Source organism: Peromyscus eremicus, chromosome 1 (assembly GCF_949786415.1).
Source record: "Peromyscus eremicus chromosome 1, PerEre_H2_v1, whole genome shotgun sequence".
Classification (NCBI taxonomy): Eukaryota; Metazoa; Chordata; class Mammalia; order Rodentia; family Cricetidae; genus Peromyscus; species Peromyscus eremicus.
This window is the reverse complement of record NC_081416.1, coordinates 74,482,038-74,552,992: the sequence shown is the minus strand read 5'-3', so window position 1 is coordinate 74,552,992 and position 70,955 is coordinate 74,482,038. Positions and strand designations below refer to the sequence as shown.

The 70,955-nt window shown below is 46.6% G+C and overlaps 2 protein-coding genes across 2 annotated transcripts; one reads left to right on the top strand and one right to left on the bottom strand.

Moving 5' to 3' along the window:
• Positions 1-15,189: 15,189 nt before the first annotated feature.
• On the top strand, positions 15,190-43,755 carry Itgad (integrin subunit alpha D). Its single transcript, XM_059266128.1, has 30 exons — positions 15,190-15,226; positions 17,073-17,178; positions 19,242-19,345; positions 19,476-19,546; positions 19,680-19,794; positions 23,869-23,999; positions 25,241-25,386; positions 26,975-27,128; positions 27,226-27,376; positions 27,568-27,641; positions 29,350-29,479; positions 29,566-29,708; positions 29,881-30,021; positions 30,107-30,316; positions 30,833-30,963; positions 31,072-31,229; positions 32,090-32,244; positions 32,484-32,612; positions 33,355-33,428; positions 33,622-33,763; positions 38,163-38,276; positions 38,412-38,491; positions 38,598-38,681; positions 41,760-41,838; positions 41,962-42,069; positions 42,161-42,241; positions 42,393-42,506; positions 42,646-42,747; positions 43,065-43,175; positions 43,642-43,755. The coding sequence occupies exons 1-30, from the start codon at positions 15,190-15,192 to the stop codon at positions 43,753-43,755; spliced, it is 3,489 nt and encodes a 1,162-aa protein (XP_059122111.1).
• A 543-nt stretch (positions 43,756-44,298) lies between these two features.
• LOC131899319 (cytochrome c oxidase subunit 6A2, mitochondrial) lies at positions 44,299-44,924 on the bottom strand. The gene is made up of 3 exons (XM_059250747.1): positions 44,771-44,924; positions 44,462-44,598; positions 44,299-44,382 (listed from the first exon to the last, which is right to left on the bottom strand). The coding sequence occupies exons 1-3, from the start codon at positions 44,841-44,843 to the stop codon at positions 44,299-44,301; spliced, it is 294 nt and encodes a 97-aa protein (XP_059106730.1). The 5' UTR covers positions 44,844-44,924.
• Positions 44,925-70,955: the final 26,031 nt, after the last annotated feature.

The following is a 70,955-nucleotide window of genomic DNA, read 5'->3' as shown; positions in this document are numbered from 1 at the left end:
AAACAGTAATAAACCAAATCCAAATCCAGTAGATGACAAGGGCTAATAAAAATCACCCCTTCAGCCTTCCCTTCTAGCCTGTCTCCATTCCTTTGTGTCAGTGGCTGATTCCCAGAAACATTTCCAGGGACTCATGGTGGCCACACCACGCCGGGCCTCAGGTAGGAGATTCTCACTATCTTTCCTGCTCTGTGTTAGTCTCTGTTCAGACTTACTCTTACTTTAGTAACAGCTTGCTTGCAGGAGCTCCTCCACCCACCCCAAGTCCATCCCCTGGGAAGTCCACCTCTTTGTGCAGACCTAAGGTCCTCCTAACCCTTCCATTCTGGTCTCTCCATACTTGCTCTTGTACTACTGAAGTCAGCTTGCAGGAGCCCCACCTCCCACCACACCTCCACTCCCTGAGATCTCCGGCACTTGGTGCAGACCTGTCTCCTTAGCTCTTTCCTACAGCCCTTTTAACCTCTCCTCCTGATCCACTGTCATAGTTGTGGTTCCTATTGCTAAGAGACACCATGACCATGGCAACTCTTATAAAGGAAAACATTTAATTGGGGTGGCTTACAGTTCAGAGGTTTAGTTTGTTATCATCATGGCAGGACATGGCAGCATGCAGGCAGACATGGTGCTGGAGAAACAGCTAAAAGTTCTACATCTTGATCTGAGACAACAGGAAGTGAACTGTGACACTGGGCACAACATGAGCATAAGAGACCTCAAAGCCCACCCCCACTGTGACACACTTCCTTGGACAAGACCACACCCACTCCAACAAGGCCATACCTTCTAATAGTGTCACTCCCTGTGGGGGCCATTTTCTTTCAAACCACCTCATCCACTCACCAACCTGCAGAGGCACTCTCTACCAGGAACATCACAGCCACCACACTTGCTAAAAACACAGACTGGGCAACACCAACCAAAGGATGAAATATCTGCCTAACAAAGACAATACCAGACATCAATATCAAGAAATTGCTCAAACATTATAATGCCAGATGCCTAGACGGTTGGAAGCACAAAGGTCCTTGTGTTCACTTACAGACAAGCACTAGGGAAACTAGGAATGTTAATCACACAGGGCTATCCTTCAAAGGAAGAGAGGTATAACCTGTTTTCCGCCCAGAAGACTGGGAATGGAGGCGGTCAATAGCCTAGTGACTTTTTGCTATTTGCAGGGCAAAGTCACACCTGGCTCCCCCAAGTTTCTATAAGCTGGACTAAAGGTGCCTAGGTAACCTTTGCACTATCTTATGAGTGAGACCACACCAGATCCTTCCTAGGCCTTTAAGATAACACATGTAGCCTCTCTATAGAACCCACCTTCATGGAAGAAATGACATGAAGTGTTTTAATATAATTATGCCTCATTGTACACATGGTATTGTGTACACCAGGAAACATTTTCCCAAATTATGCTGCACTTTTTTTTTTTTTTTTTTTGGTTTTTCGAGACAGAGTTTCTCTGTGTAGCTTTGCGCCTTTCCTGGAACTCACTTGGTAGCCCAGGCTGGCCTCGAACTCACAGAGATCCGCCTGGCTCTGCCTCCCGAGTGCTGGGATTAAAGGCATGCGCCACCACCACCCTGGAGAGATGGCTCAGCCGTTAAAGGCTAGGCTCACAACCAAAAATATGCTGCACTTTTATATGCCTAAAATAAACTGCCCAGTGTCAGACTCTAGAAGGTTGAGCCAACATGGTTATTGAGTTGTGTTGAACTGGATTTCCTTCTTGCCTCATGTGGATCGTTACTCTGCTAGCCCTGGTGTTTGCAGAGACTCACACTAGACCACAGTGCACGTACACACACATACACCACACACACACACACACACACTCACACACACACACACACACGTATGTACACGTACATGTAGACACAAAACAAAAACAAATGTGAACAGCTAAGACAATATGCCTTCTCCAGAACCCAATAGCCCTATTACAGTAGGCCCTGAGAAATGGAGTATATCCGAAGCACAAGACAAATGACTTCAAAACAGCAATTATGAATATCTTCAAGGACCTTGAAGAGGATGAATAAATCTCTTAACGAAGATCGTGAAAACACAAGCAGTTAAATGAAATAACGAAAACGGTTCAAGACACGAAAGTAGAGTACAAAGAAATAACTCATTGAAGAAAACCCAAACTGAAATAAAACTGGAGATGAAAAACTTAGGCTGTCAAACAAAAACCTCAAAGGTAAACCTCACCAACAGATTCCAAGACATGGGAGAAAGAATCTCAGGTTTTGAAGACAAGGTAGAAGAGATGGATAGATCAGCCAAAGAAAGTACTAAATTAAAAAAAAAAAATCAGGCACAAAATATCCAGGAAACCTGGGACACTCTGAAAAGACTGAATCTACAAATAAGAGAGAGGAAAGAGAAGAAACCCAGGTCAAAGACACAGAAAATACTATAAACAAATCACAGAAGAAAATGTCCCTAACCTAAAGAAGGAGATGCCTATCAAGGTACAAGAAAGATAGAGAATACCAGATAGACAGGACCAAAAAAAGAAATTCCCCATCACAGATAATAATTAAAACACTACATGAAGGAATTAAAAGCTTCAAGGGAAAAAGACCAAGTCACATATGAAGGCGGACCCATTGGAATAACACCTGACTTCTCAATAGAGATTTTAAAAGCCAGGAAAGCCTGGACAGGTTGTCTACAAACTCTGAGAGACCAAAGATGCCAGCTCACTCTATTATACCTAGCAAAACTATCAATCACAATTGATAGAGAAAGAGAAACATTCCACAATAAAACCAAATACAAACTCTCTCTCTACTAATGCAGCTCTACAAAAGGCACTAGAAGGAAAACTTAATTCTGAAGAGGTTAACCTCACCTACTAAAAAAAAATAAATCAAGATCAGAGAAGTAATTTAAGCAGACTCACAACCCTTAATGAAATAGAAGCAGTAATTTAAAAAAGTGTCTAGGGCCAGATGGATTAAGCACAGAATTCTACCAGATTTTCAAAGAAGAGTTAATGCCCATTAATACCAATACTCCTCAAATTATTCCACAAAATAGAAAATGAAGGAACATTGCCTAATTATTTTTTTTACAAAGTCACTATTGCCCTGATACCAAAACCATAACAGACCTGAAAATAGGGAAAAATTATAGATCAATATCCCCATGAATATAGATGCAAAAATTTTTAATAAAATAGTTGCAAACTGAATCCAAGAACATATCAAAAAGATTATCCATAATGATCAAGTTGGCTTCATCCCAGAGATGCAGGGATGGTTCAACATACATAAATCAATAAACATAATCCACCATATTAACAGACCGAAAGACAAACAAAACAAAGCACATGATCACCTCATTAAATTCCTTAAAGGCCTTTGACAAAAATTCAACATCCCTTCATGATAAAAGTCCTGGAGAGACTAGGGATGCAAGGGTGATACCTCAGCATAATAAAAGGTAGTTTACAATAAGACCACAGCCAATATCAACCTACATGGAGAGAAACTCAAAGCAATGCTACTAAAATCAGGAACAAGACAAGGATGTTCGTTTCTCTACACCTATTCAATAGGTCTAAGCTCTAGTCTTAGAACAATAAGACAGCTAAAGGTGATCAAAGGGATACAAATAGAAAAGTGAGATATCTAAGGATCTTTATATGCAGATGACATATAGTTTTATACTTAAAGACCCTAAAAAATCTACCAGGAAACTTCTACAGCTGATAAACACTGTCAGCAAAGTAGCAGGGTACAAAATTAACACACAAAAATCAGTAGCCTTCTTATATGCAAATGGCAAACAGACTGAGAAAGAAATCAAGGAAATAGTATGTTTCATAATAGCCAAAAAAATATTTAACTTTGCTGGGCACTGGTGGCACATGCCTTTAATCCCAGCACTTGGGTGGCAGAGGCAGGTGCACCTCTGTGAGTTCGAGGCCAGCCTGGTCTACAAATCGAGTTCCAGAACAGATTGTTACACAGAGAAACCCTGACTTGAAATCTCCCCCCCCCCCCACCAAAAAAAAAAACCCCAAACCCAAACCAAACAAAACAAATCTAATCCCCAAAACAACAACAAAAAAAAACCCATCACTAACCAAACAAGTGAAAGACTTGTATAAAAATAACTTTAAGACATTGAAAAAAATTGAGGAAGATACCAGAAGATGGATCTCACATGTTCATGGATCCCTCAGATTAATATAGTGAAAATGGTCACCCTACCAAAAGCAGTCTACAGATTCAATGTAATCCCCACCAAAATTCCAACCCAATTCTTCACAGAAATTGGAACACCAACCTTTAACTTCATCTGGAAACACAAAGAACCCAAGATAGCTAAAACCATCCCAAATAATAAAAGACTTCCTGGAAGTATCATCATCCCTAATTTCAAGCTATACTACAGAGCTATAGTAATAACAGCATGGTGTTGGAATAAAAACAGATATGTGGATCAGTGGAACTGAACTGAAGACCCAGACATAAGTCCATACATAGATGGACACCAAAAATACACACTGGAGAAAAGACAGCATCTTCAACAAATGATGCCATTCCAACTGGATGTCTGCATGTAGAAGAATGCAAATGAATCCATATCTATCCTCTGTACAAGACTCAACTCCAAAAGGATCAAGGACCTCACCAGAAGACCAGGTACCCTGAATCTGTCAGAACAGAAAGTGGGGAATAGGCGTGAATTCATTGGCACAGGAGAAGACTTTGTGAACAGGACATTGTTAGCACAGACACCAAGATGAGCAGTTAATAAATGGGACCTCACGGAATTGAAAACTTCTGTACAGCGAAGGACGCCGACATTCAGGCAAAGGAGCAGTCTGCAGGATGGGAAAAGATCTTCATCAACTGCACAACTGGCAGAGGGTTAGTGTCTAAAATATACAAAGAACTGAAAAACAAAAAACCAAAAACCTGAACATCAAGAAACCCCGATTAGCCAGGCGGTGGTAGCGCATGCCTTTAATCCCAACACTCAGGAGGCAGAGCCCGGTGGATCTTTGTGAGTTGAAGGCCAGCCTGGGCTAGAGAGTGAGTTCCAGGAAAGGTACAAAGCTACACAGAGAAACCCTGCCTCGAAAAACCAAAAGAAAAAAAAAAATAAAGAAAACCCAATTAAAAATAGGGTACAGAACCAAGAAAAGACTATCAAAAGATGAAACACAAAAGGCTGAGAAACACTTAAAAGAAATGTTCAACATTCTTAGCTATCAGGGAAATGCAAATTAAAAACTACTTTGAGATTTCATCTTACTCCTGTGTGTATTTTTGGCTCTTTTGCCCAGTCCGAAACTGTAGCATGAAGCTGTAAAACTTGTGAGTCATTTCAAAGTAAGAGAAATGACCTCTCAGGGAAAGAAACAAGAACGTGTTAAAACAGGGCAGCAAAAACAAAAAAACCCAAAAAACAAAACAAAAAAACGTCGCCGTGAGCTCAGTTAGCGTTAGCACGCGGCACGGAAGCGATAGCAAATCTGTAGCAGCCCAAAGCGGCGATGTTCCTGCAGCAAAAGCAGAAGTCACAGGCGTCTTGAGAAGCTCAGGAAGATCGGCTGTAGCGACAGGGGGAAAAAGTGCAGAACAAACAACTGTCCTGCACAGGGACCTATTAATGCACGGACTCAAGAACGACATTAAAACGCAGACTGCGCCAGGGGCCTGCAGTTCCAGACCTGCGGGAGGCTGAGGCAGGAAGGTTGCTTGAGCTCACGATACAGGGGCCAGGCTGGGCACCACTGGAAACCCTATTGCCTTCTCTCTCACACACAAAAAGCACATTATTTCAACCTAACAATATTTAAAAATTGTTTGTTATGTTTTGTGTTTGAGTGTTCTGCCTGCATGTGTCTGCACACCACATGTGTGCCTGATGCCCACAGAAGCCAGAAGAGGGTGTCAGATCCCCTGGAACTGGAGTTACAGATGGTAACCATGAGCCACCCCGTGGGGGCTGGGAATCGAACGCGGGTCCTCTGGAAGAGCAGCCAGTGGTCTTAACCACTGAGCCACCTCTCTAGTCTCATCCCCAAGTTTTTTAACCACCTTTCTCTCTGTGCTTCTGTCCTCACCTCGTAAGGACTGCCATAGTTCTAGGCACTTATTCTCAGAAAACTGTACCTTCGGCAAGAAGAGCGATTTCTCCTCCTGCTTTTGTCAAAGAGGTAATTTGTTCGCATATGTTCTCATAGCCTCTTGACCAGTATTAATTTTATTCTCTTACTAATTGGAATGCTGAGAAGGTAATCATCTGCTGTTTGGAGGTCTGATAATTAGAGGAGGTCTCTGGGCAGATGCTTACGGTAGTAACATGCTTGCTGTACACACAAGGATCTGAGTTCAACCTCTAGCATCATGTACAAACCCAGGCATAATATTGTTGTGGAGTATTAGTTAAAGATGGGTTACATTTGTTTATGCTGTGGAACATTTGTTTAATGATGCAAAGATGTGTTGCATTCTTTTATGGTGCATTTGTTTAACTCCGTGAAGCTGTGTTACTTTGCCTGTCTAAAACACCTGATGGTCTAATAAAGAGCTGAACAGCCAACAGCTAGGCAGGAGAAAGGGTAGGCGGGGCTGGCAGGCAGAGAGAATAAATAGAAGGAGAAGAAGAGAGAGGAGAGAAGAGTGAGAAAAGGAGAGGGAGGGGAGGATGCTAGGGGCCAGCCACACAGCCACACAGCCACACAGCCACACAGCCACACAGCCACACAGCCACACAGCCACACAGCCACACAGCCACCCAGCCACCCAGCCAGCCATGGAATAAGAAGGAAAGAAAAGATACATAGAATAGAGAAAAGTAAAAGCCCAGAGGCAAAAGGTAGATGGGATAATTTAAGTTAAGAAACAACTGGCTAGAAATAAGCCAAGCTAAGGCTGGGCCTTCATGAGAAAGATTAGGTTTCCGTGTATTTATTTGGGAGCTGGGTGGTGGGCGGGCAGGCGGGTGGGTGGGCGGGCAGGTGGGCGGGCAGGCAGGCCCCCCACAGAGTAAAGAGTAAAAAAACAACCAACTTCGTAATATAATTCCAGGGCTCAAGAGACAGCGATTGGGAGACTAGCTTGGGGTTGCTGGCCAGGCAGCCTGACCTTAGTGTGCTCCCGGTCCCTGTCTCAGGGAGCCTGACCTTAGTGTGCTCCCGGTGCCTGTCTCAGGCAGCCTGACCTTAGTGTGCTCCCGGTGCCTGTCTCAGGCAGCCTGACCTTAGTGTGCTCCCGGTGCCTGTCTCAGGCAGCCTGACCTTAGTGTGCTCCCGGTCCCTGTCTCAGGGCTCCTGAGGAAACAGCACCCTAGGCTAACTTCTGGTCTCTGCATACATGCACATATTCCTAACAAGAACACAGGCATACAATTACACACACACACACACACACACACACACACACACACACACACACACACGCACACTGACAAATACACAATAAAGTAAGAGAGGAAGCCGTTTCAGGAAAAAGGTGGTTGAGCTGATGGTGCAGTGTTTACAAATATGCTTAAATAAAAACACCCCATCCAGCTGGGAGGTGGTGGCACATGCCTTTAATCTCAGCACCCGAGAGGCAGAGGCAAGCAGATCTCTGTGAGTTCGAGACCAGCCTGGTCTACAGAGAGAGTTCCAGGACAGGCTTTAAAGCTACACAGAGAAACCCTGTCTCGATAAAACAAAACAACAACAACAACAAAACAAAACAAAACACCCCATCCTTGACCAGGAAAGGCTTGTATCGTGTTAGCCAAACAGCAATGACTGACTCTTGTGTGGGGGACAGTAAATAAATGTGTCACTTTATGCCAAAGTCTGATGTTTATTGCTCAAAGCTTTCTGCCATGCCGAAATGTTGGAGGAGTTAGAATTGCGGCAGTTGACTAGTCACATTTTCAGTGTTTTCATGGTGAAATGAACAAGAAGCTGGTTGCTCTCCATGTTAATGTCAAAGAGAAAGATGGCCGTTTGGGAAAGATGGGCCCTTTGTCGGCTTGGCTGTATGTCTTACTTTATTAATCTCTCAGTTAGTATAGAAAACAGTGGTTTCGTGGTGATGTTGTCCCGAATGTATATAGCCCTGTGCTTTGCTCACACTCACACCTGCTACCCTCTCACACCCCCTCCCTTCCGCTGGTTGCCTTCCTGGCCTCTGAGTTGATGACTCATATGTATAAATATGCCACATCTCGATACCACATGTGTAAGAACCAGATGTTGTCGCTTTCCTCCTTTTACTGTCACTTGTTTTTCTTTCCTTTCCCCAGAAGTCCCTTTCCTTCCCCCAACTAGTCCCTCTTCTATTTTCATTATATCCATGGAAGCAAGAGGATCAGGTGTTCAGGGCCAGCCTTAGCTATATAGCAAGTTTGAGGCCATCCTGGGTTACATGAAGTTCCACATATGAGAGAAAACATACGATACGTGTCGTTCTCAGTCTGGCTTGTTCTACTTAATGGAGAGTCTCCAGTTCCACTTGTTTCCAGCAAAGGACATAATGTTGTTCTTCTTTTTGGCACTGTGTATGTATACCAACAGCCTTCGTCCGTTCATCTGCTGGTGGGCGTCTTAGCTGGTCTGTACCTTGGCTACCGTGTATGAAGCCACAGTTAACGTGACTGTGAGGTGTCTTTGTGGTGTGTTAACTTAAGTCCATTCAGATACCTGCCCAGAAGTGGTGATACTGGAGCGTGTGTTGGCTACGTACTGTTGTAAGTGTGGAGTATAACAATATATCCAGAAATAGACTTGTTGAGCAATGCGTTAAACTGATTTTGACCATTTGACAGGAGGAAGCATACTGTTTGTCATAAAGGCCGCACTATTTTACGTTCTCTCTCACGGTGCTTGCGTTTCTCTACCTGCTCCATAATGCTTAGTTATTGCCTTTGTTCTCGCTGCCTTGGCAGCAGTCATAGTAGTGAGTGGAACACACGCCACTGTGGCTTCGATCTGTATTTCTCTAGTGATTCATGAGGATTGGTATCTTTCTGTATGCTTGTTGGCTATTTGTATATTTTCTTTGGAGGAATGTCTAAGTCATTTGTCTATTTTTTTTTTTTTTTGATACAGTGTTTCTCTCTGTAGTCCTGGCTGTCCTGGAACTCACTCTGTAGACGAGGCTGACCTCGAACTCAGAGATCCACCTGCCTCTGTCTCCCAAGTGCTGGGATTAAAGACGTACACCACCAAGGCCTGGCTCATTTGTCCAGTTTTTAATCAGGTCATTTTTGTTAAATTGCTGTGTTATGAGGTTTCATTAAATGCCCTACATACAAAAACTTTAACACATACAAAATTTGCAAATATTTCCCTCATTCTGTTGACTATAGCTTTTAAAACACAGATTTTTAGTTTTGATGTATTCTAATTTATCTAGTTTTCCTTTTACTGCTTTTTTTGTTATATTAGCCATGAAATTATTATCATATCCAACATCCTGAGGAATTTCTGAGCTTTTAAAAAGCTGTTTGTTGTGTTTAAATCTTTGATCCGCCTTGAAGCAATTTTCTGTATGGTGTAAATCAAGGATCCAACTTTAATATTTCATATGGGTGCCCAGCTTCTCAATCTCTTGCCTCTAATTCTACATACTCAGGCAACTAACGTGTCTTCTACTGCTCTGGCTCAGTGGTTCTCAACCTTCCTAAAGCTGTGACCCTCATTACAGTTCCTCATGTTGTGGTGACCCCTCCAACCATAAATTATGTCATTACTACTTCGTAACTGCAATTTACTGTTACAAATCATAACATAAATATCTGATATGCAGCAGGGTGTCTGATATGTGACCCCCAAAGGGGTCACGACCCATAGATTGAGAACCACTGCTCTCTATTAAGGCTCATTTTTTAGGAATTGTGTTAGTGGTTTTGGATCACAAAGGCTATTCCAGAAGAGAGAATCAGCCACACCTTATTTAGAACCTCCTCCCAGCCACATGGACCAGCCTCAAAGTGGGGTGGGGGGACAAGATGAATTCTCTCAAGTCCTGCCTAATACTTGATTTAATTCCTCCATTAATCTGCAGAGCTCACAGGCCCTTCTCCTCAAAGCTCTACCCTCTAAAGTCTATAAACGTAAGGGTTCTGTGTTCTGGCTGCTTCTCTTGCTGCAAGTGACTGGTGTCATTGAAAGACTGATGGTCTGAAATCTGTCTCAGGACTTCTCTCTGCTGACCCCGGACAGCATCTTTGTTATTTAAAGCAAGTGGAGTCATCATATATTACTCATCCTTTTGTCTTCTTTTGTGTGGCATATTTGAATTAAGAATCTGTGGTTTCTGGTTAGCTGGGGCTGAAGAATCGGCTGTGATTAACAGGAGACCTGAAGCACTGGTGTAAACGTTTACTTTTACTGAGTCAATTGATTAGTCTAACGTGACGGTCACATGTTATGTACATGATGGGACGACTGTTTGAATGTTGTGTGTCAGAAACCAAGCAAAAGTGAACCAACAAAAGAGACGAATTAAGGTCTGAACGGGGCACTTAAGCTGTGGGAAACCTGAGTCAGACTTCCCATGGCTGGGGCAGGCGTGGGTGGCTTTGGTGAAAGGTTACAAAAACACTCCCAAAGATTATTAAACTTGCAGTGTGCTGTTAAGACAATTTTTTGTGGCTGGGAATGGTGGCGCATGCCTTTAATCCTAGCACTAAAGAAGCAGAGGCAGGCAGATTTCTGTGAGTTTGAGGCCAACCTGGTCTACAGAGCGAGTTCTAGGACATCCAGGGCTACACAGAGAAATCTTGTCTCAAAAACAAAACAAAACAAAACCAAAACAAACAAACAAAAATAAAAACTAAAACAATTTGTGTGCATCGGGGCTTGAACTCAGGGCCTTGCAAATGCCAGCCAAGTGCTGTACCACTGAGCTACACCCAGCACTTGGTTTCTCTGTGAAGTCTTCTGTGTAACTCAGGCTGGTCGTGAATTTGCCATCCTCCTGCTTCGGCTTCTGAGTGCTGGGATTACAGGCATGTGCCACTTCCCTGCGGCAGTTGGTGGCTCTCATAGTTATGGTGCCCCTGAAGTCCCCGAGGATGCTGGGTCTGAGGAGTGACACTGTAACTGTGGTAGGAGTCAGTGTTCGCAGCTTTTGCACTGTGTCTGAGAGGGAGATAGCTTCGTAGTGGGATGTGGTACCCGACAGCATTTGAATATTATATCTCACTCTTTGTTTGTGTAGACTTGACACAGGCTAGAGTCAACCGGAAGGGGAAACCTTAACTGAGAAAATGTCCTCACCAGAGTGGCCTGTGGGCGAGTCTATGGTGCTTTTTTTTTTTTTTTTTTATGAATGATTGATGTGGGAGGGCCCAGCTCACTGTGGGTGGTGTTATTCCTGGGTCAGTGGTTCTGAGTTGTGTGAGAAAGGAGACTGAGCAAGCTGTGGGAAGCAAGTCCGTAAGCAGCACCCCTCCATGGCCTCAGCTTCGGTCTCTGCTTCCTGTTCCTGCCCATAGTTCCTGCAATGACTTCCTTCAGTGACGTAGTGAGATGTGGAAGTGTAAGCTGAAATGAACCCTTTCCTCCCCAAGTTGCTTTTAGTTATGGTGTTTTATCACAGCAATAGAAACCCTAAGGCACTCTGGTTCTCTAAAAATGCTAGAACACAAAACACTTTTGCTGAGACAAACAATAATCTAGTCAAGGAGAAGTTAGGAATTTGTACAGTTGTTGAAATCAGCAAAATGTGGGCTCAAGCACTGCTTATAGAAGGAAGTCCAGAATAAAGGTCATGTGTGAAATGAGCAGGATTCCAGAATGTGTCTAAAAGATGCGGAGGAAAGGGAGGCGATTAGAATCTTTTTATATTTTTACATAAAAGAGAATATTGACTTGGTGTGGTGGCTCATGCCTTTAGCACCATCACTTGGGAGGCAGAGGCAGGTGAATCTCTGTAAGTTTGATGCCAGCCTGGTCTACATAGCACATTCCAGGCCAGCCAGGGCAACATAGACAGACCTGATCTCAAGAAAAGGGTTGGGGGGGGTCAATGATAAAAATATTTTGTAGTTCCAAACACAGATGTTCAGTGACCCACGGAACCGATGATGAGGTGTGGCTGTTGTGAAGACTTAATGTGAGAAGGAGAGACACTTGATACTTTGACTGGAAAGGACCCTCACAGCCATCCCCCACAGTTCTTGGCCTGGTTCCCTGTAAGGGAATCATCCACACAGTAAAATAATCATCCTCCTGGGAGTTACATATCAGTCCAAGTAAATTAACGTAAAGTTTCTGTGTAGGAAACGATTTTAGGAGGCGAGTGAGATGGCTCAGGGTGCTTGCCATGCTAACCTGATGACCTGAGTTCAATCCCTAGAGCCCACATAAAGGGGAGGAGAGCTGACCCCACAGTTATCCTCTGACCTCCACAGGTGTGCAGAGGCACATGCACCCCTTCATCACACATAATGATAATAGATTCAAATAAAGTTTTTTAAACAAGGAAACAGATTTTTAGGGGCTGGATATATGCTCTGTTGGTAGAGCACTTGGCTCACATTTTGTGAGGACCTGGTTTCAGTCTCCAGCACTGCAAAACAAAAAGCAAACCAAAGGGAAAGAGTTTTATGCTGTTTATACTTGACACTTAAATAACTGTCACCTATGCACACAAAGAGTAACGTAGGCTACGGGCAGAGACTTTGTCACGTGCTCTAACCATCCCAGTCTGGCCCCCAGCCTCTCCATATATGACTTGGCCCCATGTTTCTGTAAAATGATTATTTATGCTGATTTGTAGAGCACCTCAAACATGCAGAAAATGAAAGAGAATGAAGAACAGTCATGCGCTTACCTGCCTGCCAGGCTTCTCCTCCATTTAACAAAAGTTAAAATGTTAAGTGTTGATTGCCAAATTTAACAAATGTTATGATGAAAAGATAAAATGCCCCCCTTTTTTTTTTTTTACCTCGTTTCTCTAGGGCTGTGGATTGTAGCCTGGTTATCCTTTGCTTTATGTCTACTATTCACTTAGGAGTGAGTACATACCATGTTAGTCTTTCTGGGTTTGAGTTACCTCACTCAGGATGATTTTTTTCTAGTTCCATCCATTTGTCTGCAAATTTCATGATGTCAATGTTTTGTTTTGTTTTTTGTTTTTGTTTTTGTTTTTGTTTTTGTTTTTTTTACAGCTGAGCAGTACTCCATTGTGATTTACCACATTTTCTTTATTCATTCTTTGGTTGAGGGACATCTAGGTTGTTTCCAGGTTCTGGCTATTATGAATAATGCTGCTATGAACATAGTTGAACATGTGTCCTTGTGGTATGATTGAGCATCCTTTGGGTATATGCCCAAGAGTAGTATCGCTGGGTCTTGAGGCAGATTGATTCCCAAGACAGCTGACCTGAGCTCATGGGAGCTCACAGACTCTAGACTGACAGCTAGAGAGACTACACGGGGCCAGCCTAGGCCCTCTGCATGTGGGTGACTGTTGTGTAGCTTGGTCTGTTTGTGACCCCTCACAGTGGGACCAGGATCTGTTCCTGGTGCATGAGCTGGCTTTTTTGAGTCCATTCCCTGTGGTGGGAGGCCTCACTCAGCCTTGCTACAGGGTGGGGGAAAGGAGCTTAGTCCTGCCTCACTTGACATGTTGACTCCCTTGGGAGGTCTTGGTGGGAGGGTTAGAAAGGTAGTCGGGGGGAGGGAACGGGAAGAGAGCAGGGAGGGGAAACTGTGGTCGGTATGTAAAATAAATAAAAATTTTAATTTAAAAAAAAAAGAAAGATGAAACGCTCCTCCTCATGTCTCCAGAGGTGACTGCTTTCTGATTTCCAGTTCCAGAGGTTAGTTTTTCTGCTCTTCATCTTCGAACAAAAGGAATCCTACGTTAGTGGAGTGTCTGGCTCCTTCCATTTCAGAGAAAATTGGGTCCACCCACCTGACCCTTATACAGCTGCAGGCTCTTCTTATTCTTGTGCCCATCAACTTACATTCTCATTATCTTTCTTCCTTGCTGTTCACTTATTTATTTACTTTTTTTTTTTTTTTGAATCAGACTCTTGTATGGTCCAGGTTGGCCCAGGTTCTGCTGTGTAAGCAGATTAAGCTCTAGTTTCTCACCCCAGCGTCTCAAGTGCTGGGATTACAGGCTGGGCCACCACACCCAGCAAGGGATGCTGTGCGATTCTTTAACCAACACCTAGACTCAGGGTAGACTCCCTCCAACCCTTGCCCCGTGACTCTCCGAGATCTCCCAGTTCCCACTCACATGCTGCATAGCCTCTCTGGCTGGCTGTCCAGCTTCTTCGCTTTCTACTCTTACGCAGACTTAGAGAGCCCCAAGGCCCCGAGACCTATAACCCCCTTAGTACTGTTGTGCCCATGTCATAAGACCCCCCCCCCCACAGCAAGACAACCACAGAGCCGATATCCAATGCAAAACACACAGGGGTTTATTGATAACAAGCAAGCCCGGGCTTGGTCCGTGTCCAACACTTGACACAGCGGGTGGAGGAGGACGGCCCTGAGCTCTCAGGGTGAGGGGTTTTTAAAGGGAAAAACTGCAAGCAGGTGCATCATATGATTGGGTGAGGGTGTGTAACCTTTGAGTTTACTGGTTGGGGGTTACAGTTATCAATTTTGGACAGGCCTGGACAAGTCCCAGGCTTTGTCCTTGAACTGCCATGGAGACTGGCTGGCCTTGCACATTCACACTGACCCTTGCATGTAGCTCTAAGGTTGGTGAGGGGTCCCAGACAGTAAACAACTGGCTGAACCTTGAACAGTCAGAGTACGCGCAGAAAGGGAGCTACTGCAAGGACTATGTCTTTTGTTCATGGCCCTCCCAGAAACTGCTTGCTCAAGTCTCAGGAAACTGAATTTGAGGCCTGATCTCTGAGAGAAGACTGGCAGCCTGTTATGGCGTCTGCTTGGTCCTTTCAGTACCAACTCTCACTTTCTTCTGACTAACCACACTGGAAGAAGGAAGTCACCAGGAGAAGGAAGCCAGCTTCTAACAGGCGACAGGCAGGAAAGCAGTAGACCTTTCTTCGTGGGGTGACTTCTGCCTCTGCCCTACATATCTCATCTATTAGCCAAAGCCCTTTCCCCCACTGAGGCTCTGTTCCCACCCCCTGAGGTCCTGAGTCATTATTTTAACTACCCCCAAGGAGGTTTAGCACCCTCAGAGCTTTATAGCTCTCTGCTTTCCAGTTAACTGCTCAGTGATGGCTTGTGGAGTCGTGATCCTCCTGTGCAGCTGGGGTAAGGCTTGGTATGGGGAGAAGGTCTGTGGGTCGTCTCTGCCTGGCAGGCTAACTGGGGACTGTAGATCATCTCCAATGGCTCTTAGGAAGAAGCAAGGGCAGGACAGGGGTTGGAATCAAAGGGAGGAGGGGTAGATGACTTTGTAGGTGACTTTGTAGGAAGCTATGCCTGTATGCAGAGCGAACGGCTTTTCTAAAGAGTCACATTTTCCAAGGCTTCCCATTTTTAGAGGCCCATATACAGAGGTGTAGAGGGGAGGCAACAGAAGCCACCAGGTAGGAGAAAAGGTTGGATTCCACCTCTCTAGGCCTGGGTGTTCTCCAAGTCTTGACTTCAGGTAGGCAGGTCCCACCACTATCAAGAGAATAGTCCACAATTTGAGGTCTGTGGTGGGACCTCATTCGTGTATCAGATTCACACAAAAGCCTGGATTTGCAGATTTGCAGCCTCTCTTTAGAGATGGCAGGTCTGGGTACCGAGCCTGCTCATGGCTGCCCTGTTAGAAAGAGCTCTGTGGATTCTCCATTCCCTGGTGCCTGCCAACTACACCATTTCACTTTCTGCTGCCCCTGTGTTGTCCATGAGGGTTTGAGCCTCCTAAGAAGCGGAACCATTTAAGGCAGAAATGTAAGTGTGTGAAGCTCCTGAGCATGTGGCCATAGAGTTCCAGCTCTCTGAATATCTGAGCCCCAAGTTCAAATGTCTCTCTGGCACGGACTCAGACAAATAACCATTTTGGAGTGTCCTTGCTCCTGATGTTGTGGCGCAGAATCCAGAGAGACAGCTGGGGATTCTAGTGGAGTGGGGAAGAAAGATGATTGCTTAGGGATATGAGGGGGCAGAAAGGCTTTTAAAAGGTAGAGACCCCCTGGCTTAGTCATCAACAAGGGGTGTGTGACCTGATAAGGACTGGGAGAACATGCTGGGATCTTGTGTGCACTAGCTAATGGCGGTACTGTGAGGGAGCTGGGGATACAGCTTAGCAAGTCCGAGGCCCTAAACTCAGACTCCAGTACTAAAACCGGGAGTGAGGTATTCCGCGGCTAACACAGCAGACGGCCTAATTCCAGATCCCGATGTCCTTTGGTGGCCTGGAGGGGACATTCCCCTGAACCGCTGCCATTTGCATCGGGCTTGTTCTTTGTTTTGTTCCTTTCTTACATTTTTGGTTGTGAGCCTGGTCTTTAATGGCTGAGACATCTGCACGTTGCCCTGGCTGGCCTGCATGGAATTTGCAGTATCTTCATGCCTCTGCCTCCCAAGGGCTGAGATTGGAGGCATGCACCACCACAGCTGTTAGGTTTGGCTATTTGTTTATTTTTTTTTTTAAGTGTTACATCTTTATTTTGTGTGCGTATATGTGCTTGGGGGTACAGAGGTATGGGTGTGGGTACAGGGGTGTGGGTGCAGGGGTGTGGGTGTGGGTACAGGGGTGTGGGTACAGGGGTGTGGGTGTGGGTACAGGGGTATGGGTGTGGGTGCAGGGGTGTGGGTGTGAGAGTACCATGGCGTGCAGGTGAGGGTCAGAGGACAACTTATAGGAGTTAGTTTGCTCCTTCCGCCATGGGAATCCCAGGGATCAGATTCAGGTCATCAGGCGTGGTGGCAGGCCAGCTGAGCCACCTCACTGGCCTGGGTTTGGTTATTTCTGAGGGAGAGGGGAAGGATGAGGAACACCCAGATGACTAGCCTGGAACCACAGTGGGAACACAGCGGGAGGAGGGGCTTGGCTCTCCTGCGACACTTAAAACTGCAGCAGGATGGAGTACCAAGAGACCGGGAGGCCCTTGGGCGTTTGACATCTTCGAGGACTTCCAACCCTCCCACCCCCTGTATTCCTTAGTCCTGGCTTCCTGTGATGGGTCCAACCTGGATGTGGAGAAGCCCATCGTGTTCAGAGAGAATGCAGCCGGCTTTGGGCAGACTGTGGTCCAGTTTGGTGGATCTCGGTAAGAAGACCCTGCCTGCTCGCCTATGCCCACCCCTTTCAGGTCCTGCAGGCAGGTAGCTGCTGGTGGCACACGGGAGAAATGTGCCTTGGGTGGGAGCGAAGTCCTCTCCTGTCTCTTCTGAGGCCCCTGACACCATTTGGGCCCAGGAAGGACGGCAAAACTGGAGGTAAGGCCTGGCTTTGCCCAGGAGCCTCTGAACCTCCCTCCATCTGGGGCTTCTCCGGGTGTGGCCAGGGTAAGTGCCCCAAACCTACACTCACTACACTTGCAGTCTACTGTTCTGCTCTGAGGCCCCTGGACTGCTAATGGTTTAACCTTTGCTTTTGTGTCTTGGAAGGAAGGGAGGATGGAAGCAGAGAGCATGCTGGCGGTTGGAGGTCTTGGCCCACAAACCAACTTAGCTCTTAGCATTTCTCTGCAGATACTGCATTTCTGCCCAGTGGCCACTGTGCCGTCCTCCCATGGCAGGAGCTGGGCACGGTCAAGGTTGATAAAATTACCCCAAAAGCTTGAGGGATTGAGGGGATGCTTAGAAACTACCAAGAGACTAGGAGACAGGGGAAAATCTCGCCCCAACCCCAAAAGGCCCCACATTTTTTATTTTGCATCGATAGCCACAAATGATACACCTGCTCCCCTGCCCCGTCCCCTGCACTCCTAGTCTCTTGTCCCAGAAACGAGGACCAAAGGGTTTCAAGTCACATGCCACATGGGTATAAATCCAAGCGTGGGAGGCCCAGGGAGGAAGGGAGCGAACCCAGGAGGGAATTCCAGACTGCTCCACAGGGGAGGTGGTAGTGAGCCTGAGAACACCAGGTTTCACAGGCCAACAGGGAGCCGCAGAGGCCCCTGGATTGTGTATAGCCACCCCTTCACCCAGCCGGCAAGCTGGGGAGATGGGAAAGCATCAGCTGCAGACTCTAGGTTCCAAGGTCTTGGGTTTTTGTTTTGTTTTGTTTTTAAATGTATGTAATGCATAGACTGGTGCACGAATCTAAAGGGTCCAAATCACTGATGTGTTTACACACATATATGCCAGGGTAGCTGTTGTTCAGATCAGCTCATAGTCCATGCCATCCTACCCCTGATGGGCACCAACACCCAATAAATCGGAAGGTAGCCATCGTCCCCACATCTCTCACCAGAAATTTGTTTTTACGTTCCATTAGTAATTTCCTGATTGCTACAAAGCTACAGTTTGTCCTGAAAAAAAATTTTAATAATGGAGACACTAAAAAGTTTGAATTTCTTTAGAAAAAAATGAGTTTGACAAAGCAAAATCAAGTTTGTTCTTCATTATTGCCACCAAGTCCCAAACCCTGTAGCCAGCCATTAGGTTTTCCTCAGGGCCCCTTGAATCACGCATGACACACAGAATTGTAACTTTCTGTAAAGCAACCTCTTGAGGAAAGAACCTTTAGAAGCCCATTGGATTAAGACCGGCTTGGTTGATGAAAAGGTATCAATATTTGTTTGCTTTTCTTGTCTGAGTGGGGAGACAGTTGGTAGTGATAAAATGTTTCCAATTAAAAAATATCCCCTTGAGGTATTTTTCAAGAAAACTATTTACATTTCTGCTATGAGGTTTAGATACAGATCTGATATAACCATGTTAAATTGTCCAATTTAAACTGCTTACATTATATTGAAAATTTCCAGTTAACTATAATCACCTTCGTTTGGAAAGCTTATGGTCTCAAAAAGTTGTTCCATTGAACTCAAGGTGACTATTTCTCAGGTGGCTCAGAATGGCAGATTCATAATGTGTTTCCATGACTGGGAAATGTCATTTTTGGTGCAATTTTTTTTTTTTTTGGTAAAAAAAAATCCGAAGTATTTATTCACGCAGCTATACACATGCATGCACATGAAAAACAAGCCAGTGAGCATCCCTTACACACATGTGGACAAAACACAGGACTGACTTCTAAACTTCTACTTTCTCATGTAGGAAATGCCCCAAACTTCCCCACAGCCTTACTTCCTCGTGGCAAGATAGTTCCTTGTACCCAGGGTGCTCCTGGTCCTTCTCTGACTGTGTGTTGTGGTTGTTCTTCTAGACTCGTGGTGGGAGCCCCCCTGGAGCTGGTGGCAGTCAACCAAACAGGACAACTGTATGACTGTGCACCTGCCACTGGCATGTGCCAACCCATCTTACTGCCCAGTGAGTGACTGGACCCAGGGACGAGCACTCCCAGCTCTCCCAATGTGTTCCTTCGGTGGACCCCAGCTAAGACTAACCCCCTCAATGAAGTTGTGTGGTTGAGTGTGACTATGTGTGTCTGCCTTCTCAGTTCCCCTAGAGGTTGTGAACGTGTCCCTGGGCCTGTCCCTGGTGGCTGCCACCAATCACTCCCAGTTGCTGGTGAGTTCTCTGGGTCCCCAGAGGGTCATGAGAGGCATACCAGGGACTGGAGGAGGCTGAGGGTAGAGATGGGAGACTGGGTGGAAGAGTATGCCTGGGAAGTACTGCTCATGGAGGCGGTCTCTGTCTTCAGGCCTGTGGTCCAACTGCACAGAGAGCTTGTGCGAAGAACATGTATGCAAAAGGTTTCTGCCTCGTTCTAGGCTCCAGCTTGCAATTCATCCAAGCGGTCCCCGATACCCTGCCAGGTGGGTTTGTTGGAGACAAGGCTTCTGGGGAGCACAGCTTGCATTGTGTGGTCAGAGAATGAGGCCTTCTTCTCTGTCCCCTTCTGGGGGGCACTGTGTGGCTTATCAGGAGCCTTGGCAAGCCAAAGAGGTGGGTGGGAGCACACTTTGGCCTGGCGACAAGGACAGCAACCCTCAGTTGGTTATGATTGGATCAGAGGAGAGCCTGGGTGCTGGCCAAGCAGGGTGTGGAAATCTCACAGTTGCTACAGGTATCTAGACACTCCTCGGTTTTCCTTTGATGGCTAACCCGTGTCTTAAGGAAGAGAAACCCATGAGGGAGACGGTGTGGATGGCTCATGACTAAGCTGCCTGGACTCTTCAAACTCTCTTTCTAAGGGGACAAATGACGGAGCTGCAGAAGATGTGATGTACAGTTGTGTGAGCATCAATGTTGTCCACGGAGGATGGGACCTGGGTGCTGTCTCATTGAGAGTCAGTCTGCGTAATGGCGATATATCTAGGTTTATCTAGGTTTAAGTATTCTCATGTATTTAGGTAATAACACCTTTCTCTGGACTTTAGCTCCCTCACTGGTAAAATGGGATTAGTATTCATGTAGGTTTAAGATGAAAGGATTTAAGGTATACGAAGTGTTTAGATCCCTGCCTGGCACATAACATGTGATAACCCTTATTAGTAACATTCTGTCAAACGACTGTGTATTTGCATTAAGGGGACGGCATGGATAAATGCCTCATCTGTAGCCCAAGAGTGGCAGCCAGGAGTCACACAGGATGCTGAGAGCAAGGCTTTAGACTGGAGAGGCCACAACCCATTAACAGTGAACATTTAGTCCATGTTCAAACAGCAGTAATAACAACCCCAGACTAAACTGCGAGATCAGAATCTCTTTGGGGAGCAGAAAGAACAGAGAAGCAGTTTCTAGGACTTTGGGAGTTGGGGAGACCATGTCCAGCCCGAGGAGGTCAATGTCTCCTCACAGGTGTTCTGGGAAGTCTCAAGGTTGGACGCCTGAAGGTAAAGAACATAGGTGCATAAACTAGGAACGAGAGAGCCGGTTTGGCAGAGGTGAAGAGAACTGTCTGCCATGTAGGACCGGCGCTCTATAAGGCCTCTGGGTTGTGGGCAGGATTATTTCTATTTAGCTGGCGAAAAAAAACCGTGATCAGAGAGGCCCCACTGATAAAAAGAGGCCACAGCTCAGCCAACCTTTGTCCGCTTGGTTTATTGCTTGCTGTGAGATACTCAGCTCTATTCAGGAACTTGCTGTTGGAAGCCTGGTGGATACACTATAAAGGGAAAGAAACAGGAGACAGTTGACAGAACTTGACATAGACCTACCTGGCCTGATAAAAAACGAGGATGGTTGTTTTGTTACAAGGCTGAAAACACAGACAAAAGTCCAGGGTGGCGACTACTCCGGTGTGTGCAGGGTCATGAGGATGGCCGTCGTGCCTACTGCGTTAAGTTATTGCAACAATAAAATTGATTAATAAGTACATAGATGATGAATACAGGGTCTGTCTGCCACTCTGTGACGGTTGGCTGGGGTCACTGTCATCACTTGTGGCAGACATATCTAGGTCTGCAGACAGGATTCCTGAGGCTTCTGTGTGGAAGGCTGGACTGTGGTCACTGCAGAAGTAAGGGGAAGTGGTGATCCTCTACTTCTCCCCAGCACCTCTCCGACCACCAGATGAGTTTCACACGAGCAGCCGGCCCAGAATAGCTCCAACCATCTTTATTTATACTTCAAAAACAAGCATGTTTTCCCACGCTAACACACATGTTTTTCCCTAGCAAAAACAAATAGGTCAAACACTTTTTTTTCCAAACTTTTACATCAAAACATCTCTTAAAACAAAAACAATGCTTATCATTTTGCTAGTTTGGCCAAATATCGAGCCAGGTACATCCTGTCTTGACAAAGCTAAAAGGTGATACACATAGGCACACATTCTCAAGAACAAGAATATCATTCAAAACTTAACAAAGCATATTTACAGAAATAGGGGTGATCTGCCTCCGGTCCTGTCAGCACTGAATCAGAACAGCTCCCAGTGTCTGGAGTGACAGCTGACGTCCCCAGACAAGAAACCTGAGAAGCATCAGTCCCCAAAGAATTTTAGGGGAAAATATTTAAGAAAAAAAAATGGGGTTTCCAGGAATGATCACATCTGTCCCACGCATGACTGGCAAAGTGGCACCACTAAAAACCGCCAAGAGAACCATCAGTATTATGAGAGAGAAGAGAGCGTGCAGGCCGTGCTATCCCCCCAGTATTCTGTGCTGTACTGAAGTCCACTGGACCTTGCTTACTGAGACTGACCGCCTGGGACTTGCCTCATCTGGGACCCATTGAACAAGCACTCATATACTGGTCTTAAAACAGACCTCACAGTTCCCAACAGGCACCCTGAAGTCCTGGTGGGTGGAGCAGATGAAGTGGGGGAGGAGAGTGGAGAGAGGAAAAAGTCTTTCTACTTTAATGGTGTGTGGGAGGAAAGGCTCTAATACCTCCGTGCGACACCTCAGGGCTGTGCTGGTCAGCTCGCTCACCACCCTGTGGCTAACACAGGGTGTAGGTGCTGGTGGAGGGAACAACAGGCAGGGTCCTGCACAGAGCCCACGACTCCAGTGTGAATATGGGGACAATCTTAAAGTCCCTGTTTATTTATGCGCATGCGGTATGTTTTCCTCTTACAGTGTGGCCTCCAGGAGGCCAGCGATAAGCATCTTTTTGAAAGTTAGGGCTGTGCAGCCAGATTTCCCCAGGAACAGATTCTGAGGCTCGAGAATGTTCTTGAGAGCATTGCTGGTGAGCAAGAGGAAGGTGATCTGGGCAGAAGGCGGGTGCTGGTTAACCAGCCCTTCCCTTCCTATGGAAACAGCCTCTCCAGGGAAGAGTGAGGCTCCTGTGGCTGCGGAAGTGACCAAATGTCACCGTGAGAGAGCAGAAACTTCCAAGATTCCCCAGGAACCCTCCCTAGGGCTGTGAAAACGTAGAAAATTGCTGGGGAGGGACACTGAGTTCCTGGGAAGAGGAGCATTGACTCGATTGAGCTGCCTCCAAGTTGTGCAGAGAGCTCCAGGATGGCAGTTTTTATGTGCCGTCAGTCACCTCTGTTGGGGATACAGTGGCCTTTGAGTCACCCCTCACCATACTCCTGCTAGTAACCCTGAGTTGGACTTTGATGCAGTTGTTACTTTGGTCTGTTTGGGGCTCACTTTCTGGGGTGATTCTGTGTGTTACCAGGAAGTCTGTCACACAACAGCAAGGTAAACGGCGAGGCGGTTCTTTATAGATGCTTCCCTGACCCGGGAGCTTGGGCACTAGTTGGCCCCATCTGTAGGTGTAACCTTAGGTAACACACCTTCGGTCCAGAGGGATTCTCGAGACGCTGAGAGCTATTGCCGGCCAGCTCCGTGTAGCTAATAGTGAGTGCCTTCCCACTGCAAGGGGGTGGACCTGGGGGGCACACCCATTGTTCACCGCAGGTGTGTCCTGCTAGCCTAGAGAATCCCTGGCACATGTGATAACGGTGACGAGCATCCTCACACAGGGCCATGCCCTGTATGAATTTAAATGTGTTTGTTGTTGCCATAATCTGATGTGGTAGGCACTACTGTTATCCCCATCTTAGAGATAGGGAAGCCGACGTGCAAAGATATTAAACAACTTGCCTAAATTCGTCAGCTTGGAAGTGGCAGATCTGGGCTTCAAGGACAGGCTCTTTGGTGCCAGAATGTAACCTGGAACCACCTTGCTAAATTACCTCCTGTGCTTTATAATGCCCGAGGGTATGTGTTTAAGGAGGAGTTGACTGAATTACCACAGAGTCTGCTTGGTCCCTGGCCTTTACTTCTCACTCCCCACTTTCCCGGCCTCTTTGGAGGTGAGTGAGGACAGTACTAGGGCTTCTGCTGCCTGTCAGAAGAAGAGGCAAGGGCCCACCCTGCCTGGGAAACCCAAGACTGCACTCCTGGCTCTGTTGAGTAAGACAGAATTCTAGGCCCCAGGAGATGGTTGCGGCCCATGCAGGCATCTGATTCCTCTCCCCCTCACTGCAGAGTGTCCAGCACAAGACATGGACATTGCTTTCCTGATTGATGGCTCTGGCAGCATCGATCAAAGTGATTTTAGCCAGATGAAGGCCTTTGTCAAAGCTTTGATGGGCCAGTTCGCAAGCACCAGCACCTCGGTGAGTACCGGATATGGTGGCCTGTGGAAGGGCGACACAGATGTAGGAGGGCAGCCTCACACAGCTGGTGGGAGAGAGAGTCCACTGGAAGAGCTCATGGCAGGGCTATGAGCCAAGGGCAAGGTACTAGTTCAGGGCTCATTTAAGTCCTAACCCGGAAGTTCTCCTATGGCATTTTATATATATCCACATGTTCCATGCTGTTGAAAAACACTGAAGGAGCAGAGGATGATAGTGCATGCTGGATATCCTAGCACCTGGGAGACTGAGGCAGCAGGGTCATGTGAACTCAGGTTCAGCTGGACCATAAAACATGACCCTTCCCAGACAAAAAAAACCCAACCAATCAAAAAAATAAACATACAACAACAGCAAAAGATTTTAAGACAATTTAGCTGTGAAACCTCACTGTTGGTAACTCAGGCAAGTGAGTGGTTTCTTTATTGTATTTTCTGTATAATCCACAATATCATTATCTTTTCTGTTTTTCTGGTTTTGTTTTTTTCAAGACAGGGTTTCTCTGTGTAGTGCTGGCTGTCCTGAAACTCACTCTGTAAGCCAGACTGGCCTCGAACTCACAGAGACTCGCCTGCCTCTGTCTCCTGAGTGCTGGGATTAAAGGTGTGCACCACCACTGGCTGGCCAATATCTTTATCTTAAGGTATATGGGAAATGAATTGTAAATCCAAAATTATTCCAAAAGAAAAGACTGATTGACAATAACAGCAGGACCACTGGAGAGATGGCTCAGTGGGTAAAAGCGCCTGCCCCACCAGCCTGAGGGAGGACCTGAGGTCTGTCCCTGGAACCTGCAGCGGAAGGAGAGAACCAACGCCTAAAGTTGTTCTCTGACTTCTTTTTTGTTTGTTTGTTTTTTGTTTTTTGGAGACAGGGTTTCTCTGTGTAGTTTTGGTGCCTGTCCTAGATCTCTCTCTGTAGCCCAGGCTGGCCTCAAACTCACAGAGATTCGCTTGGCTCTGCCTCCCGAGTGCTGGGATTAAGGGAGTGCACCACCACCGCCGCCGGGCATTGTTCTCTGACTTCTACATGCACATCGTGGCATGTGTATACCTGCACGCACGCGCGCGCGCGCACACACACACACACACACACACACACACACACACACACACACTACAGAGAAGGGGTGAGGGAAAAGGAGAAGGGAGGGGAAATGGGAGGGTGGAGGAGGGAAGGGACTGTGGAGAGTCCTGAACCTGGGGCTCCCTTGGCTTTTGCAGTTCTCGCTGATGCAGTACTCAAACATCCTAAAGACCCATTTCACCTTCACCAAATTCTGGAGCACCCCTAACCCCCAGAGCCTGGTGGATCCCATCGTCCAGCTGCAGGGCCTGACGTTCACAGCCACAGGCATCCAGGAAGTGGTGTGAGTCCCTCCAGCCTGCTGCTGCCGCCTCAGATGCAGTACTCACGCCACTGCTTAATGCCGAGTCAGCCTACTTCTCAGCTCTTCTCTGGAGGCCGTGGGAGGCTCTGGAGAACTGTTGGGGAGAGGACAGGTTGTAGGCAGAATGTGTCCCAGCACCTAGTTCCCATGTGCGAGACTAGAGTCCTCTGCAGCTACTTCCCCTTTGCCTGGTTCTAGGGACCTCAACAAGCCCTTTCTTCTAGACGTCTGGCCAGCACTAGAGCCAGGTGGTCACTACAAAACTCACTTAAGGTGGTGGGTCTGGCAGAGGGTGTGGCTCTCCCGTGAGGGAGTGAGGCTGAGTGCCTGGGATCCTTGGCTTCCTGCACACCCTTGGGTACTGTGCTGAAATGTGATAGGGTCATCCCAAACAGGAGATTCTCTGGCTAAATGCACTCACTCTACTTTGTGGTGACTCTCGAACCTTGAACACAAGGTGGAAAACCCAAAGGGTTCAAAGCCACGCAGTAGCACACATCCTGGAGTCCTTCCTTAGGCACTCAGTGCTTCCCCACTGGTAGGGCCTTGGAAGAGAAAGCACTTGAAGCAGAGTGACAGTGGTTCACAACCCCATAATCAGGCACCGTGTGTGCCAGTCACCAAATCTGGTGGCTTCAGCAACACATATTCTTTTTTTCCTAATCCAGGTGAGGATGGTGGGTCCAGCTGTTTCTGCAGATGTTCTTTCATACAGCCAGAACCCAGAGAGCTCCTTCATCTACCTGGTGCTCGTGAAGGGCTGGCTGGAGGGGATGGGCTCAGATGGGATGGTTGGGCTTGTATCTCTCTCCAGGGGCTGCTCCTGGTACCTCTAACGAACTAGCCAGACTTCTCTTACTGTGGCTGAAAAGGATAGCCACGAATCTAGATCTGGGTTGAGAGTCCTTGCCCGATAATGCAAAAATAAGGCACTGCATTGATCCGGATGAAAGCGAGTCACAGGGCAGACCAGGTTGTATGCGGGAGACCCATTTGGAGGCATCTTTAGAGCATGGTTACGGTACAATTACTATCCTTTTCCTTGGGGAGAATCAGAGGCTCGGAGAGGTTAGAGAGCACATACAAAGGATGGCTGATTCCAAAGGTGCCCCAACCCATACTGCCTCCTAGGGATGAAGTTCAGTGGCAGAGAGACGAATATCAGCAAACATCTAATATGAATACCTTTACTATTTTTTTGTTTCTAGTACAGCACTCTAAAAGGGAGCCCTTGGTTGTTTCCTCCCTTCTTCCCCCCCCCAAAAAGGGGGACAGGTGTTAGTGGAGTGGGTAAGAGGTAAGGGAATAGGTGTGAGAGTCAGGGTGAGGGTGTGTGTGTCCAAGATCTTACTGTGTAGCCCAGCCAGGCTGAAAACCATGCTCCTCCTGCCTCAGCCTCCAAAGGTTGAGATGGTGGTGGACCTGCATCACTATTGCCAACTCTGGATAATTTTATAGCATGCCCAGCACAGTCTTTCTAGTGTATCCAGATGAGCTTCGGCCTTTGTAAACTGTCTTTCCAGAGTCAATTAAATCTCGATAGTCATTTCCCTTTATTCTCTGACAGGAAAGAGCTATTTCATAGCAAGAATGGGGCCCGCAAAAATGCCAAGAAGATCCTAATTGTCATCACTGATGGGCAGAAATACAGAGACCCTCTGAAGTACAGTGACGTCATCCCCCAGGCAGAGAAAGCTAACATCACTCGCTATGCTATTGGGGTACAGTCTCTTTCCTCTTGCCCCCACATACCCAGCCCTCTCTACACCCAGTGAAGGTCCAGTAGACTTCTACCGCTCAGATGCCACTCTGCTGCAGGTGGGAGATGCCTTCCAGGAACCCACTGCCCTGCAGGAGCTGAACACCATTGGCTCAGCTCCCCCACAGGACCACGTTTTCAAAGTGGGCAACTTCATAGCCCTGGGTAGCATCCAGAAGCAGCTTCAGGAGAAAATCTTTGCCATTGAGGGTAAGTGGGAACAAGCTCCAGCCTTGGAGCTGAAGGGATGGCTACCAATTGCCCATGTTGTTTTGATGCTCATCCTTATTCACAAGTCACCCCAAAATGCCCCATAGAACTCAGGCCCCAGCCCCCATTCCTGTCCTGAGTCCTCATGCTCTCCCAGCTTTGGAGAATCTAAGTGACATGTCTCCCCTCAGGAACTCAATCAACGACAAGCAGTTCCTTTCAGCACGAGATGTCACAAGAAGGTTTCAGTTCGGCTCTCACGATGGTGGGTAGAGTGTGCAATTGACGAACAGACGTCAACTCTGGGCCTTCTGTGGGCGGGATGGGACCCAGAAGGGACTAGGAGCAGATTTGTCCTTAAGTCCTCTGACTGAGTGAAGAATGTCATCCGTGGTTCTTAAGGTGCTAGGGACCAAAAAGGGCAGGATGTAGCTTGAGTTTCCCTGCCTGGCCCACAGTCAGGACAAATCTTTGTCACCCACCAGTCCCACAGCAGCTCAGACCAAACCGAGTAAACACAGAGACTTATATTGCTTACAAACTGTATGGCCGTACCAGGCTTCTTGCTAACTATTCTTATATCTTAAATTAATCCATTTCTATAAATCTATACCTTGCCATGTGGCTCGTGGCTTACCAGCATCTTCACATGCTCCTTGTCCTGGTGGTGGCTGGCAGTGTCTCCCTGACTCAGCCTTCCACTTCCCAGAATTCTTCTCCTCCTTGTCCCGCCTATACTTCCTCCTGCCTGACTACTGGCCAATCAGTGTTTTATTTACTAACCAATCAGAGCAACACATTTGCCATACAGAACATCCCACAGCAGCAGGAGACAGCCAAAGCCTGAACTTTCCTGGAGCACGATTCTAGTGGGTAGAGACCACACACAAAGCACCCTCCAACTCTCCCGGGTGTCGGGATAGAAAAAGAAAGATGGTCAGATGACACTGAGTCATGAGAAAGGGCCGGTCCTGAGAAAATCTGAGGAACAGTTGCTGCAGTTAGAGGAAAAGGTTACTGGAATGGTTCCAGGGAAGAAATACAGCTGTTGTGCTACAAACAAGAGAAGGAGGAGGAGGAGGAGGAGGAGGAGGAGGAGGAGGAGGAGGAGGAGGAGGAGGAGGAGGAGGGAGAGGAGGAGGAGGAGGGAGAGGAGGAGGAGGGAGAGGAAGAGGAGGAGGAGGAGGAGGAGGAGGAGGAGGAGGGGTGTACACAATGGGCGCAGAGTGAGTTAGGGACAGCGTGCAGCTGGAGGGGTAGGAGGGCCCAGACCACACGGACCAGAGAGAAAACAGTGCAACAAGACGTGTTTGAGAGCAGATGTCCGGAGAGATTTTCTCCTAGTTCCTTGAGGCTGAGTAGAGGTTGGCAGGAATGGAAGCAGGCTGGTTTTGAACTGGTCCCTGGAACTACGTCAAAGGTGCTGGGAGGGTCATTAAACACTTCCTTCGGTGTTTTTATAGTTCTCCATAATCCTAAGTTTTATAGTTCTCCATAATCCTAAATTCGAAAGTGTGAGAACGAATAAGGAATGCTGGGGAGCATGAAGCATTGCTACCTGAGGGCGCTGACAAAGACCTCGTGAGGATGTGACAATGAGATTGACCCTGTCACAGAGGAGCTGAGAGAGGGACAGGGGGTGATCAGGACAGAGATTAACTGCCCAGGTTCGACTGAGATGCAATCCAGATGGGATTCCAAGGGGGCTGATGATGGTCTCCTAGCATAATCTACCTACTTACTGGGTTTGTGGAGGCCTGATGCAGGGGTGGGAGGAGGCAGGACAGACGCCAAGCCCCTAGGAGGCAGAAAGGCAGAAAGGTGACAGGCTGACAATGTATCAAGAGACTGAGGAGCTAATGTTCAGAGACAGCGGGTGGAAAAAAATCAAAACGATGTCTGGAGGCAGGCTTCTTTGGATTAGGCTGGCATCCTGACCCAGCCTGCTCAGCCCTGGGATCCTTTCCTCCCAGGATGGACCAGTTCTGGGAGCTGTGGGAAGCTTCGGCTGGTCTGGAGGTGCCTTCTTATACCCCCCGAATATGAAGCCCACCTTCATCAACATGTCTCAGGAGAATGTGGACATGAGGGACGCTTACCTGGGTAAGAGGAGGTTGTGGGAGGAGAAGGGGCGGGGTGAGCTGCCTGAAGACAGGAGAAACCTTGGTGCTGAGGTCTGGGCCCCTCAGGTTACTCCACCGCACTGGCCTTTTGGAAGGGGGTCCACAGCCTGGTCCTGGGGGCCCCTCGCCACCAGCACACGGGGAAGGTTGTCATCTTTACCCAGGAATCCAGGCGATGGAGGCCCAAGTCTGAAGTCAGTGGGACACAGGTGGGTATGGAAGAAGCCAGAGTGGAGTGTGAGAGTGGGCAGTGTGGCCAGGGTGGAGAAGGAGGGGGTGAAGGGACTCTGGGGCCCACACGGGAGGCTGTGGTGCTGGGAGAGGGGCAGGACCTGGCCCAGAGGGGGCATCTGTAAGATGACTTCAGGCTCGGCCCACCAGATCGGCTCCTACTTTGGGGCCTCCCTCTGCTCTGTGGACATGGATAGAGACGGCAGCACTGACCTGGTCTTGATCGGAGCCCCCCATTACTATGAGCAGACCCGAGGGGGGCAGGTATCTGTGTGCCCAATGCCCAGTGGGGTAAGTGGTGAAGGGTCCCGGCCGGTGGTGTGGGTGTGGGTGGAGGGCCGCCCGGGTTGGATCTGACACTGACTTTGCTCTGCAGAGGATCAGGTGGCAGTGTGAGGCCACTCTCCATGGGGAGCAGGGCCATCCTTGGGGCCGCTTTGGGGCAGCCCTGACAGTGCTAGGGGACGTGAATGGGGACAGTGTGACAGATGTGGCTATTGGTGCACCTGGAGAGGAAGAGAACAGGGGTGCTGTGTACCTATTTCATGGAGCCTCGAAACTGGAGATCAACCCCTCGCCCAGCCAGGTGAGGCCTTGTCACCTGTCTTGGCATCCTTGCGTGGATACAGCCTCCACTCTGTTGTGAACAGCTTTCTGACTAAGAGACCAAGCTTGGAAATTAAACTCTTGAGTCAAATCCATGGCAACAGCAGCCATCGTTTGCTTTGTGTTCTTTGTCTAAATGATTGACTTAGATTCTGCGAGCTTTAGTCTTTTCCTGTGAAACAGAAGTGATCAAGCCGACTCCTTCCTGTAAAGATAATGCAGTGAGTGCATTAAGCACTCCATAGACCACATATTTTCTGGATGACCATTCAAATGATGAACAAATACGTCCACTTTAATCCTGTGGCTGTATTTTTATTTCACTGTTGCTTTATCCTCAGGGCAAGCTGGAGCTGTAAGAGGGCCCCCTTTTCTCTTTGTGAGAGTCTTCTAAGACCCCCATACCTTGCTTTCAACTCTTAACCCTTCATTTCCCCTTTCACAATCCCTGTACCGTCATCTATTGGTTTTTATTTTCTTTTTTCTTCTTGATCAGCGGGTCGCTGGTTCCCAACTCTCCCTGAGGCTCCAATATTTTGGGCAGTCACTAAGTGGGGGTCAGGACCTTACGCAGGATGGCCTGGTGGACCTGGCTGTGGGAGCCCTGGGGCACGTGCTGCTGCTTAGGTGAGAACTCACCCACACCTCACCCTTGTCCACTGTGTCCAAGTCACTTGTGCTGGTCCTTCTCCCAGAGGTCAGCGTCACATCCTCAACTCTTGTTAATGTCCCCAGGAGTCTGCCTTTGCTGAAAGTGGGGATTGCCATAAGATTTGTCCCTGTGGAGGTGGCAAAAGCTGTGTACCAGTGCTGGAAAAGGATTCCCACTGCCCTTGAAGCTGGGAAGGCCATTGTCTGCCTCACTATTGACAAAGCCTCACCTGACCAGTTAGGTGAGTATTTTCCTAAAATTGGGTCCCACATCGTCCCATTAGAGGCCTTTAAGGCTATGTACAGGGCAGAGCAATCCCAGGAACACAGATCTCTCGACCTTTCCTCAGAGGCCTGAGTTCTTTCTTTCTCCTTCCTCATGCCCCCAGGCCTATGGCCTCCTGTCCAGGAAGACCCACAGCCTGTTTCCTCTCCTCCCTACCTCAGCCTCTGTCCCTGCTTGAGCTACCACATCTCTGGTTACCTATACAGAAGCAGAGACTCTCTCAGTGGCCCTCACACCTGTCCTTATACCCTGTCACCCACTGTCCAATGAGAAAGTAGACTTGATTGATCCCCAAAATGTGAAACTAGGCTCCTTGCCCCAACCCTTAACACCCTTAAACCGCTTTCTCTTGCAATTGTGGAGACTCCAATCCTTTCCTATAATTCCATCCTGCTTTGGTCCCTCCTGGAATCGTCCACCACACCTTATCGCAGCTCTCCTCCTCCATGTACTTTTGGAAATGTACCAACCTCTATCTCCCCCAGAGTCTTAGGAATACCAAAACTTGGAGTCATTCTTTTCCCTGGGCTTCATTCATGGTCCATGTGTTTAGCTCCTTTACTAGATGAGATGCATGAGTGGTCTGTCTATCTATCTATCTATCTATCTATCTATCTATCTATCTATCTGTCATCTATCTATTAATTAACTATCTATCTGTCTACCTATCTATCCGTCCATCCACCTATCATTGTCTCCATGTGTAATTCCCCAAACTTGGCGCAGTCATGGAAAGTACTCAACAGGTTTAAACAATTAAATGGAAGCAGGCCGTTCTCCGTTTCTTTGCTTTTGCGTTTTTCCTTTTCACTTCAGGTGATGTCCAAAGCTCCGTCCGGTATGATTTGGCCTTGGACCCGGGCCGTCTAATTTCTCGTGCTGTTTTCAATGAGACCAAGAACTGGACTTTGGCTCGAAGAAAGACTTTGGGGCTCGGCATTCACTGTGAAACAATAAAGCTGCTTTTGCCAGTGAGGATTTGGGGGTTGGGGGAAAAGAGGGGGAAAGGGAAAAGAGCCAAGACTAGCTTGCCAGGTCCCTTGCTATCTACTGTGTGAAGTGGGCAGAAGGAGGACATTGAGACCAGAGAGGAGAAAGGCTGGGAGGACGATCTGCTTAGCCTGGATGTGGCACTGTCTGGAGGCAGAGGAAGAGCCCAGTGATGGGAAGAAGGAAGGATGGTGGCCCTCCAAAGTTCCTTCTTTCTCAGGACTGTGTGGAGGATGTGCTGAGCCCTATCATCCTGCGCCTCAACTTTTCTCTGGTGGGAGACTCTGCTTCATCCGGGAATCTTCGTCCTGTGCTGGCTGTGGGCTCCCAAGACCACATGACAGCTTCTGTGAGTATCTGTCCAATGGAGTCCAAGGACAGGATGGCTTCATTGTGTCTCTCTGTGCTTAAGAACTCACAGCAGATCCTAATTGTCCACCACTGGCAACAAATCCCACATGTTCCCCTCAGCTTCTTAGGTTGGCCTAGCTGGTACCCTTGCATGTGCCCAGCTAGTCCTACTATGCCCCGACCTAACCACATTCTGCACACTGCCTCACTTCTCTCGTCTGCTGTAACTCTCATTTGAAAAACATTTCCTTCTTTCTGTGCGAAGAAAGTGCCTGCCTCATCTCCTCTGACCACACTCGGCCCCAGCTCCCACTTTTCCTGTGGCTCCTAAGTCTGGCTCCCAAATGGCTGACCATCCCATTTCAAAGTGATGTTCCTGGAAACTGAAACACTCTATGTCTGCATTGGGGACTGTCTTGGACACACATTTCTTGAGCATTGCAGCCATATCCAATTCCCCAAACTTCCACCAGTTGAAATCTCCTGTCCTATTGCTACCATTTAATAGTGTTTGCCGAATCGCTGCTGCGCTGCATATGAGACTTGACCCAACTAGACTTGGATGTGCTGAAGCCAAGATCTTATGCTATCCTTCTTTCACATTCCGACCTTCAGCCCTAGGCCCACTCCTTGCTAGTGTCTATTAGAGTGCTGGGGACAGAGGTCTGCTAATAGTCCATTGAGGGGGTTAGAGACTGATTTGAACATGGATGAGAAAGGAGCAAACCGTTTTGTGGCAGCTCCCATTTGAGAAGAACTGTAAGCAAGAACTCCTGTGTGAAGGGGACCTGGGCATCAGCTTTAACTTCTCAGGGTAAGTGCTGTCTCCTTCCATATGGTGAACCACTTGTGACTGCCACCCTTGAGTGTCTTTCTAAAAAAATGAATTCTGTTGAAATACTATCAGCTCAAAGTTCATGAGTTCCCACTGTCTTGCCTCTGCCCTTGATCCACATTCGATTTCTCTCCATGGAGTCCCTCCTTCAGGCCCGACCTTCCCTCCTCAGCCTGCAGATCTTGGTGGTGGGAAGCTCCCCAGAGCTCACCGTAACAGCAACTGTGTGGAATGAGGGTGAAGACAGCTATGGAACTTTAGTCAAATTCTACTACCCAGAAGGGCTATCCTATCGACGGGTAACGGAAATACAGGTAAGCAGGCCCCTTGGACTCTACTAGACATCTAGGGCCTCTTCTGTCCCTGATACAAAAATACTACAGGCTGGATTAATTATAAAGAAATTATAATCATTTTGGCTCATGATTCTGGAAGTGTAAACCTAAAAGATACATCTGGTGGTGGCCTTGCTGGCCGAGTCTCAAGGCAGTTCAAGGAATAATATGGCAAAGATGTATGTATGTGTGTGTGTGTGTGTGTGGGTGTGTGGGTGTTCTCTCCTCTTCTATCATGAGGTCCCACATTGATGACCTTTTCTAACTGTAATCACTTCCCAAATGCCCCACTTAAATGCCACAGTCTGGTTAAATTTCTATGTTCTTAATATCTCACAATGGGGATTAAACATCACACACAAAAACTACACAGATAAAAGTATATTAAGCCTATGTGTCAATTAATAAATAATATTGAGTAAATATCCATAAAAATCAATACCTAGTCAAAAGTAAAAAAAAAAAAAAAAACTACTAGCATCCTCACCTCCCCCCACTCTGTGTCTCTCCCTATCATAACCCCATTCTCTCTCCTACGATAATCAGATTTTTAACTTCCTGAGAATCACTCCCAGGTATTTGTAGGTTCGCCATCCATGAGTGTGTCCCTAAATCACACTGTTCAGTTTCATTGGTTCTTGAACTTTATGTGAATGGAAACGTGGTATATGTACTCTTCTATGTCTTGACCCTTTCCTTCAGTGTTGTCTGTGAGACCCCTCCATGCCGCTGCAGTGGCTTGTGGCAGCTACACCATTGTGACCGAACATCTGCCAGAAACAACCTAAACAAGGACAGGCATATCTGGCTCACAGTTTAGAAAGTGTGTTAGTCAGGTCCGCTAAGGGACAGAGCTAGTGCGAATAAATATTAAAAGGGGAGGTGCACAATTTAGAAGGTGTGTTAGTAAGGGTTTTTAAAGGAATGGACCTGGAATAACGGACATATATTAAAAGGGCACGGATTAGGCTAGCTTCTAGGATGTTGTCAGGGCGGTCCAGCAATGGCTGACTCCGGACAGGAAGGCAGAGGATATGGCAGCTGTCAGTCATGAAGCTGACGTCTCAGTACTCTCAGTCTGCTGCTGGAGTCCTGGGGGACCCTCGGCAAGCCGCCTGTCTTCAGTCTGTGTTGAAATCCTGAAAAAGATGGATTTAATACTGGCCACAGCAACAGGACAGCTAATGTGCCGTAATTCTACCAGAGAACACACGGAGACCCTTAAAGCTGAGCTCTATTGCTGGCTAGCGGCTGCACAGGGAACTTGCTCAAATCATGCAGCCCCGAGTGTTACTGTTTTTGTTTTTTATGAACAAAAACCACATCCTGGTTGACACACTTTACTTAGCAGGAGCAGTTAGCAAGAAGCAAAGCTACAGGAGCCCTAAAGCAAGGTCAGTACATTTAGGGACTGGTCTGGGTCCTGAAACCGCAGATTAGGTCTTTGTTCTCATTTCGCAAGTGTTGGAGCCTCTGTGCTCGGTTTTAAGATCAGAATGTGGCCTCTAACACAGTGTCAGGTATGCTAAGAACCCAGGGCCTGTCACACTACAATGAGAGCAGACAAAGGACAACATTTCCTTCTTTAATGTCCTTTTCTGTGGACTGCCACCAGAGGTGTGGCCCAGATTTAGGGTGGGTCTTCCCACATCAAATGACCAAATTAATGAGTTCATCAGCTTGGGGTTTAGTTGATTCCAGATGTAGTCAAGTTGATGACAAGATGACAACCAAGATGACAGCCATCGCAGAAGGTGAGGTCTGTCATGGGAGGCACAGTGGCTGCAGCATGGTCTCTGTAGTGTAAAGACGCTGACTATGCCTTGGCAGCAAAGAACAGACGGAACTCAAGCAGGTTTCTGTATACCTCAAGACCCATTCAGAGTAGCCTGGACCATCCCAGCTAGGCTGTACCTCCCCCAAAGTTCTACAACACTCCCTCCTCAGTTTGTATTCTGAGGACAGATGAGCCTGTGAACAACACTTCACATTCAAACCCTAATATAACAGTACAACAGTTCCACTGCTATGTGAGATCTCTGTACGAATGTGCCACAATGTATCCGTTCTACTAGGGATGGTTGCTTACCTGATTTGAGCCATGACTGTTCTTGAGCTGGTATCCTGGCGCATGATGCATAATACTTCGGAAGATTTATACCACACATGGATTCTATAAACTGACCGTTTTCAGAATTATTTTTTGTCTATTTACACTTCTATGGGTAGCATGTGAGAGTTTCTGTGCCTGTCTTTTAGCTCTTGATGCTATCAGACTTTTCAACTGTCAACATGATCACACATTTCCTTGTAGTTTTTGTTTGGAATATTCTAGAGAAGTTGTGTAGCTTTACACACATTTTGTGGTCCTTTGGGTCTTTTGTAGGGGGATGTGTCTGTCTACATTTTTTCTCCTGTTCTTGCTTGGATTTTAATAATTGGCCAGCACAGTGGCACACACCTTTAATCCCAGCACTCAGGAGTCAGAGACAGGTGGATCTCTGTGAGTTCGAGGCCAGGCTGATCTACAGAGTGAGTTCCAGGATAGCCAAAGCTACACAGAGAAACCCTGCCTCAAAACAAAACAAAACAAAACAAAACAAAACCAAAAAACAAACAAACAAACAAAAAACCAAAACCAAAAGAAAGAAAGAAAGGGACACAATCCTCAGTGTGGTGGCATTCACCTTTAATACCAGAACTCTTGGGGGGCAGAGCGGGGAGGATCTCTGTGAGTTTGAGGGTAGCCTGGTGGACATAGTGAATTCTAGGCCATTAAGGACTACCTAGGGAGACCCAGTCTCAAAGAGTGATTTGCAGGAGTTCTCTACATACTCCGTTTCAGTCTCTGCCTTGTGTCCTTTAACACTATAAAAGGTGTCTTAATTCAATTGCAATTGAGTTTATCAATCTTTTCCTCTACTCTCAGTATTTTTGTATATTAACCTTGTTTAAGAAATACTTCCTCACATCCTAACATCCCAGTGTGTGTATCTTTCCACCTACCCATAGACCTTGGGGTGGGGGGGCTTTTCTCTTTGTCCCTCTCCCCAAGTCCATACCGTCTCTCAGACTTGTATACCAAGGGTCACTGCTTCCCTGCCTACCTACAGCCACTCGGTGTCTACCCATTTTCTGCCACCCCTGAGGCGCCTGTCACGGCCAACTCCAGCAAGATCTTATCCCAATCAGGACTTGTATGGAAATCAAACTCAGTAATGACAAAGTGTCATGGTCACAGGCTAGCCTTGAACTTCTGAATTCAAGTGTAAGCATGTGCCCTCATGGCCAATTTATGAGGTTCCATGAATCAGGCATGAAACAACTACACCACACCCCCAGCCAAGAAAAGGTGGTTAAGGGCACTTGCCACCAAGACAGATGACCTGAGCTCAGTCCCCAAGACTGGCATAGTGGAAGAAGAGACCGGGATCCTGCAAAGTGTCCCCTGACTTCACACACACACACACACACACACACACACACACACACACACACACACAGAGAGAGAGAGAGAGAGAGAGAGAGAGAGAGAGAGAGAGAGAGAGAGAGAGAGAGAGAGAGGAGGGAGGGAGGGAGGGAGAGAGGGAGAGAGAGAGAGAGGGAGAGAGAGAGAATAAAAGCATTAATTTAATTTAAAAAAAAAAAAACAAGTATTTCCTAGGGAAGGGATGTAGCTCAGTGGTAGAGAATTTGCCTAACATGCTTGAGTGAGGTTCCCTACCCCAAGGTTATGATAAACTATATTCCCTTTTAAAATCTTTATAGTTTTACTTTTGTACATAAAAGTCTTTAAAACAACTAGAATGTATTTTAATGTATAAAATTAGGTAGGGATCTAGTTTCATTTTTCTCTCTGCACTTTCCTTTTTCAATATGGGATGAATTCTCTTGGTACCATTTATTGAAAAGTCTGGCTTTCTCCCGGCTCTGAGATGCTACCCCAGCCATAAGTTAGTCCCATATATACAGAGATGGTAACTGTGGACACTGCATGAAAAACATCCCCCAGAGTCTTAAGAATTCTATCATGTGGTCCTCAGTTGGTGGCACTGTCTGGGAGGTTTAGGGGACTGGGGCCTTGCTGGAGGCAGTACATCACTGTTGGGCTGGGGTCAAGAGTAAAAGCTTCGGGCCACTTGCAGCTTACATTTCCTGCTTGATACTGTGGTTGAGGATGTGAGCTCTCAGTTTTCTGCTCTGGCTGCCAAGCTTGCTGTTTGCTGCCCTACTTCCCTGACGTGATGGACTCTTGTCTCTCTGGAGCTGGAAGCCAAATAAAGTCTTGTATATTTAAGTTGCCTTGGCCATGGTGTTTTATCCTAGCCACAGAAAAGTAACCAATGTGGTAACTTGAACTCATCTGCTCTCCTATAAGCAACCTCACCAGCACCCACTCCGCTTGGCATGTGAGGCTGAGGCCACTGACAAGGAGGGCCTGAGGAGCAGCAGCTGTAGCATCAATCACCCCATCTTCCGAGAAGGCGCGAAGGTCAGTGCTATGTGCCATCCCCACCCTCACCCCCCTAGATCCTCAGCTCCGGCCTCATTGTCCCAACACATTCCCTTCCCTTACTTTTCCATGACCTTCTCCATTTCTGTCTCTTTTTTTTCCTTCTCCCCCCAGAGCACCTTCATAATCACATTTGATGTCTCCTATAAGGCCTTCCTGGGAGATAGGTTGCTTATGAGGGCCAATGCAAGCAGGTGAGCCCAGGAGAGTGTTGGTGCCACGCCTCCTCCGGTCTTATACTCCAGCCGGCTACTATTTTTCCAGATTCCTTCACAGTTGTCTTCCACTCTTTTTCTCCAGCGAGAATAACAAGCGGGAAACCAACAGGACTGCCTTCCAGCTGGAGCTCCCGGTGAAGTACACTGTGTATACAGTGATCCGGAGGTACTACATCCTTAGCCCTTCCCTTGGCCCTTCGACCTTCCTCCAAGCCAGCTACTTCTTACTCTGCTGGCTCTTGGTGTAATTGGCATCTGAATCAGCCTGTTTTATGATAGTGGACTGAGGCAGGATCCTTACAAAGGGCATTAAGGGGACTTGCGCACCTCAGCACCATTGTTGACCTCTCCTTCCTCCAGTGTTCGGTCCTCTTTCCCATGAAGCTTTGCTGCTAGACATGAACACACCAAGTGATGTTACTAGATTGAGGTTAAGACTTTTCTGGGCATCGTGTGCTGGGAGCGTGACCTAATAGGATAGGTCTGTCACCACACAGAGGCGAGACAAGGTCAGAGAAGGTAGAGCTGGCGGGAGAGTCGAGTGTGAAGCTGCTGCTATGCATTTTGAAGGTGAGTAGGTGAGCAGGGGCAGGGGCAGGCTAGAAGCAAGCAAGGGGCTGCATTCCAGGCAGCAGAGAACTGTGTGGAAGCCTGTGAGAACACCATGGACAGGGTTTGCTGCCATGGCTGCTGAGTATGTAGGAGAACCGGAGGGGGTGAGGATCAAATGTGTCATTGTCAATGACATGACCCATGGACGACATGCATGAGTTTTCTCTTTTATCCCTAGGAAAACACAACACAGCTTATAGTTAACTATACTGGGGATATTTCAAGCATTTTTGGTTATTGTGGGGTTTTGGAAGAGTTATATAGATTTTTTTTAATTATTATATCCATTTAATCATCTGGACGACCATATTGCTATCCCTATTTTTACCAATTAAAAAAATCCAGAAGTTAAATAGCTTCACCCCTGTACCAACCAGGTAAGCCCCACTGAATAACTCACACAAGGCCAGCTTGCATAACAGGGTTGCTTATGTGATCCAAAGCAAGGAGGTGAAGCCCCGAGGCTTCTTCCAGAAGGGCTCTGTGCCGATGCTCATGTGCTACACACCTCTCAAGACTGAGGAAGGAAGGCTGAGTGTTTTACTTAGGTTTGAAGAGAGGTTTAAGGCCAGGAAGAAGGCTCCGTGGGTAAAGTCACCAGCTGCCAAGCCTGATGCCTGAGACCCACATGGCAGAGGTAGAGAACAGACTTCTGGTTATTGTGGGGGTTTCCTTTGACCGCTAAATGAGCTTGGTGGCACACACCCTCCCCCAGATAAACAAATAAATGTAAAATTAATTTTTTTAAAGAAAAGTCATTTAGAACTAGAGATTTTAAAGTAAGAAAATGGATGCACAGAGAGAACAGGTTTAGGAAGCACAGAGGAATTCCAGCTAGCATACTAAGAGAAAACCCCCAGCGTTTATGGAGAGCTCACGTGTGCTAGGTGCTGCTACAGCCCTCATTAGGGAGAAAAAGTGCAAGACTCTATCTAGTGAGGTTAAATCGTTGGGTAGGAAGTGGTGTGTCTGTCATGGGACTCATGAAATCTGTCCCCAGTGCCTCTGTTCTGAGGCTTGAACCTGGGGTCTAGTGCATACTAAGCAAGCGTCCTGCCACAAAGCCACATCCTCAGTCTATTCCAGGTGCTCTTAAATGTCAAGTTGATAGCATGAAAACTGTTGATGGGGTATGCAGAGGTTCTGGGTAATGATCTGGCTTCTGGGTGGTGAAGCATGTTGGCCCTTCAATACTTCTTCTTCTTCTTCTTCTTCTTCTTCTTCTTCTTCTTCTTCTTCTTCTTCTTCTTCTTCTCCTTCTCCTTCTCCTTCTCCTTCTCCTTCTCCTTCTCCTTCTCCTTCTCCTTCTCCTTCTCCTTCTCCTTCTCCTTCTCCTTCCTTCTCCTTCTCCTTCTCCTTCTCCTTCTCCTTCTCCTTCTCCTTCTCCTTCTCCTTCTCCTTCTTCTTCTTCTTCTTCTTCTTCTTCTTCTTCTTTTTAAATTAGGCTCTCATTATGTGGTCCTGGCTGTTCTGTAACTCTCTATATAGATCAGGCTAGCCTCAGATTCACAGAGGTCCATCTGCCTCTGCCTCCCAAGTTCTGGGATTACAGATGGGCACCACTATGCCCAGCCTGCTTAATTCTATTGAGCTCTGAGACAGCCAGCATTGGGAAGGTGGGAATTACAACTTAACTAAAGAAATCATCAGGACAATCCAAATACCCTGGAAAAAACTTTTGTGTGTGATGCTTTTATTTATATCAGCATTGGTATACCATAACACATTTTCAAAAGTAAATGTGTTCTTTATTTTTTCATTTAAATTTTTATTTTCAATACTTTCATGCATGAGTAACGTATTTACATAGCCTCCATTCCTCTCTCTCCCACTTCCTACTCCTCCTGTGGCCCTCCCTCCTCTCTTTTGTGACAGTAAATGCCAACTGAAAGTCATGGATAAGCCAGATGTGTTGGCTCCCAGCTGTAACCCTTGCATTGGGAAGGCAGGGGCAGGAAGATGGCTGCAAATCTAAGGCTGGTCTGGGATACAGTTGGAGGCCTGTCTCACAAATGCAAAAACAAGGAACCAGTAGACAGAAACCTCCGTCAGCGTAGGGGGCCCCTCCTGGCTTGAGCTCCTGGGTCACCCCCTTTCATATGTGCTCACTTGCCCCAGCACGACCATATCTGCTTTCATTACCACCATCAGGCTCTTACTCCATTTGTCCCAAGTAATCTAACCTCCACTCCCTAGAACCCCCATGGGCTAATTTATTCTGTCAGATTTCCTAGGAGTTCCTGGGGCTACTCCCTATCTGCTAGACTCTATCAGCTGGAGGAAATAGATCAGTGCTTTCTCTCCACTGGAAAATGTTGAACATTACAAGAGATATGGGTCTTTAGGTGAAATTTCCTGGAACTTGACTAAGAACATTTCATGCCAAAGAAAGAGGTGAAACAATCCATGGCGGTATAAAGAAGCCGGGGCACCAAGGAAAGAGCTGTAAGTACGGTACCCGGCAAAGGACACTGTAGGGAGAGGAGTAGCATGAACACTGAGGCTGCAGATGTGTATGGAGACCGCTGTTATTTTCCTGCATCATCTGCTGGGCCCAGTCCTCTGCAGCAAGCCATGGCTCAGACAGAGATGATGCCAGAGCTGTTTTTCATCAACACGCCATTTTCTCCAGGCAGGAAGATTCCACGAAGCATTTCAACTTTTCATCTTTCGACGGGGACAGAGGGAAAGAGGCAGAACATCGATATCGTGTGAGAAGCTAAAGGACATGCATGTCTGTCTCGGCTGAGGGTGGGGAATCTGGAGAGCTATGGGTAACAGATAAATGGGGTGTCCTAGGGATCATGTCGACATCGGGTCTCCGTTTCCTGCAGGTGACTAACTTGAGTCAGCGGAAGCTGGCCATCAGCGTTAACTTCTGGGTCCCCGTCCTACTGAATGGTGTGGCTGTGTGGGATGTGACTGTGAGGACCTCAGCACAGGTACCAGCCTGAAGTTTTTCTCTCTCTCGAATCCCTGTCTATAACAACATCACGCTCTTATCAGGAAAATGTCCCCCCCCCCCACTCCTAGGGTGTCTCCTGTGCATCGTCGCAGAGGGAACCCCCTCAGCATTCCGATTTTCTGACCCAGATTCAAAGGCATTCTGTGCTGGTGAGAAAAGCCTGTGCACTGGGGGACACAGAGGAATGTACTGACGAATCAAGGTCGTGTTGTCAGCCTGTAGTTTTATATCCTCCACCCCGTCTTGGAGAGCCTTTCCCCCCTCCTTTCTCTCCTCAGCTTTACTCCTCTCTGGCCCCAGAACTGCTCCATTGCCGACTGCCTGCACATCCGCTGTGACATCCCCTCCTTGGGCATCCAGGACGAGCTTGACTTCATCCTGAAGGGCAACCTCAGCTTCGGCTGGGTCAGCCAGGTGTGTGGCCAATAGCAGAGGTCCTCCCCCGGTCCGTGTGTGCCTGATGGGTCTGGAGCACCCTTGGGTCAGGGCCGTTCTCGAACCCTGAGCTCCCGCAGGTCCAAACTCCAGCTCTGCCCCACCCTCTCTTTTGCAGACATTGCAGAAAAAGGTGGTGGTCACGAGTGTGGCCGAGGTCACATTCAACACATCTGTGTACTCCCAGCTGCCAGGACAGGAGGCGTTTCTGAGAGCCCAGGTAGAGACTGTGAGGCGGGCGGTGGCCAGGCTGGTGAGAGGGCTCCTGGTGCTCAGTCTGCAGTGATGGCTGGGGATTTGCCAGCCTGGGGGAGGATGAATGAAGGTCCTCAGGCGCTCGGTGCACAAGTGCTGCTGTAGCTCAATGCTTGGCATAGGGCATTGGCAAAAAAGAGGAGATGTTAACGGCTGGGAGCCTGGTGTGTGTGTGTGTATATGTGTGTGTGTGTGTGTGTGTGTATGAGTGTGTTAGTGTGTGTGTGTGTGTGTGTGTGTTAGTGTGTGTGTGAGACGCGCACTCTTTGGTTTTCAAATCAGGTAGAGACAATGCTAGAAGAATATGACGTCTATGAGCCCATCCCCCTCGTAGTGGGCAGCTCCGTGGGAGGCCTGCTGCTGCTGGCCCTCATCACGGCCGCACTGTACAAGGTGAGCTGTTTTCCGTCACTTTCCTAACACTCCCAGTGCTCACCGCCGGCTCTGCCACGCATAAGATAGGATAGTGAAAACTCGGATCATGGTTGTGGGGCGGGCTTGGGAACATGCTCCATCTCTGTCACTACACTCTAATTTTAGGCAAGTTGCTTCTCCTTTTGGGGTCTTTTTTTGCTTCTTGTTTTTGAAGTAACAATAAGACTCACATCACAGATTGGCTGAAGTGAAACAGAAAGGTCAGGGTGTGTGTGCGAATCTACCTGACGATTAATCTGTGCTTTTCTCCTGTGGCTTGGTGTCTAACTGCTTGGCACGCAATCTATCTCACCCCAGGACAGCTGTTTACGTGCACGTTCCGGCACACAGCTGGAAGTTAGTTTAGTTCTCTTAGTTTCAGCTTCTTCTTCTCGACTTTCCTCCCACCCTCTTACCCAGTTTTCTGACTGACCGCATTTCACAGCTTGGCTTCTTCAAACGTCAGTACAAAGAAATGCTGGATGGCCAGCCCGCGGCTCCTACCACAGCCGGTGAGGCCGATTGCAGCTCTGAGACTCCACACCTGCTTCAGTCCTAGGAATCCGCTTTCCCATGTATCTCTGCCAGGAGGAGTTGGTCTTGTTTCTGCCTATGAATCTACTGGCATGGGAACAAGCTCTCCACAGCTCAAGACTAGCCTGGGGAATTTTCCAGATGTGATGCCATACTTCTGAGCTGGGAGATTTTTATGCTTTTGCCCATGTATTAGACTTCAGTGCTGATCCAGGAGCAGGCACAGGGTCAGCATACATTTTCACATGGAAAGAACTACCACACAACACAGAGTGAAGAGAATATGCTCAACATACAGTGTATTGCTTGTATGAAATTTTTTTTAATAAAATGAAAATGCAGGGGAAATTCCACATTTTCCTTGTATGGAAGAGCTTGAGCCCAGATACCAACTGCCCTTCTGGAGTCTACCCAGCTCCCTCCGCCATGCCGTTCCCAAAGAGCCAGAGGACACAGAAGTTCCACACCTTTATTGCACTTAGGACTGTCCACTGGACTTCAGGGGCTCTTATAGCCAGGACGCAGAAGGTCAATTTGGAGACTGTGAACGAGTGTGTCTGCTGGGACTTCAAGGGTGCTCATAGCCCGTGGGCAAAGGATTGACGTGGGGATTGTGGAAAAGTGTGTGGTTGCCATCCCCCCAGGAGAAGGGCTGTGGAGAGAAAGCAGACAGATCACTCCAATCCCTCCCCTGGATTCCCCTGCCGGCCCTCCCTCAGCCTCTGGCATACCTTGGTGCGGATGCGGAGGTGGTGGTAAGGGATGAACTCTTGGCGCTGGTGGTGGCCAGCATGCATCCAGCAGTTGAGGGTGCAGAGGGCCACGCTGGGCAGTGCTAGCACGAAGGTCAGGAAACGCCAGGTGTTGGCTGGGGTAGCAGAGGTGAGGGTAAGAGAGAAGTTGTCCCTGGGCCTAGAGGCCTGAGAGATCAGTGCCTGGTGGATCAGGAGAGGGCAGCCGGGAGAGGAAGGGGGAAACAGGAGGACAAGAGAACAGATGGGCTAGGCTACTAAGTCAGAGTCAGGCCTAGCCCCACTTACCTCCCGCCCCTCCATGGTCTCCTTTGGCTGCGCTGGCCAAGCCCCGACTCAGGACCTTAAGAGGCAGAGCCATTGCCGAGGAGAAGCTGGGAATGGCACTGTCCTTTTCTCTCTCCTTCACCCAGCCTAGAGGATCTCCTCCCCTCTCTGAGCCAATCACCTGTTGAGCTGGAACACAGATGGCTATTTTTAGGAGCTTTCTCTATCTAAAAGTGGGGTTGACTGGCAGGAGCTCCTCTCCGGGCAGCTGATGCAATGTGCCTTCCATTTTGGCAGGAGAACATTGAAGGTGAAATACGCGCCCGACTTGGTGACACAAGCCTGTCACCCCAGCACTTGAGCTGTGCAGGCAGGAGGGCCAGAGTTCAAGGCTGACTTTGCCTACTTAGGGAGTCTGAGCACAGCCTGGGTGGCATAAGACCCTGGTTTTAAAATGAAATAAAAGCTGGGCAGTAGTGGTGCACACGCCTTTGATCCCGGCACGCAGGAGGCAGAGGCAGGCGGATCTCTGAGTTCTGGTCAACAGAGCAAGGTCCAGGACAGCCAGGACTACACAGAGAAACCCTGTCTCACAAAAACAACAACAAATGGGTGGTGGGAGGGTGAGGAGAACGTAGTTTAGTTGATAGAATGCCTGGAGTGTCTGCCTGCCTAGTACCCACGATGCCCTGTGTTCTGTGCCCAGAGCTACATAAGCCCAGTGTAGTGACACATACACATCTTTAATGCCAGCACTTGAGATATGGAGGCAGGAGGATCAGGAGTTCAAAGCCATCCTAGACTACAGACCAAGGTCATCGCTAGCCTGGGCTACACTAGACTCTCTAAATAAATAATTTAAAATATACTACTCCTTTTCACAGTGGTGGGGAATGACTTTACTTAATATTCTGATCTCAATGGCTAGCACAGAGTAGGCACGGAATATGCATAAAATTAATGAAGTGCCCATTAAAAAAATTTATTAGTGTGGGGAATTGCATCCCAGGGTTATGTGCATGCTAATTAAATGCTCTTCCTGAAAGAACTCTAGCCAGCCCAGGCCTGACAAACACGCCCTTTCTCTCTGATTCCCTCTGCCTAGTTAAAAACCCTTACCTTACATTCCTAAAGCCAGACACCAAGCTCTATTCCCTTATTTGGCCAATTCCTCCTCCTGAGGCTGACTACCAAGGTCCAGCTATCAAAGAATTGAAGTCCAGCAATCAAAAGCCCCCTTTGGCTCACCTAATTAACATGACTAATTAAAATTAAACACCTCATCCTAACATGGGGTCTCCCATTTTACCTCTATAAACTGCCATTTTCCTGTGGGCCACATCTGTCTCCTCTCTATCCAGAGGCAGTCCTCTGTCATCCTGTCCCCCCGCCCCCCCCCCCCCGGGACAAATACCCTTCCCCCTCTCCCTTGTTCCCTGTCTCATCCTCGGTCTCCTGTCTTTGTCTCTTATTCCTGCCCTCTGTCCCTCTGGGACAAGTAAATCTTTGCCCTGAGAACCTGGTCTCGGCGTCCTGAGCCGATGCTGATCACCTTCCTTCCCCTGAGCTCAGTCCTTGTCTTTATTTTATTTTGTATTATCAGAGTGTGTGCACATACATGACAGCACTGTGTGGAGTTCCAGGGACGGGCAGCTTTGCTCTCTCCTTCTACCTTCAGGTGGATTCTGGGAACTAAGCACAGGACACCAGACTTGTGTAGCGGCACCTTTGCCCACTGATCCAGCTAAGGCAGAGGGGAGGAAAGATCAAAAGAGCTAGAGGTGGAGAATGACTGCAGGAAAACAGCATCTTCAAGCACTGTAGACAGAGTTATACCCTCAGCCATTGAATGTAGCGCAAATTCTAACTGGTCTTAATAATAAAAACCCAGAGCCAGATACCAGGGTAAATGCTGAAAGATCAGAGAGACGAAGAAGCAAGCCACAGTCACATCCCACCCCACCAACTCCTCAGCCTGAAAGGGGTTGAGCTCCTGTCTCCTCCTGCCTTATATTCCTCTCTCTGCCCAGCCATATCACTTCCTGTTTCCTTCTCAAAGTGCTGGGATTAAACGTGTGTGCCACCATTGCCTGGCCTCTAGTGGCTAGCTCTACACTCTGATCTCCAGGCAAGCTTTATTTGTTAGAGCACAAACAAAATATCACCACAACTGAACTTTTGTTCTTTCTCTCTGGGAAAGGTGCTCACTCTGTAGGCTAGGCTGGAATCAAACTCATGATCCTCCTGCACTAGTTTCCTAAGTGCTGAGGTCACAGGTGTGACTTACACTGTCTGTGCTCAGACTTGCAGTCTTAACAGGATGCCTCCAGCTTGGAGCAAAGTTTGATGTGTCTAATCTGAACTCAGTTTATAAAAGTGAGTGAGGTACATTTTCCGGAAAGGCCTCTACACTCGTATCTCTTATTTACTTTAAACTGGGTCTGGTGAGATGGCTCAGCAGGTAAGGGCGCTTGTTGTCAAGCCTGAGTTTGATCTCAAAGATCCACAAGGTAGGCAAGACTCCTTGCACATCTTCAAGCTCCCCTCTCCCACAAATAAACAAATAATGAACTGTAACAGAAACTGAATAGTTTCCACCTACCAAGGTTCCTCCTTCAGTTCGTCTTCCTTGGTGACTCCTTACTAAATTATAATGACTTCTTTCGAGAGTCACTTTTGTCCTGTTGGAGTTTAGGACTGCTGTGGAGACTGGACTTCATACTTACCTGTCACCTCCCTGTATATGCAGTTCCCTCTAACTCCTTCCCTATTTTGTACCACTATGGCTACTGAAGAAAACAGAAAGAGGAACATTTTTACTTACAAAAGAGTCTAGGTCCCCCTTTCCTCCGAAGTAGCCTCTCAGAGGTTTGCTGAGAATTCCCATCCCTGCCATGTAGGCCAGGAAACCCCAAGAGCTCTACTTGCTGTAACTTGGTGAGTGCCGCAAAAGTTGTTACTGTCCTCTGCCGCCATCGTGTGGTGCGCTTGCCCAAGTATCTGAAAAGTTTTACTCGTGTGCTAGGTTGTTGATTTTTGTGCTGCTCAGGACTGAACCTAGAGGCTGTGCATACTGGGCAAACTCACACTCCCAGTCCACCTTTTATTTCTTTTTCTCATTTGGTTTTTTGAGACAAGTGCTCACTGAGTATCCATCTGGCCTGGAACTTAAGTCCTCCTTGGTGCTGTTTTTCAAGGTGCTTGCTTCCACATCCAACTGGGTTTTATCTTAAACCAGTGCCCCTGTGTGGAGACTGTAGGAGCTGCACCCACCACTGTCTCTGAGCTCTCCCTGTGCCATTCATTAGAGACCCATTCCCGGAAGTCTAGTTCACCAATTGCTAAGCCCCACCGTGCACATCCCAGCCATTTTTTATTTGCCAAGTGGTGGCGGCGGCGAGGTGTGTGGAGTAATGGCTCCCATCAATCTTCCTATGCCTGTTCCCTGGGACACTACATGTTGGCAGAGGTTTTGTGAGTTCCTGCCAAAGTCACCACGTCACTGGGGAAATCAGACGCAGAAGGAAGGGTGGACATGGTGCAGGAGGGACCTGTCCCATTTTATTTTTAGAGAACATTCATCTACAAGGACAGGAGGGATGTATAGCCAGGCATAAATCATTAATGAAGGTAGATAATTTTCCCAGAATATCTGTCATTCACAGGTACAGCAGGCCTAACACAATCCTTCATGCGCAGCTTCACACCTTGGAGGCATGGTGGCTAGGCCTATAGGAACCATTAAGGTCAACAGTACCTTGAGTCCAAGGGGAGCAGAAGGCACTGTGATCATGGCCTCCAAATGTCCCTGATGAATCCCTCAAGATTCTGCCACGCACAGACCCATCGGCTTCTGGGTTTGCCACAGGAGCCGGGCTGTGGAGTTCTTCAAAGTTCTGCCATGTGCTGGCCAACCAGCTTCTGGTTGAGGGGGGAGGAGAGCTGATGAGTCTGTCCTTGTCACTGGATGGTGACCTGGGGGGCTGGTCTGAGTGGGCTTCTGCAGTCCAGGGCTCCTCTTCCTCAGTTGGAGTTGCTGTCTTTATGCAGGCATGGTGGATGCACAGGAAGACATCTCCAACAGTATTTAGATGATTGTCCAGAGTTGGCCCGTTGTGCTGGCTGGTGCTACGGCAGAGCTTCTACATTGTATTTATTTGAAACTGCCTCGGGGACTCCTCATAAAATCAGGTATTGACCTCTCAGCCCCGGAATTATCTTTGCTAAGAAGAAAACTGAATGCCAAGTTAAAGGATGTGCCAATTGAACTAGCATGCAGGCTCCATACGAACTGGGCAGTAGGCTTGTGTACAAGGTCCCCCTGTTTACAGCGTCATAATGTGTCAATTCAGGAAACAAATTACTATTTGATTCTCTATTGCTTGAGAGAGTTGGAATGTGGGTACAGACTCCAAGACCCTCCACTGGGCAAGCGAATCCACTCCCCTCCCCCACCCCCGCCCCAATCATGTGAGACATGGGAAGAAATTCTTCTTCCCTACAGACAGAGATTTCTCTAGTCCAGGCTGCGTGGCCACGGCCAGGAGCAGAAGGCTCTGGAAAGTCTTATCTCCCTATGCATCCCTATCTTGTATTGAGGCTAGCATGCAACTTACTCTGATGGAATCTGTGTCCTATCCAGAGGAAAGGGTACCACTTGAGTCTGGGGATACCCTGCTGTGCAAATACACCAACCAATTACTCTTATAGAGTGCACATAGTGTAAATTTAACCCATTTTATTCAATTATTCAATTCTGCATAACCAGGTCTGATTTTTATAATTTCTTATTGCTAAAGTACTCTTGATTTTAAATCTTATTTCAGATGAGCAAACTTCAAGCTTAGTTTCAAACTTGCTCCGCTTTCTTGTTTTTAAGCTTTTCTCTGACATTTTAACAACACATACAGAAGACTGAATAATGGGAGATATCAGCTGGCCTCTGCCTCCAATCTGATCTCTGTAAACAAATTACATTGGTATTTGAATGGCTACAAACATATTTTAGGCATAGTAAAAACACTTAATCACTTATGAAGTAATGGATCATTAATTCACATTTTAATTACTTTTGTTCTAAAAATTAATAATAAACTAAAAACTCCAATATTAGGATTTATCTTGGGATAATTTATCTTTGTTAAGATTTTGAGCCCTAAAAATAATAAATTTTGAATTGAAGCTCTTTTTAGTACCAAAATAAACTTCAAACCATTAATATAAGCCACAGAGAAGCTTGGGACCTCATTTTGATAATTATTTTATAGTGTACCACTATAAAATATAAAACACTTTACAAGATCATGCATTAAGTATATGGTTTTCTTTAATTCTATACATTTTGTGTTATTAATTTCTATAATAAAAACCATTTCAGAAACTCTTAAAGTGATTTCCATTTTCATTATATTCAAAATCTAAAAGGTGGCTTTATCTGTTTGTAGCATTTGTTTTTCCCCAACCTGGCATTTTCTTTTATTTTGGAATCCTCATTTCTAAAGTAAGATTTCCTGGAATGTCAACATCTGACATTAATTATCTTTTATATCAAGCAAACCCATTTTCATCATAAGGATACAATTCAGTAGAGAGGGTCAGACTGGTTCTCATAAGTAGATGTTCATAAGAATGAGGTTGTGTGCAGTGAATCATTACCACAGCTATTGTTGTGCCCTGGTTTTCCCAAATGGTAAAGTTTAACCAAGTTAAATAAAGGCATGAGATTAGACACATGCTTTAAGCACGTTTTTGCTATCATGAATAGATTGTTATAATCTTAGGAACATTAATAAACTCTAATCAGTAAACACATCATCAAGTCCCATTTCTCATAAATTTTGTATTACTTATATAATTACTTATATGTTCAGACCTTTTAGGACTTGGCTTTACATTTTCATGGTTTTGTCCATTACTATATTTTTACTTTTAGGACAAAGCTTATATATTGTATCTATATATGATTCACGTTTATCTAAAATATTTTAATTATTTTTATTAAAGATACAACCTTAGTTACATCTTTTGAAACATTTTAACTTTTTATGTGTTGTAACTTAAGTAAACTTTTTTCTACTTGCAATTTTATATCCTTTTAATTTTTTCCCTGTGGTCTACAGATATATTTTGATGTTTTAAAACATTTTAACTTTTTATGTGTTGTAACTTAAGTAAACTTTTTTCTACTTGCAATTTTATATCCTTTTAATTTTTTCCCTGTGGTCTACAGATATATTTTGAATGAGGAACATTTTTTATAAATAGAGCTATCAGGAAAAATGTACTTACAGCTAAAAATCTTTACAAATTGTATTAGGTTCTCCAGAGAAACAATTGATAGAATAAATATAAATTACAGTGGTTTACGGTCTATGGCCCAGCTATTCCTTTAATGACTGTCTCCAGACGGAAGGTCCAAGAACCCAGTAGCTGTTCAGTCCACATGGCTGGATGTCTCAGCTGGTCTTCAGTGTACGCCGGCATCCTAAAGAAGTCAGCTCTAATGCCAGTGAATGAATGGACTTGCCAAGGAGAGCGAGGGCGAGCAGGCAAAGAACAAAAACTTCTTTCTTCCATGTTCTTTCTATGGGCTGCCACTAGGAAGTGTGACTCAGATTAGAGGTGGATCTTCCCATGTCAGATGATCTGGACTTAGGCTGGGTCTTCCCAAATTTAATTTAAAATTTAATTAAGAAAAGCCCTCTCTGGTGTACTCAGCTGCTTGGGTTTTAGTTAATTCCAGATGTAGTCAAGTTGACAGCCAAGAATAGCCATCACACATGTCCACCCTGTAGTTGTAACTTTAGATAACAAGCCATGTATGTTATTTTTTTCCTCATCAGAAGTCATGTGAAGTATCACCTCTTATTTTCTCTCTGAGTTCTGGAAACATCCAGCCTTCTTAATTTTTATATGTGTCCTTTTTTTAAAAAGTTGTTTTAATATCATGAGATATAATTAACAAATAAATTTACCATATGTTGTGAGAAATTTTCCTAAGAGGGTGGCTTAAGCAATATCTATTTCCACTGGAGTCTTTCTTCATCCGGTATGGATGCCAGCTCCCCCATGGCTGCATAGATGGAAATTCCCCTTTCTTAGTCTCTCCTAGATGCTATACCCTAGTTTAGTGTCTCAAATACCTTGAGACTGTATGCAATTCGAACCTAATTCATATAACTGGCTGGGAAGAGAAACTGGGCACTCAGGTGGAAGGTCAATGACACTGTCCATCTTTTCCTTCTGTGGAGGAATATAGTATTTAATAAGCTGTCTTAGTTAGGGTTTTTATTGCTGTGAAGAGACACTATAACCAAGGCAACGCTTATGTAAGAAAACATTGAACTGGGGCTCACTTACAGCTCAGAGGTTCAGTCCATTATCTTCATGGTGGGAAGCAAGGCAGTGTGCAGGCAGACATGGTGCTGGAGAAGGAGCCGAGAGTTCTACATCTTGACTCGCAGGCAACAGAAAGTGGTCAGAAACACTGGGCGTGGCTTGAGCATATATGAGACAGCAAAGCCTTCCTCCACAGTGACACACTTCCTCTGTATCTACTCCAACAAGGCCACACCTCCTAACAGTGCCATTCCCTTTGGGGGCCATCTTCTTTCCAACTACTACATAAGCCCAGCTGTGACCATTTTAGGCAGGCACATCTGGAGATAGAAGGTATCAGTTGTTTGCCTTAGAGATACTATGTAACATCCTCTTAATAAAAGAAAATTCAAGAATTCAAATTACATACATAGGGCAATATAACACATTAATATCACCTGTGAGGAAACTCTGAGACAAAACTGTTCGGGTATAAAGTGGGTAGGTCAGATCCCATTTCCAGAGCAGCTTTTCAGCAACCTTAAACAGCATATGGCAATTTACTAACATTATCTATGCCCCGAAAACATTTTTTAAATAAACTGAACCCAATGGTTTATATTCGATAGCAAACTCATTGTTGAGTCCAGTGACATTTATATGGATCCAAATCATCTGTCTTCCTTTTATTCTGTGTAGAGTTGTCCAAGTGTGTCTTATCTGTTGGGTCTGATGGGGACTCAAAAGAGACAGACAACATTTTTTCTTTGAGTGAACTATAAAAAATAGAACACTTGATTTAAAGAGTCACCCTCTGATATCTGTACATTAATAAGATTGTAGGTGCATGGCAGTTTGCAGTCATGCTCAAACAGGATCAAACTGACAGAGTTATCTTTTTTATCAATGTCTAGACACTCCGTGGCTGGCTTTGGGGTGACCAACTACTTGAAAGCCTATAACCATAATCAGTTGTGTGTGCCTGCAGATGGGAGCAGTCAACCTGAAAAACTCAAATAGTTTCCCTTTAAACATCCCCTTTGCCCTCCTTCTAAACTCATAAGTACCTGTAACAGGAGAACATTAAACATAAAACCATAAAAACTAGGTATCTAAAGAAACTCAGAAAATGATGGTATCATGCTGTTGCAGAAACAGCAAGGGTATCCAGGCTTGATGTGGCAGAAACAAAGGCAGCATGCATGGAGCAAAGAGGTTTCAAGGAGACAAAAATATCCAGTATAAAGAGCCCAGTATAAGTTTACATTAAGGGCCTAGCATAGTTCACATCTCTAGTCTTTGTCAAAGCATGGAACCCCTGTATGGTGCCACAGCTCAGATAAATTCTACTGTGGTACACGTGGGATCAATAACCCTGTGGACCAGAACCATCTTGTTCTGGGCAGGATTTATGGGGTTCCTCAGAAAGGAAGAGGGACTGAGTTTGGAAGGCTCCTGACTATTGTGTAACAGTTTCTTCTGAAATTAAAATCTTCCATTTTGGAGGGAAACAAGAATTTTTAAGACAGGATGCTTTCTGGGAGGCGAAACAACAGGATGTTCTAGGGCAGTGCTTCTCAATCTTCCTGATGCTGAGACCCTTTAATACAGTTCCTCATGTTTTGGTGACCCTCAACCATAAAATTATTTTCATTGCTACTTCATAGCTGTAATTTTGCTACTGTTATGAGTTGTAATGCAAATATCTGTGCTTTCCAATGGTCTCAGGATTACCCCTATAAAATTATAAAGGGGTCGATACTCACAGGTTGAGAACCATTGTTCTAAGGGGAGGTGAGATACTGCAGGAAAGCTCTTTAAAACAGGAAATAAACAATTAAAAATAGCTTTAAGAAGTCCCTGAAACTGAGCCAGCCAGTGGTGGCACATCCCTTTAATCTCAGCACCCCAGGAGGCAGAGGCAGGCAGATCTCTGTGAGTTCGAGGCCAGCCTGGTCTACAGAGGGAGTTCCAGGACAGCCAGGGCTACACAGAGAAACCCTATCTCAAAAAAAAGCCCCTGAAACTGATCAGTTTTACTATCCCAGCCCCACCCCAAAGTAAACAATAAAGACTGCAAAGAGTCACTCTTAGACTTTGGTGGTGTGGTGGTTTGAATGAGAATGGCCCCAGGTAATGCTTAAATGCTAACATTCTTCTCTTTTGTGTATTATAAAAAGGTTAGTTATAGATAGCAAGTGAGGTGGGAATGAGGGATGCTGAGTTCTTGAGACTGCTTCCTGCTGACTTGGGATGAAGTGAGGAGAGGGAAGTTGGGAGTTGAGGTCACACACAGTGAGAGGTGTGAGTAAAAAAGCGTTCAGTTAGCTGCCATCCTGGAGACCTCAGGCATCTGTTCCTTAAGGGAGCTGAGAGGACAGTTTGCTAGGAGAAAAAAAAAATATATTGTTATCAAGGGCCCCATGAGCAGGGCTAGCCATGGGAAGAGTGATAACTGCTAGAAAGAATGGAATGGAGAAGTGCCCTGGTTGTACAGAAGAGGCAAGGGTGAGTGAGTGAGACACAAGAGCAGATATGTCCTTCATTAGGACATCTTGAAAAACCAGGTTCCAGTTGCTGGGCAGGTGCCCACTTGAGCCTGGAGAAGTGGTACCAGGAGCTTGGGGAGATGGCACACCAAAATGAGGGATGATGTGTTCTTCAGGAGTACCTGAGCCATCACATCTGCTGTTTCTCTGGAGATGGGCGATGCCTCTATCCATGCTGTAAAAGTGTCAACAAGTTAGGAGGTAATGGAGTTTTTATGAGTGGGCATGTGTATGAAGTTAACCTGCCAGTATTCGTCTGGTTGGTGTCCTCGGAGCTGATACAAGGGCTGGTGTATCTGGAGGACTCCCTGTGGGTTGGCCTTGGCACAAGTCTGGCAGGATGAGTGAACCTTTGCAGGAACCTGCAGGTGCCTGTAAAACAACTGGAACAGATTTATATCTTGGTGTCATAGCAAAGGGCTAGAAACTTAAGGACTCCTGAAAACTGTCTGTAGTCAGCACTCTTATCAGTTTATCAGAACTGCATTTATCAGTGTTAAAACTTTGAACCTCCAAAGTTACATCTGAAACCAGTTTATCCTGCACCATGAAGTCTGTGAATAAGGCACACCTGCCTGTACTTTTAACAGGAAGCTTACTAATGAGCTACTGGGGGTTGGGAGAGAGCTGTAAAAGTGGCAAGTCTATTAATACCCTGGTCATCAAACACCATCACACCAGATCTGAGAAGGATAAGTAAATGAGCAGGAGTGAGACAGATTTCCAGCTACCTATGCAGTCCCAAGTCCCATAGTTGTTAGGGGACAGAAATCCCAGAGGCAGCCCTTGTCCAGCTGCCAAGCCCAGAAGATCTCACAGATGTTTTGTGGAGCAGAAATTTGGGGAGATCAGCCCACCTGTCTTGGAAGAGCAGGACAACTGAATCCCCTGTTGCTCCTCTTATTCACAGTCTGGACAGGATCTCACCAGCAGTCCAGAGTGCAAAGCAGCTCTTTGCTGCATGGCTGGCCCTGCCACACCCAAAGCAAGCCTCCAGGTGGAAGTTCTTCTGTGGCCATCCATCTTCCTGGAGAAGATACAGGATGCTGCCAGGAGTTGGCATGTCTCTCTATCATAAAAAGCTTTTATATTAAATGCCATATTCTCTGATCTCTAAAGGTGTTTGAGGATCAGGGGAACAAAATCTGTTAGGTATACCTAAATTAGACAAATGTTGTTTAGGTTTAACTCTGAGGGCATATGTATGTTAAGTCTGGACAATTAGTTACAGCTTACCAATGTTAGTAAAAGCAAGAAGGTTAGGCATATATTCTTAAATTGGTCTTTGTTAGCCTGAATAGACCTTAGATAAGGAGAGACCCTTTATCAGACTGTTTAGGTATCATCAATAAGAATATCTCACTCTCTGGTATTTAGCTGTAGTCCTAAGATATAAAGCATAATCTTTCATCTGTAGAGGACAGAACCAAGTTTTTAGCATTGTAAGCAATTTAATGTTTTTAAAATCAATTATCAAGGGAATATTTTATGCTACAAAATCTGGCTGTTCAGCAAGATATATCCCTGTACATGAATGCAGAGGTGCAGCTTTAATATCTCAGTCAACCAGCATTGTTTTTTTTTTGTTGTTTTTTACATTTTTAAGGTTTATTTATTTATTATGTAGACAGTGTTCTGCCTGCATGTATGCCTGAGCACCAGAAGAGGGAACCAGATCTCATTAAAGATCTTGTGAGACACCATGTGGTTGCTGAGAATTGAACTCAGGACTTCCGGAAGAGTAGCCAGTGCTCTTAACCTCTGAGCCATCTCTCCAGGCCCCCAGCATTGTTTTAAATCCTATCTTTTATAAACTTTGTTTCTAGGACAGGACAGGAATTATAACATAGAAATCTATCCAATCCAAAAAACTTTGGTCACCCTTACTAAAGATGGTGGTGAAGCCATGACTCTCTTTTTTAACCTTAGCCAAGATGGCTACTGCCCATGTGGTCACCCTCACCAAATATGGCAATGAAGTCATGACCTCTGTCTCTGATCTGAGCCAAAATGGCACCTGCCCACACTGTTAGGATCCTGCCCTCACTCCTGCACATGCGCAGCTTGGGGTCTTGCGTCTTACATTATCAGTAGGCTCGGGCGACTATGTACCCACCTTAAAAAGTCAGACGCAGACCCCCACCCTCTCTGCGTGCTCTCTCTGTTCCTGCTCTGTTCCCGCCATCTTTCTTTCTCTCCAAGCCTGGCTCTCCTCCCTCCTATCCCCTCCTTCCTCCTAATAAAGCTCTCTGTAACTGTGGTAGTCATGGCCGTGGCCCGTGACTTTTCTGCCAGTAACCAGCACCACCACCAGCGCTGTTTATCATAACCATCATTTGGTGCCATGAACTCAGATAGGAAATTCTGCACACTCAGCATCCAGGAAACCTAACCCAAGACCTGCGACTGCCTGGCGACTGCCATATCCGCTCTTTTCAGTTTCCCAGCCTCTGGACCCTCACACCACACCCATCGCTGCCACGCCTCCCTCCACCACATGTGCGATTGGCGAGTCCTATTTCCCCAAGGCTGCAGCCTGAGTTATATTACTTGCACCAGACCCCGGGGCGGGGTGTGTGTGTGTGTGTGTGTGTGTGTGTGTGTGTGTGTGTTCCTCAAGCTGTGCTGGTAATGACTCATTCTCTCCCTTCAGAAGGGGTCAATGTAGCATGAATCTTAGAGAGTCTTATTAATAAAATCAAACCTGGGGCCAGTTATTGGGGGTGATGCTGGAAGGTCAGAGATAGAACAAGCCACAGCTAACCTCACCTGGCCAACTTCTCAGCTGGTCTTGTTTCCTCAGACTGGAAGCTTCTGTGTCCTCATCCCAATGGCTCTCAGCTGAACTGTGCTTCAAACCTAAAAGCTTAACCAGCTAAATGCTTAACCAGGCAAATGCTTCTAGTTTCTGGTCCTCACGCCTTATAAACCTTTCTGCTTTCTACTACCACTCCCTGGGATTAAAGGCTGCTTTCTGGGATTAAAGGCGTGAGTCACCATGCCTGGCTGTTTCCAATGCGGCCTTGAACTCACAGAGATCCAGAGGGATTTCTGTCTCTGGAATGCTAGGATTAAAGGCGTGTGCTAACATTTTCTAGCCTAAGTATCTTGTGGCTTTTCTGTTCTCTGACCCCAGATAAGTTTATTAAGGTACACAATATTTTGGGGAACACAATACCACCACAGCCGTGGCCCGTGACTTTTCTGCTAGTAACCAGCACCACCACCAGCACTGTTTATCATAACCATCAGTCACGCTCACCACAGCAGATCATGTGCTATTTTCCAGAGCAGTTTTAATCTGGAGTTACAAGTTTCACAAACTTTTAAACCATACCAATTTAAACCACTTTCTTAGCAGTTTTTTTATACTAAGGTAGAACAGCATAAATAACTTTCTCTGTCGTCACAAGCAGCTAGCAAGTGTAGCCGAGCTGTTAGCAAGATACATGGAACACATAATCTCAGGCATTTAAAAACCAGTCAAAAACAAGCACACAAAAACTGAGGCATTCAAGACCAATTAAAGAAGAAGAAAAAATATAGACTGTGGCCACATTATTCACACATACATTCCAATAGAAAGACAAACAAGCTAGGTGGTGGTGGTGCACGCCTTTAATCCCAGCAATCGGGAGGCAGAGGCAGGTGGATTTCTGTGAGTTCGAGGCCAGCCTGGGCTACAGAGTGAGTTCCAGGAAAGGCGCAAAGCTACACAGAGAAACCCTGTCTCGAAAAAACAAAACAAGAAAAAAAGAAAAAAAAAAAAAGAAAGACAAACAAAAAATTCTCCGGGGAAACTGTGTCAGCTGACCAACTTAAAGATTCTAAAATAAGAGTTTACAGTATACCAGGTGTGGTGGTGCACGCCTTTAATCCCAGCACTCAGGAGGCAGAGGCAGGTGGATTTCTGTGAGTTCAAGGCCAGCCTGGTCTACAAGACAAGTTCCAGGACTGGCTGTTAGGATTCTGTCACCACTCCAGCTGTATGGCCACACATTCACAGTTCAGCAGCTAAGCAAGGGGTCTTATGTCATCAGCGCGCACTGGTGAGTATGTGAGAGCAGCATGTTCACGCCATCGGCGCACGTGGGGCGTAGCTCTGTAAGCATGCCTGCACACGTGCATGGGAATCTTAAAAAGCTGAACGCAAACTCCTCCTTCTTCCTCTTCTCTGTTCTCTCCTGTCCCCACTATCTCTGTCTTTCTCTCTCTGTAAGTGCTTCTTCCCCAGGCCTGGTTCTTTTGTGTCGTTCCCCTCCACACCCCACCCCCGCGTCGCCCTCCTAATAAAGCTCTAATACTGGGTTTTGTCAGTGGCTCGTGCTTCATGACCTTTCCACATGGTAACCAGCGTGGCTTATCATTTTTAAAACAACACTGGCTCCATAGCTACTGAGAAACCCTGTCTTGAAAAACAACAACAACAAACAAAACAAAGAGTTTACAGTATAAAGCAGCATGTAAGAAACCATAAAAATGAAGGGCGTTTCCTGGCCAAGGTGGTGGAGGCAGCGGCGCTGGGCGCTGCTCTTACTGGGCCAGCCGCAGCTGGCGGCCAGGCTTGCCAGTCCAGGAGCAATGGCAGCGCCTCGTGGACCAGAGCACAGAGAAGGTGTTGTAGGAGAAACTGGGAAACAGAGCAGCAGCACAGCTGGGCAGGAAAAGAGGGACCTGGGGCTGCAGCACGGGCGGCGGGCGGTGGTAGCAGGCAGGAGGGAGGGAACAGAGACATTGTGAGCAAAAGCATGAGGTGCCGCCGCTGGCAGGCACGGAAACAGGGAGCAGGAGATGAGGGAGGCATCCAGCAGGCCAGAGCCCAAGCATGGGTCTCTCAGGCCTCTGGGAGAGGAGAGCCAACAAGACAGACAAGCAGAACAGAAAAGGGGGAGGGATGGGAGTGCATAGCCCAAGAATCCTGGGTAAGGGGGTTTGGGGTGAAGAAAAGGGAAAGCTTGAAAGTAGGGTACTCCCTCCCATCTGTTGGGTCGCTGGTGGAAGTTGCAAAGGTCCTGTGAAATATCAGGCTTTGGGGTGCCGGTAAGGGTCATTTGGATTGAGATGTTGGGCTTATACTGCTGGTAAGCTTATTCCCCGTGAATGAGGCAGAAAACACAAAACAAAAAAACCGAGATCCAATGGCTTTAGAATTTCTAGCATCCCAGAAATTAAGTGAGGATTGATTGAGAAGGCACAGGCTGCTCAGTGGATCATCATCCAAAGAGCAGGGCCGATGGGCTAAGAGTCTGAGTGAGACACGGTTGCCTGGCACCAGGACTTTGAGAAAAGCCAGAAGGTGAGGGCTGTGCTCGAGAAACGGCCAGGGGAAAGGCCAGAAGGGGGCGCTTACCAATCGTGATGGTGTTGGACGAAGGAGCCCAGTTGGAAAAGTTGGAAAAGTGGTGTGGCTAAGGTTCTAGGGTCCTGGCGTGCCTCAGACTGATGGTGGGCAAAGGTTCCAGGGTCCTGGTGTGCCTCAGACTGATGATGGGCAGGAGGGAGCACCAGGAGGGCCTGCCGAGTTTCAGGCATGGCACCCAATGTTATCATTTAAAATGGTGGGCGGTGGCTTTGGCGGGTTGGAGCCAAGGGGTGAGAGAGAGAGAGACACTGTGCAGACAGCGCTCATGTTAGAGGATTTTATTGGGGGAAGGGAGAGAGAAAGGGGGAACAGAGCAGCCTTGTGGAGAGAGGGGAAGAGGGAGGGGGAGAGGAAGAGAGGGAGAGAGGGAGAGAGGGATGGGCATTGCCCACCTCTTAAAGGGGGCTTAGCGCATGCACAAACGGGCTATGCAGATAGATTACGTAGGATGACCTTGTCAGGACCCTGAGCAGGCCAAGGTACTGCCTGCTTACTGGCAAGGTTCCCAAGGGGCAGGGCAGGTAATGCTTAAACGTTAACACCCCCTTTCCCTTGTTCCTCTCCACTTCTCCCTCGTCCTCTGTCTCTTTGTCTCTTATTCCTGCCCTCTGTCCCTCTGTGGCAAATAAATCTTTGTGCTGAGAACTTGGTCTTGGGGTGCCCTGAGCTGATACCAGTCCCTTTCAGTAACCCCCTAGGAAAAGTGTGTCACAGGGCAATGACCTCAGAAAGCCTCCTGGTGGGTCTAAGGCCTCCTTCATAGGCTGTCCTGAGAAACCCCTTCCCCAACCAGTTGGCTTTTCAAAGAACACTCCGCATAGGCTGTGGCCGGGATCCTCTTCCACCTCTGTGGGGTGGGCCGTACTGGGACTTGGGGTCCAGTCCTGGCACCTAACCTAATCCTGCAGGTTTCCTGGTGAGTTCGTCTTTCCCCCCAAAAGCGTGTAGGGTGGAGGTCAGCCATTCTGGGGGTCCGAGAGCCATTCAGAGGGAGTTCCCAACACACGGTCAGGGAGTGCCTTCATTTCGTTCTCCGAGACTGGGTTGAACAGCAGCACAAAGGCCTGACGTGGAGGGAATCTTGCTGGGGCCCCCATTTTTTAAGGGGGAGACAATTCTCGGGGCTCAGAGATAACTCAGCTCTTTAATTAGCACACAGCTGTAGCCTCTCCCTATTGTTAAAGAGGTCCAGCCCGACCAGAAATACTTCATAGCTTATACAGGATTAGGCATTTGCTGTTACCTTGTCTATGTGGCCATTGGCCAGCCTCGGGTGATCTTTTTATCCCACTCAAGGGAGGTTTTTTCCCAGAGCTAAGCAAGCTTTACAGAAGCTGAAATGTGCAGGTTTCTAGCCACGGCAGTTTTATGTTTAGCAGACAGAACTGGCTGTTTATGGGTTTTTTTTTGTTGTTGTTGTTTTTTCAGAAAAAGAAGGAACACACAGCAGGTTTAGAAAAGCAGGCCCCGGCCATTCAGGTTCAGCTGCGTTGTCTCAGATCGGAGGCATTATTACTCCATTTTCTTACTCTGGTGCAACCCAGGATTTATTTCCTAAGTAAGCTCGTTAATCATGTTTGACTAATGTTAATGTTGTTATTTCTCTTCTTCACCGTGACATCTCATTCTTCCTGTAGCACCACAGCCATCCCTTCAATAAGCCCTGTCACTAGTCCAGTGCAGGATTTCTTTATCTTATCTCTAGATCACCGTCTGTTTTCTCTGTGGCCTTTATTGGGGTGGGGTGGGTTCGTTTCCTTTGTCTTCTAATTACTTACACGGGTTGTGAGGCATGTTCGTTACAGTAGGACAGTGCTTCCTGTTGTGTGGCAAGGGGTAGCAAGAAAATGTTACAGTCTGAGCGGCACACAGGGGTAAAGAGTAAGGTGCCTGTCCTCTGACCAGGGCTTGACCCCTCCCACCAGGGCCCCATCTACCTGTCTAGGGATTAAAGTAGCGGTCTTCAACTCTACCTGTGCAACGGGATTACGCAGGACCTTTTCAAAGTTGTGTTAGCCAATGCTGGGAAAGTCGAGCTGTGAAGGCTCTGTTTTCGTCAGTAACTTCCTAGGCTCATCCTTTTATCGCACCTCCTTTCAGAGAAAGGGGTCCCTGGTGTTGGTAAACTAATGAACAGAGGTCAAAGCCCTAAACTGAGGTGTTCATGGCTCTCAGTGTGTGAGCCGATGACAAATGATAATATCATTAAAATGGGTGTTTCCACTAGGATCACTCTGTCCTTTTAATCAAAATGATGTGGTAGAAAGATCTGGCAAAAAGTTGGCCCTGAAGGCAGGTGGGTGGGTGGTCATGCCAGAGTGTATGTGGTGATGGCAGTGGTGTGGGGAAGGCCTTGGTCTGATGGAGAACTTCGGACCATTGTAGGGAAGAGGCTGAGATTCTAAGGGGAGGATCCAGCCGACGGGATAATGGTGTTCCAGGAGACAAATAGAGGAAGGAAAGGTAGAAGGGCCAGTGGAGCTGCTTGTTCCCTGCCTCCCAGTGTTTGTGCAGAGACGATGTGGTATCTCACTAAACACTCTGGGATAAGGCAACGGAATGTGTTCAAAACATTCCTCTCTCCACGTGGTACCATGTGAGACCCCACATCTATACAACTCCAGCAAGGTTCCCAAAGGTGCGACCTAGCAGAGGTGTCACCTCCAATCTTCAGACAGGGCCTGGCCCTAGCTGGGGAAGGCTGTTGGCACTGGAGAGGGCCTTAGCCTCACAGGAGCTGCCCTGAGGGATGCAAAAGGGTGTGTACTCTTGGCTTCAATGAAGGGAATTTCAGGATGAGCCAGTATGTGGAGTCGGGGTTCATTAAAGGGGTGTACGACACAGATTTAAGCACCAGAAACACACCTGAGATTCTGGGTGTGGGCTTCTCTGAGAGAGCTGGGCTACACTAGTCAGGATTTCGGTAAATTTAGAAGCCAGCATCTTCAAAGTATTCCTAAGGAATCTTTGGCGGGTCCCTAACAGGTTTACAGTTGATAGAGTAAACCTCCAGATCACCAGAGTGTAGGGAGTTGGGCGATCTCCACTGTAAACAAAGGTTCCCAGAAAATGTTAGGGAGAAAAGTGAGGCCCATGGTCAGACACATTTAGCCTTCAGCCTGGCTTATTGCTATTTTAATATTATTCATATATAATATATAGAGATAGGGGATTTTATCTCATGCAACCTTCAAGCAAATGTGCTGGAATCCTTACTTCAAGCACAATTCTTACCGGGAGAGGCTTCAGTCAGACTTCTGGGCGTGAGGGCACCTTTCCCATCCTGTGTCTCACATGCACTTACTTGCCTTTCTCTTCTGCCTAGACTCACTCTGATTGTGGTCTTGGTTCTAATGCAATGTTATTAACACGAGCACGTGACTTTCATAGGTTGTACGTTGCTTAGTTTTCTTCAGTGCTGGGAATTGCCCATAACAGACCAAGTTCTCGGCCACTAAGTATATCCCTAGCACTTGGCTTTCTGAGCTACGCTCACGAGACAGCCTAGGCTAGGGTTTATGATCATCCTTTCTCCACCTCTGAACCAGAAGATTGTGGAATCCAGTGGCTATTCAGGTTTAGTCCTTTTCTGTGTGTCTTGGCTCTTGGCATTGACCATGCTCACTGCCATCTTAAGACAGACAGTTGTGGTCAATCACCCACATGAACCTCTCAGATGGACCTATTAACACTCCATTCTGGAGAGAAAAGGCCCTTCATGACTCTCCTCCCTGAAGTTAGAGCAGAAGTAACTGATTGAGGGGGAGCTCCCTGCCCTCAGGCTCTTCCATACGGTAGCTGCCTCCTGGACATTCCTGTGAGGGATTATCTTTTTTCTTTTAATTGAAAATAACTTTTTCATAAAATATATTTTGACCATGGTTTCCTCCTTCATCTTCCAGATCCTCCCTACCTCCCCTCCATCCTTCATCTTCCAGATCCTCCCTACCTCCCTCCCTCCTTCATCTTCCAGATCCTCCCTACCTCCCCATCCATCCTTCATCTTCCAGATCCTCCCTACCTCCCTCCCTCCTTCATCTTCCAGATCCTCCCTACCTCCCCTCCATCCTTCATCTTCCAGATCCTCCCTACCTCCCCTCCCTCCTTCATCTTCCAGATCCTCCCTCCCTCCCTCCCTCCTTCATCTTCCAGATCCTCCCTACCTCCCCATCCATCCTTCATCTTCCAGATCCTCCCTACCTCCCCTCCCTCCTTCATCTTCCAGATCCTCCCTACCTCCCCTCCCTCCTTCATCTTCCAGATCCTCCCTCCCTCCCTCCTTCATCTTCCAGATCCTCCCTCCCTCCCTCCCTCCCTCCTTCATCTTCCAGATCCTCCCTCCCTCCCTCCATCCTTCATCTTCCAGATCCTCCCTACCTCCCCTCCCTCCTTCATCTTCCAGATCCTCCCTACCTCCCCTCCCTCCTTCATCTTCCAGATCCTCCCTCCCTCCCTCCCTCCTTCATCTTCCAGATCCTCCCTCCCTCCCTCCCTCCTTCATCTTCCAGATCCTCCCTACCTCCCTCCATCCTTCATCTTCCAGATCCTCCCTACCTCCCTCCATCCTTCATCTTCCAGATCCTCCCTACCTCCCCTCCATCCTTCATCTTCCAGATCCTCCCTACCTCCCCTCCCTCCTTCATCTTCCAGATCCTCCCTACCTCCCCTCCCTCCTTCATCTTCCAGATCCTCCCTACCTCCCCTCCATCCTTCATCTTCCAGATCCTCCCTACCTCCCCTCCATCCAACTTCATGCCTTCTTTCTCTCTCTTCAGAAAACATTAAAAAGAAAATAGACCAGACTAAAAAGAAAGAAAAAAAAGTATGAGAAACACATATAAACACACACACACACACACACACACACACACACACACACACAAAATTGGAAAATATACAAGCAGAAGATTATAGAAACGAAAGTACAGTATGGTTTAAAAAAACAAAACAAAACAACAACAAACAACAGTTCAAACAAAGCAATATGAGAAAAACTCTCCAGAAATACCACTGAGTTCATTTCGTGCAGACTATCCAGGCTGGGCATGGGGCCTACCCCCTGAGTGAGGTTTACACATCCAATGAGACTCCATTGGAGAAAACTAATTTTTCCTTTGCAGGTGGTTGTCAGTTGAAGACAGCCTCTTGGGTAGGAACAGGCCACTTCCCCCTCTCAGCAATAGGACCCCATCTGGCCTGCACCTGTGCAGGCCCTGTGCATGCTGCCACAGTCTGAGTTCATATGTGCGTCAGTCCTCTTGTGTCTGGATGACCCTGTTTGCTTGGTGTCTTACATCCCCTCTGGCTTTTATAATCTTTCAGCCTGCTGAGGGAGGTTATCTTGATACATTAATTGATATGGGAAGACTTATCTTAGTCATGGACAGGACCATTTCTTGGGAAGGGGACCCTGGGCTATATTAAATGGAGAGAGGAAGCTGAGTATATGTGCATGGTGCCTCTGTGGCCTGACTGTAGTCACGTGACCATTTCCTACAGGCTGCCACCGCCATGATGTCTCTGCTAAGATAGACTGTACCCTGGAACTGTGAGCCAAAATAATCCCTTTCTCCCTTAAATTGCTTCTGTCATGGTGCTTTATCATAACAGAAAAGTAACTAAGAAACCTGGTAAATTAATTAATAAGGAACTGTCTATACAAAACCCAGGTCTGATCTAAAATAAGAAAATTTATTCTTGAACCAAGTATGAGTTACCAGTGCTAAATACAACAAGAAGATAACAGCAGAGGAAGCAGACACATACTTTCCTTCAGAAATGAGATTTATTAGAGTAAAAGAGCCTTAAGGCATGATGCCCTCCCCCGAGATGGAAGATAAAACATTAGACAAGAACAATACAATGTATGGAGCTTGGGACACAATGGGGCCTTACAGGGAAGGGGAGACCTCCCTTTAATGTCTGAGGAGGAGCTTCAATAAGAGTGAGAATAAGAGAATGATAGATGTGTATGTGTATATGATGTGGAGAGAGAGAGAGAGAGAGAGAGAGGGGAGAGAGAGAGAGAATAGACCACTATGAAGGGGAGGGTGTAGGGGAGGCCAGAGGGCCAGCTCACTGTGGACAGTGTTATCCCTGATGGTCTTGGGCCCTGCCTACAAGGGGGCAAGATGAGCAAGCAAGCCAGTAAGCAGTGAAAAGGTTGGTATCGGCACTAGACAACCCAAGACCACATTCTCAGCACAAAGGAGATTTATTTGCCCCAGAGGGACAAAGTACAGGGAATAAGAGACAAAGACAGGAGACAGAGGATGAGGGAGAAGGGGAAGGAACAGGGAGAGGGGTTAGAAGTACTTGCCCAGAGGGACAAAGGACAGATTGCTTCTGGAGAAAGAGGAGATGGATATGGCCCATAGGAAAATGGCAGTTTATGAAGGTAAAAGGTGGAACCCCCCATGTTAGGATGAGGTGTTTAATTTTGACTGGACAGGTTAATTAGGTGAGCCAAAAGGGGGCTTTTGATTGCTGGACTTCAACACTTTGATAGCTGGACTTCGGTAGATAGTCTCAGGAGGAGAAGTGGCCAAATAGGGAAACAGACCTTGGTGGCTAGCTTTAGGGATGTAATCTAACAGTTTTTAGCAAGGAAGATGGAATGGGGAAAGGGCAAGGCCTGCCAGAGCCGTGTTTGCCATGCTTAGGCCTGCCAGGGCCCCTTGAAGCAGCACTCCTCCATAGCCCCCACCTCAGCTCCTGCCTCAAGTTCCTGCCCTGACCTCCTTTGGTGATGGACTGTGACCTGAGAATTGTAAGCTGGAATGAACACTTTCCTTCCCAAGTTGCCACAGGAAGAAAAACCATAATTAAGGCAGAAATTGGTACTGGGCCATGGGGTATTGCTGTGACAGACGTGACTTGGGGTTACTATTGCTGTGATGGAACACCATGACCAAAACAACTTGGGGAGGAAAAGGTTTATTTGGCTTATGTGTCCACATCTCTGGAGAAAGCACAGGAACCTGGAGGCAGGAACTGATGCAGAGGCCATAGAGTGCTGCTTACTAGCTTGCTCCTCATGGTTTGCTCACCCTGCTTTCTTATAGAACCAAGTGCCACCAGCCCAGGGGTGGTGCCACTCACAATGGGTTGGGCCCTCTTAAATCAATCATTAACTAAGAATATGCCCTACAGGCTTGCCTATGGCCTGATCTTATGGAGGCATTTTCTCAGTTGGGGTTCCCTCCTCTCAGATAACTCTAGTTTGTTTTCAAGTTGACATAAAACTAGCCAAGGCACTAACCATGTATTTTTGGGAGGCTTGTAAAAAGATTTTGGAACTTTAAGCTGGCAAAGCCATAGAGTGTTCAAAGCTTAATGGGCTGTTCTGTGGGAGCGTGGCAGACAGAGTTGAGAGAAATGCAAATGATGTATGCCTGGCTTGTGAACTTCCAGGGGGAGGTTTGAGAGCCCCTCCAAGACTCCATAAGGGCCATTGTATGATATTTTGAATTAAGAACTATTAAAATGAAACCTTTGCTTTGCTGGGACAATTGATACTAATTAGCTGAGGCTGAAGAATCAGTTGTGATTAAGAAGGGAGCTGCATCATCGAAATTAAATCTTCTTGGAGTATTTCCTCAGGTTCAGCACACAGACGCTGTGGTCCAGAGTGGGCCGAGGCTGCATCTCATGCTGGCAGATTGATGGTACAATCCAGAGTTCAGGAAGCCTCTTAATGCTGCCTCCTGACAAAGTTGGCAACTAGACACTGCAAGCTATTGCAGGAAATTCAGTCTCTTCTACTTTTTGATCACCAGGAAACAGCCAATAGCTGCATGAAAAGTAGCTCCTTCCTAATTTTCACATTCTAGATCTCATGCAAGAATTTCCCAGCACCCACCACCAAAAATTATCTTGCCAATTTGTTGTACAGCAATTTTCTCTGAACTGAAACCTTTCACTCTTCAGGGAGGCTCCTTAAGACTCAGAAAGCAAACAACTCAGTACCCTCAGGATATCCCTGAAACTTACCAGATGAACAAGGCCCTTCCTTCCCCAAGGTAAGTAATAAGGAATGCTGAGGAGACTCTCCAGCAGCCTTTGAGCTGCACGCCACATGTGCAGAGAGCTCTGAGGTTCCACCTTCCATGAATTATCACCCATGCTGGGGTGAGCTTTTAGTGATCCTGTACTCATACTCCTGTAACTCCAATAATTCACTGTTTCAAATTGGATGTTGTTGATGTAGTTACTTCAGTCTGTTGTTGGTTTCCTATCTAGGGTAAGTAGACACTGCATGTCTCCCCAGAATGAGTGTCACACAACACTATTATATTGGCCCTTCCTTCACTTCCAGGCTTATTCATTGTCACCCAAGGTAAGGTGGGTGAAGAGAAGGTGCCGAACAAGACTATCTTTACGTAATGCTACGTAGACCTAGACTTCTGATAAACAAAAAGCTTTAGGGACTGAGATGTTTATTTCACCTATTATTTTATTCTCAGAACTTAGCAAGTATGTTTATAAATGAATGAGTTATTAATTAATAATCACTAAGGCCCTCTTTTAATACATTGGCAATTTTTGGTATATAAATGAATGTCCTTAAACTAAACATTCCCAAACTATCATACTATTTGAGTTTGTAGGTTTATTTTTTTACACTAGAGATTGAAAAGCAGGATCTGCAAGGCAGGCACTACCAATGAGCTACAGTCTCACCCCTCTCCCCCCTTCAACTGACCCCCTTTTTTAGACAGGGTTATTGTGGAATAGAATATTTGTTTAACTATGTAGTAAAGATGTGTTATATTTGTTTGTGTTGCAGAATAATTGTCTAACTATGTAAAGATGTGTTGCTTTTGTTTATGCTACATTTGTTTAATTATGTGAAGATGTGTTGCTGTTTTACCTTGCCTGCCTAAGGTACCTGATTAGTTTAATAAAAAGTTGAACAGCCAATAGCTAGGCAGAGGAGCGATAGGCAGGGCTGGTGGGCAGAGAGAAAAAGGGGTGTCAGGCAGCCCATCAGGGGCCACATAGACAGATACAGAGGAAGTAGGAAAGCAGGATGGACAGTATGTACATGAGGTAAATAAGCCTCAGGGCAGCACATAGGTTAATAGAAATGGGTTAATTTAAGTTAAAGAAAAAAACTAGCTAGAAACAAGCCTAAGCTAAGGCTGAGCATTCATAATTAATAATAAGTCTCCATGTCATGATTTGGGACATGGCTCGGTGGTCCAAGAAAGCCCGCTACACAGGCTCTCACGATATAACCCAGGCTGGCCTTGAACTTGTGATCCTCCTCCCACTGCCTCCTGTTCAGACTGATTTTTCTCTAAAATTATTTTAAAGCAGAAAATTACAAAAGTGATTAAAATCCAATGCAAAAATTTCCCTGCATGATTTGAGAATAATGTCCTAATGCATAACCTCTGTAGTATGTATTTCCTACATACAAGACCATTCCCTTACCTAACTACAACCTCCAAATACTTTAGTATGTATTTTCTACATACAAGACCATTCCCTTACAACCATCAAAATCAGGAACTTGACTGTCATCAAAAACCTTAGATTCTACTCCATCTTTTCCAGTTAACCTAAACTATTTGTTATAGCAAAAAGGGTCTAGTACCTGTTGCATTAATGACCACGTCTCTTTAGTCTTCATTATTCTAAAACACTGTGTCAGCCTTCCTTGATTTTTATTACCCTAAACCCTTTATTACTGGGATGGCACTGGTTCAAGACCATCCAGAGCTAGGGAAAATCTGAACACAGGCACAAAGGTGTGTATACACACCTACATCTCTACTTATTTCTGTATCTGTACATTACTGACAATACTAATAATATCTTTAGTTCTAATCCAACTCAAGAGCCACCTAGGTTTCTTCCTTTTATCTCTTTCCTGACTTTCCTTATTCCTTACTGTATGTGTTATTTTATCAGTGGCCAGTTTAACAGTCCCTTACTGCCCCCGTCATCTCCTTACGTGGTTAATGCTCCCTAACCTATGTCAGCACATCTGTCATGTGGATGGACACCTTGCCATGTATTACTGCCCACAGAAGATGCATATTTTGCTGTCTGCCCCTAGCTAGATACCTTTATATCAAATTGTTCAGGAAGGAGAGAAAGGGAGCAGGAGGAAATCAATAAGAGAAGATCTTTCTTTTCTCCTAACTTGCTATTCAAAGCAAATTCATTGGTTTAGACACTAGACTTCATTTCATTCACTCTTTGATGTTACATTTAAAAAATGAACGAAGTCTTTCCTGAGTTGAGGGCATGAGCTTGGGTACATGTACTTGGAGGAACCTGCTGTTTGAATATGTAGAGTCGAGGCCTCCTTTACTCCATCCCTGGAGAGCAGTGGATGTTAGTAAACCTAGAGAGGTCTCACATGGCAAGACGACTGCAGTCTTTTTTATCCTGTCACTCTGGTATCTTCTAGGATGTCTTAGACTCTGTGGTCAGTTCAGAGCTTACACTGGTGAAGAGAGGTAGATTGTATGAGTGGAACTGTTGTGGAATAGAGTATTTGTTTAACTAAATAAAAATGTGTTTGTGTTACAGAATAATTGTTCAACTATGTAAAGATGTGTTGCATTTGTTTATGATACATGTTCAATTATGTAAAGGTGTGTTGCTTCTGTTTATGCTGCATTTGTTTAATTATGTAAAGATGTGTTGCTGTTTTACCTTGCCTGCCTAAGGTACCTGATTAGTTTAATAAAAAGTTGAATGGCCAATAGCTAGGCAGAGGAGGGATAGGCAGGGTTGATGGACAGAGAGAAAAGGGGTGTCAGCCAGCCAGACACAGAGGAAGCAGGAAAGAAGGATGGACAGTATGTACATGAAGTAAACAAGCCTCAGGGCAGCACATAGATTAATAGAAATGAGATAATTAAAGTTTAAAAAAACTAGCTAGAAATAAGCCTAAGCTAAGGCTGAGCATTCATAATTAATAAATCTCCATATCATGATTTGGGGTCTGGTGGTCCAAGAA

Bases quoted from the DNA above. Each gene is read 5' to 3' on its own strand.
- Itgad (XM_059266128.1), top strand. From the start codon at position 15,190: ATGGCTTGTGGAGTCGTGATCCTCCTGTGCAGCTGGG. The intron at 19,547-19,679 runs GTGAGTTCTCTG...CTCTGTCTTCAG, and splicing joins CCAATCACTCCCAGTTGCTG to GCCTGTGGTCCAACTGCACA. The intron at 38,277-38,411 runs GTCAGTGCTATG...TTCTCCCCCCAG, and splicing joins TCTTCCGAGAAGGCGCGAAG to AGCACCTTCATAATCACATT.
- LOC131899319 (XM_059250747.1), bottom strand. From the start codon at position 44,843: ATGGCTCTGCCTCTTAAGGTCCTGAGTCGGGGCTTGGCCAGCGCAGCC. The intron at 44,599-44,770 runs GTAAGTGGGGCT...CTGCTACCCCAG, and splicing joins AGACCATGGAGGGGCGGGAG to CCAACACCTGGCGTTTCCTG. The intron at 44,383-44,461 runs GTATGCCAGAGG...TTCTCTCCACAG, and splicing joins ACCTCCGCATCCGCACCAAG to CCCTTCTCCTGGGGGGATGG.